At 42.5% G+C, this 71,335-nt stretch overlaps 5 protein-coding genes and 1 non-coding gene across 12 annotated transcripts; 2 read left to right on the top strand and 4 right to left on the bottom strand.

Moving 5' to 3' along the window:
* Positions 1 to 488: 488 nt before the first annotated feature.
* LOC136502837 (pentatricopeptide repeat-containing protein At1g71460, chloroplastic-like) lies at positions 489 to 2,811 on the top strand. Its single transcript, XM_066498088.1, has one exon. It carries the CDS (start codon positions 535 to 537, stop codon positions 2,623 to 2,625), a length of 2,091 nt encoding a protein of 696 aa, XP_066354185.1. The 5' UTR covers positions 489 to 534; the 3' UTR covers positions 2,626 to 2,811.
* A 1,594-nt stretch (positions 2,812 to 4,405) lies between these two features.
* On the top strand, positions 4,406 to 8,789 carry LOC136502838 (probable serine/threonine-protein kinase At1g54610). Of its 2 annotated transcripts, none has more exons than XM_066498090.1 (9): positions 4,406 to 4,710; positions 4,938 to 5,525; positions 5,602 to 5,886; positions 5,964 to 6,281; positions 6,772 to 6,999; positions 7,104 to 7,204; positions 7,298 to 7,400; positions 7,660 to 7,989; positions 8,084 to 8,789. In XM_066498090.1, the coding sequence occupies exons 2-9, from the start codon at positions 5,100 to 5,102 to the stop codon at positions 8,225 to 8,227; spliced, it is 1,935 nt and encodes a 644-aa protein (XP_066354187.1). In that variant the 5' UTR covers positions 4,406 to 4,710; positions 4,938 to 5,099; the 3' UTR covers positions 8,228 to 8,789. The 2 variants fall into 2 exon arrangements, with proteins under 2 accessions (XP_066354187.1, XP_066354186.1); XM_066498089.1 differs by having other exon boundaries at positions 5,079 to 5,525.
* Positions 8,790 to 9,040: 251 nt separating this feature from the next.
* On the bottom strand, positions 9,041 to 12,378 carry LOC136502839 (putative methyltransferase At1g22800, mitochondrial). Its single transcript, XM_066498092.1, has 10 exons — positions 11,880 to 12,378; positions 11,608 to 11,746; positions 11,052 to 11,121; positions 10,872 to 10,936; positions 10,693 to 10,771; positions 10,392 to 10,479; positions 10,062 to 10,126; positions 9,872 to 9,961; positions 9,570 to 9,706; positions 9,041 to 9,476 (listed from the first exon to the last, which is right to left on the bottom strand). The coding sequence occupies exons 1-9, from the start codon at positions 12,205 to 12,207 to the stop codon at positions 9,590 to 9,592; spliced, it is 1,041 nt and encodes a 346-aa protein (XP_066354189.1). The 5' UTR covers positions 12,208 to 12,378; the 3' UTR covers positions 9,041 to 9,476; positions 9,570 to 9,589.
* Positions 12,379 to 18,961: 6,583 nt separating this feature from the next.
* On the bottom strand, positions 18,962 to 20,570 carry LOC136505131 (glucuronoxylan 4-O-methyltransferase 3-like). The gene has a single exon (XM_066500232.1). It carries the CDS (start codon positions 20,240 to 20,242, stop codon positions 19,298 to 19,300), a length of 945 nt encoding a protein of 314 aa, XP_066356329.1. The 5' UTR covers positions 20,243 to 20,570; the 3' UTR covers positions 18,962 to 19,297.
* A 10,208-nt stretch (positions 20,571 to 30,778) lies between these two features.
* Positions 30,779 to 38,513, bottom strand: LOC136505932 (uncharacterized). 6 transcript variants are annotated; one of them, XM_066501055.1, is made up of 8 exons: positions 38,013 to 38,513; positions 37,208 to 37,309; positions 36,650 to 36,719; positions 31,790 to 32,054; positions 31,589 to 31,699; positions 31,398 to 31,482; positions 31,222 to 31,314; positions 30,779 to 31,140 (listed from the first exon to the last, which is right to left on the bottom strand). In XM_066501055.1, exons 5-8 carry the CDS (start codon positions 31,657 to 31,659, stop codon positions 30,943 to 30,945), a joined length of 447 nt encoding a protein of 148 aa, XP_066357152.1. In that variant the 5' UTR covers positions 31,660 to 31,699; positions 31,790 to 32,054; positions 36,650 to 36,719; positions 37,208 to 37,309; positions 38,013 to 38,513; the 3' UTR covers positions 30,779 to 30,942. The 6 variants fall into 6 exon arrangements, with proteins under 6 accessions (XP_066357152.1, XP_066357154.1, XP_066357151.1 ...); XM_066501057.1 differs by lacking the exon at positions 37,208 to 37,309; XM_066501054.1 differs by lacking the exon at positions 31,790 to 32,054.
* Positions 38,514 to 67,827: 29,314 nt separating this feature from the next.
* On the bottom strand, positions 67,828 to 67,936 carry LOC136506351 (small nucleolar RNA R71). The gene has a single exon (XR_010771560.1). It is a non-coding gene; the product is annotated as a small nucleolar RNA R71 (small nucleolar RNA).
* Between the last annotated feature and the right edge of the window lie 3,399 nt (positions 67,937 to 71,335).

Consider the following 71,335-nt stretch of genomic DNA (forward strand, 5'->3'; position numbering starts at 1 on the left):
TCAATTGGAATGAAATTGACATGGGCACTATTCATTGCTAGCTAAACTATGGAAGAGGGTGTGTTGAATAAAGACCCAACACTTCTACCGCTACACGCACAAGTGATATCACTGCGCTTCCTAATCAAAGAGAAACTCGAGTTTTGTGGTTATAAAACATTTCTTCTTGATGACATCCCCTTGAGGGAAGCACCAGTAGAAGACAAAGTTACACGTAGGGCTAAAGAAGATAGTTTTCTCTCTTTATATTCTCTTTATATGTGTATGGCATGATTTTTTTATCATGCTTGTTTTTATATATATACATAATTAGGTCAATATATAATATTCGTGTGTTCTTGTTTGAATGAATGTAACAGCTAAACACTTTCATTTTCTCTGATTTGAGCAGTCTTTTCTGGTTTCTGAATGAAAAAACACATCTGTTTTTTTTCCCCTTATATTGCCGTTAATATCTGATCCGCTTGGCTATCCAAACCAACCTCCTTCCCTCCATAAACCGCGACGCTCAAACCTCCCCGCTCGGCGACGGCGATGCCATCCATGGCGTCTTCGGCCGCCTCCTCCTCCTCCCTCGCAGCAATTAGCCACCCTCATTTTCTCCCTGCCAAGCCCGTCTCCCCTCCCAAACCACTCACCCATCCGCTCCCCGCGCGGCGTCCACCCCGCCCGCAGCTCGTCGGCGCCGCCTCCACCCCCCGCACCTCCCAGGCGGAGCTCCGTCCGGACTCCAAGAACGCCCCCGCGCTGTCCGCCGAGCTCCACCGCCTCGCGCGCGCGGGGCGGCTCCCGTCCGCGCTCTCCCTCCTCGACCACCTCTCCCACCGTGGCGTCCCGGCCACCGCCTCCGCCTTCGCCGCGCTCCTCTCGGCGTGCCGCTCCCTCCCGCACGCGCGCCAGATCCACGCGCACCTTCGCGTCCACGGGCTGGACACCAACGAGTTCCTCCTCGCCAGGCTCGTCGAGCTCTACCTCGCGCTCGGCGCCACCGACGACGCGCGCGGGGTGCTCGACGGGATGCAGCAGCACGGCGCGAGCGCGACTGCCTACTCGTGGAACGCGCTCCTGCACGGGCACGTCCGCCGGGGACGCGGGGAGGCGGCGGGCCCCGTCGCCGACGCGTTCGCGGAGATGCGCGCGGCGGGGGCCAGCGCCAACGAGTACACGTACGGCTGCGTGCTCAAGTCCATCTCCGGGAGCGCCAGGCCGTCGATGACCATGGCCACCGCCACGCACGCGACGCTCGTCAAGAACGCTTTCGCGGGCGCGCCCGGGATGCTGATGACTGGGCTTATGGACGTCTACTTCAAGTGCGGGAAGGTGAAGCTCGCTGTGAGGGTGTTTGAGGAAATGCCTGAGAGGGACGTGGTCGCGTGGGGGGCAGCCATTGCTGGGTTTGCACACAAGGGGATGAAGAGGGAGGCCCTGGAGCATTTCCGGTGGATGGTGGAGGATGGGGTCAAGGTGAATTGTGTGGTGCTCACGTCAATTGTGCCAGTCATTGGAGAGTTGCGGGCGCGCAACTTGGGTAGAGAGGTTCACGGATTTGTGTTGAAGAAATTCGGAGATCGTAAAGATGTTGCAAAGGTCCAGGCGGGCTTGGTTGACATGTACTGCAAATGCGGTGATATGATCTCAGGTAGGCGAGTGTTCTATAGCAGCAAGAAGAGGAATGCTGTGTCGTGGACAGCTTTGATGTCTGGGTATGCATCTAATGGTAGGCCAGACCAGGCGCTGAGGTGCATAGCTTGGATGCAGCAAGAAGGAATCAGACCAGACCTCATTGCTGTGGGGACTGTTCTCCCAGTCTGCACAAAGTTGAAAGCGCTGGGGGAGGGGAAGCAGCTCCATGCATATGCTTTAAGGAGGTGGTTCTTGCCCAACGTCTCTTTATGCACATCACTGATCACCATGTACGGCACATGTGATCACTTGGAATACTCTCACCGAGTATTTCATGATATGGACAAGAAGACTGTACAAGCTTGGACTGCATTGGTTGATGCCTACCTCAAGAATGGAGACCCATTAACTGCTATTAATTTGTTCAGATCTATGCTGCTGACAAACCGCAGGCCTGATGCCGTTGCTGTCACCAGGATGTTGAGTGCCTGCTGTGATATTGGAGCATTACGACTCGGCAAAGAAGTGCACGGTCAGGTGCTAAAGTTGCGGATGGAACAACTCCCTTTAGTTGCAGCAGAAGTTGTAAACATGTATGGTAGGTGTGGAGACCTCAAAGCAGCACAGAGGGTTTTTAATCGAACAGAGTCCAAGGGATCCATGACCTGCACTGCGATAATAGAAGCTTATGCAGTCAACCAACGCCATAAGGAGGCGCTGCATCTCTTTATTTGGATGTTGTCAAATAAATTTGTTCCTACCAAGGCCACATTCGATGTGGTTCTGAAAATCTGCGATGCCGCTGGGTTGCACGATGAAGCCCTTGGAATTTTTAACTCTATGGTCCAAGAATACAACCTAGAAACATCCCAAGAGAATTTTGACCGCATCATCCGCCTCCTTACTGGTGCTGGCAGGATTTCTGAAGCACAGCGCTTTGCTGACCTGAAATCTACTCTGTTTAATTTACCAACTCCAGTTTTGAACACTGAACAGGATTGATTTTGTACAGATTCTTTTCTTTCTACATTGTACTGATATTTGTTATATGATTTTTCAAAGAGATACTGATAGTCCTTTTTGTGGTTGTAAACCTGTTGCAAAGCAACATTCTTTCTGACCAACTGACAGTGCCATCATTTGTTGAGTGTGTAATTTACTAATTTGACATCAGTGCAGTAGCAAATTTTGAAGCAGAAATAATACTGTTAGCATTATCAATTGTTTGATTATACACTGTTTTCAGGAGTTCTTTTTTTTTATAATATGCTAAAAGCAACAAAGTTGCCCTGCAAATGTCTAATTTAATATAGTCACATTACAATTTACAGAACTTTCTTTTGCTACAATAGTTTTTTAGATGGAAAATGAATTACATTACCATTTACCCATTACACATAGCCAAATTGTTGGAGGTTAGGACATAGACAAAGTTTGGTGGTCCATGGTGCTGCCAAAGGACACCACCGAGTCACAGAGTTTTACTGTTAAAGCTTCTTGACATTGCTCTCTCCCTTGTTCCTCACTGTAATTCTGTAGCTCTCTTGCATCTTTCGGAGCTAGGTCAGTGTCACACGATCCTTTTCTGTGGCAGGATTCATGTGCCGGACTTTGTTACTAGCTTGGCGTACATCAATTTGAGTGGGGGTCCTTTCGATCTCAAATATTTGGTTTGCTGTACTCAAGAGTTTGGACTTAAATTCTACTTATACACAAGGTTTAAAATAGCGGGCTATTGCAAATAGCGGCATCTTTTTTCCAGAAGCTATAAAGCTATAGCGCAACTATAGCGGAGCTATGACAGATAGCGGTTTTTAAGAAAACCATAAAAAATCAAGTAATTATTTCATAAAAACACAAGAATCGTGAAAATTACTGAACGCAAATATGTTTTCAAGGCTTTAGGAGTTTAGGGAATATTATTTAATATGACATTATAGCACAATTTGTGAGACTCAAGTGTTCAATTTTCTAAAAGATCAACTTAACAGCAAAAGATAAATATATAATAAGTAGATTGTCACTCTAAAAGCTAAAGTTGAAATAGTAGCGCTATTTTAAAGTCACAGCTAATCAATTTAGCGACATTAAAGCATAATATAGTGGTTATAAATGACATAGCGGAAAAATAGAAATAGCGTAGCGGGAGCTCTCTCCAGAGACTATAGCGGCGCTATAGCGTTGCTATAGCCCGCTATTTAAATCTATGCTTATACACAAGCAGGACGAGATTTCTCTCATTCTTTGATTCACCTGATGCCCTCAGAAAGTTTAGAATCTTCTTTCGCTTGAAATATTTATAAAATATTATATTGTGTAGTTGCTGTCCTGAACACCTTTCATATGCTTCCAGAATGTTACACAAATTACTAATGATATTATGTTTTGCTTTCACAGGGATAAGGGAATCTTCAGCAGACAAATGGTGTAACAATGCACCAATTCTCACAAGCATCTAAAGACGATACTAGCTCGACATAAATAATGAATAGGTAGTAATTCCTGTCCATCTATTGTTTTTTATCTTTTCCATGACATGGTGATCAAACAACCAACTCTGTTTCCCTTTGCTCCTATCGTATGAAAGAGAAGAAACATGACTGGTAACTATTTTTAGATAAGAAGCATAACCATTAGCTAATTTTAGCTCTCACAATATCTCCCATCCATTCCTTTCTGAACACCTGGTATGGTTTGGTTCGTTTCCTTTTGAGATTTTTTTTTTAATTTTTTGAGTATTGCCTTAGAGATAGAAAAAATAAAGAAATTTCTCTATGAAACCCCCTTGCTGTGAAATCCCTATCTGTTGTTTGCAATCCAACTTTGTTGTGTATTATTGTTTCTTGCACTCACTCTTCTCTGTCCAAGGACCGAAATGGGGAGTTGGTGTCATAATGGTTTACTGAAAGGAAAAAACAGATTGATATCTGGTTCTTGGTTCTTTTTGATGGGGATGCCTTCACACCAAGCTACAATTTTCATCATATTTGGCTGGTTTTTCCTGCTCCTGATCACATTTTCAAAGAGCTAATCATTGCCCACAATCAACTTACTGTCCATATGGTCAGAGTTCTGCTCCTCCCCAAGGTAAAGTTTTTATCACATCTAGTGATTCATATTAAATTATTTGAATTGTAAATAATTTGTGTGTTACATAGTTGGTTTTGATATATTAGTCTGATTCATATAATTCCAAACGTTTTTGCTGGCCTTCAAACTGTTACAATATGGTTCAATTTGACATTATTTTCACGCATTTCAGTTTCCCTCCAATATCTATACATCTGTGCCAATTCACCTAATTTCCCCCCTAGAGAATAGGCCTGTGTTCTTTCCGCCCAAAAATGTTGAAGAAACTTGTAGTTTGTTTCTCAAGATCATAGGAAAGGCATAAAATAAAGAACTCATTTGATGTTCTTTCAATGGTATGGTTACGAATACAATCGGGGTTGTAGCAAGATTGGGAAGTTCAGGCAATGGTCATTTGTTGTCAAGTGCAGAGATTAGCAAGAAAAACTGCAAAAATTGGTCTCAGTGCAATTAACTCGTTCAAGAAGAAGGCATTGCATCTTATGGGCTGCCTTTGCTCCAAAGGCGCCAAAGATGATGCCAATGCCACTTCTGGACGCAGAACACCATCAAGGAAAAGTGCTGCTGATACAATTTCGAACAATGGCAGTTCAGCAGTGCTTAATGCAAAGACCAAAGAAAAATTGTATGGTGGAGAAAAAGTGGCAGTAGCTTTAGATGCTAGGATCAGCAGTGGTAACAATGCAGAGTTGAAAGGGCTCTCTGTTGAGCATGTCGTTGCTGGTTGGCCATCTTGGCTCGTAAATGTGGCGCCTAAAGCAGTAGAAGGCTGGTTGCCTCGGCGAGCAGATTCATTTGAGAAATTGGCCAAGGTAAATTACTGAGTGAATAACTATCTCAATGCATGCAAATTACTTGAATAATTGCATAGATTCTTTTGTGTGGCAGATTGGGCAAGGAACTTACAGTATCGTGTATAAAGCCCGGGATCTCGAATCTGGGAAGATTGTTGCACTAAAAAAGGTGCGGTTTGTCAACATGGATCCCGAAAGTGTGCGCTTCATGGCCAGAGAAATCCACATTCTTCGGAAACTGGATCATCCGAATGTCATAAAGCTTGAAGGGATTGTAACATCTCGTGTGTCGCAGAACCTCTACCTTGTCTTCGAGTACATGGAACATGACCTTGCCGGTCTTGTTGCAACTCCAGGCCTCAAGCTCACTGAGCCACAGGTGGTTGTCATACTACTCTTCCATCGATCGATCACTTGGAACACTTACATGAACTAAAACTATAACACAAATATCAGATAAAATGCTTCGTTCAGCAGCTGCTCCATGGCCTCGATCATTGCCACAAACACGGGGTTCTGCATAGGGATATCAAAGGCGCAAACCTATTAATTGACAGCAACGGAATGCTCAAGATTGGAGACTTTGGCTTGGCAATATCATATGATCCCAACAATCCACAGCCACTGACAAGCCGTGTTGTGACATTATGGTACAGACCACCAGAGCTTTTGCTGGGTGCCACAGAGTATGGTGCTGCGGTGGATATGTGGAGTACAGGATGCATTGTGGCAGAATTGTTCGCTGGCAAACCAATCATGCCAGGAAGAACTGAGGTATAGACTAGTATTTGTTATTTTGCTTTCAGACACCAATAATAATAACAAACTATAAAGGGCCCGTTTGGATCCTTGGAATTGAATTCATTTTAATAATTATAATTTAGACATAGATTAATTAAGCTAATATAGTTCTATATAGAATATATTTGTATATTTATTGTTAGACATACAAGGGACATACTTATAGATTGCATTTCTATTGTAGGGAAGTGAGTTGAAGAGTGTGCTATAAGTTGGAGAGTAGAATTATAGCATAGTAATCTATAGAATCCATTTCCATCTCCCACCCTATGAATTTGAGATAGGCTTATTTGTGAGCTTGGGAAAGTTATGGAATGTTAAATTCCAAGTCAAATAGCCTATTCCATTAAGTAGATTTCAATTCCTCCAAAATGAAGTGATCCAAACGGCCCCTAAGTTCTTTTTGCCGCTTATGTTTGTCTTTATTGGTTGACCTCTAATATAATGAGCCCAATTATGCTAGGTGGAGCAAATTCACAAGATCTTTAAGCTATGTGGCTCGCCATCTGAGAATTATTGCAAGAAATCAAAGGTGCCAGAAACAGCAATGTTCAAGCCTCAGCAGCAATATAGGCGGTGTGTTACCGAGACTTTCAAAGATTTGCCCCCTTCAGCTGTACTTCTCATAGATTCCTTGCTTTCACTAGAACCAGAAGTTCGTGGAACAGCTGCCTCAGCTCTTCAAAGTGATGTAAGTTTTGCACCTAACCTTTTGTGTACTGAGGCCTGCCTGGCTCCCAGAACTTGTGTTTGGATATGTAGCACTTATGCAATGCATGTTTCAACCTCTTTCAGTTTTTCAGAACCAAACCACTTGCTTGCGACCCTTCAAGCCTTCCAAAACTCCCACCAAGCAAAGAATATGACGTTAGACTTAGGCAAGAAGAAGCGAGGAGGTACATGATGCAGACCTTATTTTCCCCTTCCATCTGTGGATTTGGGGTTCATTGTGATGCTGACGTTTGGTCTTCCTAATTCTGTTCACCCAGGCAAAGAAACGCAGCACTTGGCGGGCAAGGAGCTGAATCGGTCAAACCTGGAAATGAGAATCATGTGGCCAGTCGCGCCATTGATATTGCTGCTGAAGTTAAGGTGAGTATGATAGATGGACCTTCCAATTTGCTTTAGTAGACTTTGTTAAATATCAGGACAGGAAAAAGAATCCGGTTAGAGAACAATTTTGCTTGCTCTATAAGCTCTGTACTTCTAATGTTCGAGTTCAATGCCTAAAACTATAGCAAGACTAAAGAACAGTTACTCAAAGAATGGCGTCTTAACCATATCAATGCAGCATCTCCTATGGACTTGCACAATCAGGAGCACATTAACCACCTCTGTTGTCACCTTGCAGCAACCCACACATACCACTTCGAAGAGCACCTGTGAGAAGTTCAACACCGAGGACAGTGTGCCAGGGTTCCGGGTAGAGCCGCGGGCATTGCCAACCTCAGTGCAGGTTCCTGAATGTGGATCCACATGGAATAAAACAGGGGGTTACGCCGATCATCGTTCGGTTCTCGGTCGTGTGTACAGCTCTGTTCGTGTTGCAAGGAAGAAAGGATCATCAAATTCAAATATACCACAGTATGACGCTGCAGATTTGAGGAATGGTATTGAGATTACTGATCACAACCAGCAAGTAGATAGGCCTGTCTCTTCTCATCAGAAGGACCAGCAGGAGGTTAGTATTCTACTGTTAGGAAAGCGGACTACACTAGGCGTTTCTTTCATTTCACGTCAATTTGTATCTTATGTATGTGAATTGTTGTGATCAGGACCATGGAAGAAAGTACAAAAGGATCCACTACTCTGGACCATTGATGCCACCAGGTGGGAACATCGAAGATATGCTCAAGGAGCACGAGAGGCACATCCAAGAAGCGGTGCGCAAAGCGCGCCTCTGTAAGGGAAGCAAATAGCTAGGAGAACATAGAGCAGCTGAAGGTCCTAGGAGAAGATGAACCAGGGTTCAATGGTGCGGCTGACCGTTTTTAGGACTAGGAATGCCAAAATAGCACTCATCAGCAAAACTGCCATATCGAGCTGCTGCAAGAGTTGGCACATGTAACATGGTCAGGCTATATTGGTCATTTGGTCAATGCCATTGGAGATGAGTAAGATGGAAGCATCATAATATACCAGAGCATGAGTGGATCGCAAAGATCAGTAAGTTCATAGGTAGGATCACCTTTTAAAATTGAAGGGTGCAGAGAAATCAGGAAGGGGAATTGCAGAGCCTGGGTCAATAGATTTTTTTCCCATTATTTTGTAAAGAGGAACACCTGAATTTATACCTTTTTTTTGTAAGTTTTGCAGAATGTTGCCACTGTAAAGTTGTTCATCCATTTTTCTGACAACTCTGGATTATGAAAAACAACAGGAGCTGGATTTGAAACTTCAAACGAACAGTCTCATGGTTCTTCAAGACCTGATTGCAGCCTGAATAGCATGATGTGTTTAAGGATACTGAAATTCTTAACGAATGAGTCAATGATAATTATCAGTCTATCACGAGCATCACATAGTAAGTGGAAAAGCTTACAATCTAAAAAGGTAGAATCTGCATTTCCAATCTGAAAGTTTGGAAGAAAATCAAATGCTGTGGCTTCTCAAAAAAAAAAAAAAAATCACTGTTTCATATGAGTATTATCATCAGCTTCTGAATTCTGCGGCTTTCAGAAGTTTATGTAAAAGGATTGCTAAGCCATATCAGCAGCTAAAACTTGAACACATTTGTTAAGGGAGTTTCTTTGTACTCACAGATTTACCACAACAGTAGTGGTGTCTTGTAACATTGTAGCACACCACTAGCGAACCGTTTATGCCTTGTTTGGATGCATGTGTATCCACATGCGCATCAAAACAAGGCCTTAAGCTATGAACATTGTGGATGGAGTAACACTACAGATGAATTGCACAAGTTCTGGATTCCATCAAACTCAGTATGTTCATACAACAGGCAACATCGGTTCTCCATGCACTGACACTTGCAGAAGAATCATGACTGATACGAATTGAGTGATTTCCCATAGAAAATTGACACTGCCAACAGAAGCCCACCACAAACGTCAACCTTCAGGAATACAAAGCCGTAGGGTGGAGCCACCAGAGGATTTCTTTTCTTTCCTCAAGTGTTGTTTTTTATTTTAGATCAAGGGTTTGGGAACACTGGTATAAAAAAACTAAGAGTTAGCAGAGAGATCAGTTGCAAAGAGATAGTGAAAAATAACAAAAATGAACTTAGTGCCAGTATTCACCTACCATTTTTGAAGCAGTGAGGCTCAGTTCTCACTGAGACTAAATTGTTTCTGTATATCACTGAATGATATGGTCGCAGAACCCCTTCTCTTAGCCTTTTGCTGTGATGGATGCTCCCTCCAGCCAGTCATGTAAATTACCTGCGCAAACAAGAAAATATTTGGCAATCAGTAGCCCAGTTTGTGTATCACTTACAGGGATTAATTATCTCTAGCCCAGAAAACAAAAGGATTTTGCTGAATCAGTTCAGGTTCAAATAAAGGTCAAGTGTGCTGTGCTCTACTCTAATGAGGCAGGTTCATAACTTGAAAGGTTGCTGGAATAGATCCGTCTTCTAACCCAAACATTGACTGGTAAATTGCTGCAGTTGCCAAGGCTGTATCCCTTTTCAACACCTGATAACACAAAATCAGTCCAAGTTCAATTACTAGGATAATTAAAACAATTAGATTTAGACATTTTTCGATAGACGAGTATGATATGTAAGATACTCACAGGATTTCTTTGAAAGAGAGCATTTGTTTCCCCCATTGCTCTAAGATGTTCAACAAGTTCAAAAGCTAGTTGACCAAAGTAGCAAAAACATCAGCATGGATAGGTAACCCGTAAATCTCCATAATCAAAGTCAGCATATTTCTTTGATACTGAGTGAACTCTTATAGCATATATTATTTCTAAACTGAATAGATGTACAGCAATCACACAACAGCCAAGCATAAAAGTTGAAATACATGTCTATTCTACCATCATGCAATATTGTAAGGAAAAGAGAAGCTGGACAATACACATCACTATAAGAAATTTAGGTTTTATTTTTCTACAAACCATTATTGTATTTAATGGTATACTGATCAACATCAACTCCTGGAATAGTGAAACCTGCCCTTGTCAAAAGGTTTCCTGCGTCACGGACCTTGAAAAATGCAATAAAAAAACACAGTTACAACAAATGGACACATAACAGGACAAGATAGAATAGTTGTATGCATGTAAGATTCATTCTGACTGTTGTAAAAGTCTGCAGTCTACTGAAGTAGTAACTTTACCATGAAGTGGTATAAAAAATATGTAAAGGGAGTACAAACAAATATCCTAGAGCAAAATTCAGAACATAAAGTAGCCATACTTGCGCTAAAGGGGACATTCGAGGACTGATGCCCCCTTCACGTTCCATTTGAGCAACTGTGCATGCAATTCTAAGCTCCCTGATAATAGAAATCGAGGCAAGACAAGTCAGATAAGGAAGTAAAAAAATGACAACAAATGGAAAATCCAAGTTTTATCTACAATTTGACAGGTTATCACTTCAGTGTTTCTCCACCAAGAATTGCTGCCAGAAAAAGGCCATCAGGTTGCAATGCCAGCCTACACTGCAAGGAAAAGGTAACAGTTAACCAGACATCAATAGTCAAGGTACTCCTTTTGTAAATAACTGACCATTATAGGAACATAGTAATATAAACAGGTTCAGGTCAAGAAATTTACCTGTATCATTGCTCCAGGTAGATCATTTGTCCAATGAAGTCCAAGACAGCTTATTATCAAATCCTGTGAACTTCAGAACCCATGAACCACACTAATGAGTAAATGTTGCAAGACCTGCCTGTGTGTTTATAATTATGCTTTTGACACTACAACAGACTGACTTAGGCACAAGAATAAAAAATCACACAAGCATGAAGCAATTACATTTTTTCTCCTCATGCATCATGTATGCTTTGATCTATAAGCAAGGTGGGAGGAGAGAAGTTGAAAGCTGAACCGCTGAAGGAAAGAATACTTTTCCTTTTTTTCGCATGAGAATTGGAAAGATAAACATCTGTTTTTTTTTCATATTCAATTCTATATTCTATATGTTATAAATTTTAAGTTGTGGTCGTTCAACTGCACAATATCACCTGTGTACAGCTGGCAGTTGATTGGCAGACCCCATGGGAGGTACATTGCAATCTCGGCAAAGTAGTTGTGGGTTTTGTACATTTTACTCTCAATATCATGAATACAGTACATGAAATTGAAACCACCGAGAAAGTGAAGTCACCTCTCTTTGATGGGAAGGAACTCCTCATCGCCGACAACAAAGTGCGTCTCAGGTTCGTCACCACTGGAATTCTCTGACTCTCGCCACTTCTTCACCATGTCGGCTGACATGTCCATCATGATCAGCCTCTCAATTCCACCTGCGACGAAGGCATTCAGTTCATTTCCGTGCAAAATTGGTGGAACCTTGATGGCGGCATGGCGTGATCTGGTGACGAGTACAAAATAAAGAAGCGCACAAGAAGACTCGGAGCAGGATGCAAGGTGGCTCACCGCGGCCGCAGAGCAAGCGGCGGACGGCACCGGCGGAGCCCCCGAGGCAGAGCGCGGAGGGGAAGGCTTTCCTGCAGTCCTCGAGGCGGTCGAGGAGGTTTTCGGCGACGGCATCCACGAGCCCGTCGGTCTCACGCATCGCCCACGCCGCGCGGTCCCGGTGCCGGCGCTTCAGGTCGCGGTCGAAGATCTTGACGCGGCCGCCGCCACCGCCGTCGTCGAGGCCGTCAGCAGCGGAAGAGGAAGAGAAGTGGCATTTGGGGAGAAGATGGCCATGGCGGTGGCGGAGGAGGAGAAGGCGGCGAGCGGCGGCGGCCGAGGAAGCCATCGGGACTCGGGAGCACCGGCGTTGGAGGAGATGGTGCCACGATTGCTGGGAGCCTTTTGGGCCTCGCTATGGCTTTTCTCGAGCACAAAGTCTTAACTGGGCTACTTTGTTTGTTTTTACTTCCACTAAAAAAAACTTTGTTTGTTTTTACTTTTTTTTTCTTGTTTCTATTTTTTTTTTCAAAAAATGAGCTAAACATCTACTCCCTCAGTTCCAAATTGTAGGTCTTTGTAATTTTTTAGATGCATAGTATTTACTAGGTATCCAAATATAATATAGATCTAGGCACATAGCAAAACTCATATACCTATGACTTACAATTTGGAATGGAAGGAGCAGTATTTAGTTAACTAGCGATGAACTAAGGCAAAGGCAAGTGTGTGCTTGCTACTGCGAAAATGTTATCATCACTGGTTCATAACTGTCCAACACCGCCGGCTTTGTCCCTCGGCAGTGATATATCATTGTCGATGATGACCATAGTTATCACTACCGGTTTAAACTAGCAGTGATAATCATTTCCCAAAAAGTGTAAAATCACTGTAAAAAAAAGAAAAAAAAATCGAGGAAAGATCCTACCATGCACTCTCAAGGTTGTAAAGTCACAAGTCGTGTGATTTTTCGTGTGACTCGTCGTGTGGGGGACGAGGAGGCTCTTCTTTGGTGGAGAAGCTCCGTAGTAGACGTCACATTGGTGACTAGGAGAGTCAGGTGACAAGTGGTGAGCCTTAGTGGCTTACGACACTCATCTTGGTAGTGGTGGCTTTTGTTGCTTACCCAACACCATGAGCGAGATAAGGCGTGGTGACCTGGATCATATCCTTTATAGAGCACCAACACGGACTAAGGGTTGTGTTTTGATAACTGATATCACAAGACAAATCTTTGTCTCCAGGAGTTTGTCCTCTTTTGACTTGCTCTTTACCTTACACATTTAAGCTACTGCATTGTGCAACCTTCATTTTTCCTATGGATTAACATAAGCTACTTGGTAGGATTACCTCTAGGTTATTACAAAACTCTTTATAGATTGGTTAAGATAGAGCACACTAGGCAAATCTAAGGTGCACATTATGCTAGTTCATTATGTTCTTTCTAGTGGAGATCAGCTGAACTTAGGTGTTAGTTATTAAGTGACCCAATTTACCTCCTCCTGGGCTCATGTGCCCCTTCAGGAGTAGGCGAGGAGAAGAAGAATAGTATATACACTTAAGCTATTTATTTGTGAAACAAGGATTATAAAAATCTAGATTGTAAAATCTCAATCACAAAAACCTATATTTTGTTTGGCAACATTGACCGTGAGAGGATGGATCTCATTTTCCATTAAATGAAAAACACATGAATCTTTGTAACACACTTGCTAAAACGTGGGGCCAGCATGGGCATGAACAGTATTTACCAAAATCCCGATGGGTATTTTGGTTATTTGACAGTCCAAATTTTGATGCAAACTGGTGGGAGGTGGGGATTGCTATATTGTTGCAATATAGTGACCAAATTGTAAATAATTGCTTGCAAAACATGTCCTTTTGTTGTAGCTCTGGATTGTAAAACAAAGTCAGAATTACAAAGTTGAACCAAAACAAGACTTAGATCATAGAAATTAGTGTTAGTCTGATAGCTATAAAGTTGAAATGACGTGATTCGTTTTGGATTCAGCTTTATTATGTTTATTAAATCATTGCTAGTGGCCTAGTACATTATCAACAGAATATTATCGGCAGTCCTCCAAGAGGTATCCCATGAAGGTAGATTGATGGGTAGAGATACATGTAATCGAGAACAAGAATGCAACAAAGACACACGAGTTAGACAAGTTCAGGCCGTCGGTATGACGTAATACGCTACTCCTGTGATCTGTTGGATTGTATTGGCTATCGTATGATATTGCATGAGTTTGGAGAGGGTCCCTGCCCACCTTATATAGTCTGGGGGCAGGGTTATAAGTCAGTTAGATCTAGGAGATAACCGGAAAGTAATACCAGATTACAGAAATCATAGGATCATACGTATCCTAACAGATCTTGTAGTATCTTTAGGATATCTTCCCGGTGTCTTGTGGGAGACGCCGAGCAGCGTCGTGCCCCGCAAGGCTTCATCTTGTGGGCTGGACCGTCCCTGGAGGCGCAGCCCATGTGGTCTACCGTGGGTATCCAGGGCTGTACCCCCCCACAGCTAGTCCCTGAGCACCTTGCATCCGTTGTGCAACGCCGTCTCGAGCTTGTTCGAGCAGGTATGAACAAAGCCGAACAGTCAAACTCATAGTACGACCACCGTGATAAGTTGCCGAGCAGTTGTGAGCCGTCGCCGAGCAGCGTGAACCGTCGCCGAGCAGTGTGAACCGTCACCGAGCAGTGTAACCCAAGTACGCCTTGCCATAAGGGCATAAGGAGCTCAAGTTCAAAATTGAAAATTTTCTCGCAGTGGACCAAGTGTGCCCACTTAGAGTCCGACCACGAGAAAGGGAGATAGTCTTCTTCAGCTTCGGGAGGCGCATAGTCTTCCAGATTAAAGCAAACACAACTCACCACGAGGTGAAGTGTGCCCACTTAGTCCCCGAGCCTAACAGTAGGTGACGTATTCACGTGGTGCAGGGTCTAAAGTAAAGAAAAGCACAAAACCAGCCGAGCAGGCAGCCAGTCCCCAGGTGTAACCCTGAAATGAGAAAAGCACATTCATCGCAAGGTGAAGTGTGCCCACTTAGTCCCCGAGCCATAAGTGGAAATCTTGGATAAAACAAGCCGCGAAGAAAAAACCGGAGTAACGGCTGTACAGTAGTAATTACTGAGTCATAACAGATGGCGGAGAAGTCGATGAATATTCGATGAGTAGCAATAAATTGCGGCGATAAATGGGCGATATGGGTTGCTGTTGCGTGAAAGCCCAGGTAACGGCCCACCACGCTGTTTCGGAGAATTCGGAGAGGCGCAAATCGCGGAGCGGTTTCCCAAAAACAGCACACACACCCCTACCTGGTGCGCCAACTGTCGACAGAATATCGTCGGCATTCCTCCGAGGAGTATCCCACGAAGGTAGAATGATCGGTAGAAATGCGTGTAATCGAGAACAAGAAGGCATCAGAGACACACGAGCTAGACAGGTTTAGGCCGCCGGTATGACGTAATACTCTACTCCTGTGGTCTATTGGATTGTATTGGCTATCGTATGATATTGCGTGAGTTTGGAGGGGGTTCCTACCCGCCTTATATAGTCCGGAGGGTAGGATTACAAATCGGTTAGATCTAGAAGATAACCGAAAAGTAATAACAAATTACAGGAATCATGGGATCATACATATCCTAACAGATCTTGTAGTATCTTCAGGATATCTTCCCAGTGTCTTGCGGGAGACACCGAACAACGTCGTGCCCCGCAAGGCTTCTTCTTGTGGGCTGGGCCGTCCCTGAGGACGCAGCCCATGTGATCTGCCGTGGGTATCTGGGGTCGTACCTCCACGTACATCCATACAGAATATAGGATTTCTTATACATGTTAAAGTCCGGTGAATTAGATCTTACATGTCAAAGTGTGTACTGGGTTAATGATTAGTTGTCCGGAAATCAAACTATTTAATCCTATCCTCAATTTGCATTATAAAATTTGCAATCCCATATTTTGCATTGATGTGTCACTGACATGGTCCATGTGTCATTAATAGTGGCAAATAAGAGATGTTGTAAAATTGCAATGGCAAGAAAAGAAATTTATCCTACTTTTGAAATGCATACCTCGTCGGTAAAGTATACAGTACCCAGTTAGTAAATTGTGATCTCCAGGGTAGTTCATGAGACAAAATCTTGAAAGTTTACCCTCTCCTAGGACATCAAAGTCAGCAACTGAACTCTTCTGATGGTGTGTAGAGCCTGAACCTGAAGTCATGGTGGGGCTTGAGTCCGGCCTACCTTTGATATGTAACCAGAAACCTGAATTTCTTATAGCGAACTGTGCAAGGTGAACATCATTCATCTTTAGTCAAACTTAGTCGGTAACACTTTATTTCATAAGGATCGATTGTCCATTTGTCCTAGTACCACCCGATTCAGCCACTCAGTCCAGATGATGGTGACATGTCCTTAGTAATCACACAATCAAATCTTTACAGAATCAATGAAAACCCTTCCCGCAATAAAAAAAATAAGATAAAAACCCAACCAGGCATAATAATCTTCTCTTCAACAAAAGGAGTGATGAACGAACTGGGTAGGAACAGCCAAAAACATCAAAACTCAGTATGTACAGTAGATACTATTTGCCCCCTGCCCTTTTTTTTTCAGCCATGATCTCCAATAAAGTGTTTGTCTCTGAATTGACATCTTAAACATGGCACTTGGATAATGTCCCAATCCAACACAACTTGCAGCCACTCACTTCAGATGGTAACATATCCACAGCAATCACACAGATTCTGGAATAAAATATAATGCAGGCTTTAAGGGCTCGTTCGGTTATCCTGAAATGAGGTTAGGAAACATTCCAGCTGATCAATTGTTATATAAATTAGCCAATTATTTCGGCTAGGAATCGTTCCAGAGAATGAATCCCAGGGAACTTAACGAGCCCTAAGTGTATCTTAGGTGAAACCTGCACTTTCTTACTCTCTAAACATAAACTGCAGAGAGATCCGTACGGTGAAGCTTTTAAAATTTGCATTTGCATTTACCTTGGGCCATGTCTCGTAGAATATTTGTTACTTTTACTAGTATTTCATAAAACCTTTATTTTTTTATATATAAAAGGAAATGCTAGAATTTGCTATCGGAGTGGTTAGTGGTAGGTGTTGTTGTAAATCACTTGCTACCTGCCTCTGCAAAAGGGCTAATAATCCACTGACACTCGGTACTACCACATAAGGATTATTTCATCAATGAACTAGTAGGTAGAACTTCCCATGTGATTTCTTCCTCTCTGCCTGGCCATCGTGCCATGGAAATCAAGTCCCTGCCGTGCTCTTGCCCAACCGAGCTTGTCACTTTTTCAGCAACAGCCAACAGGTGATGGATGCACTGCAGCAACATTCCAAAGACATCAAATCCAAGTCACACTCACCAGTTGGCCAATGAGGCAAAGACAACACATACAAGTACTCCTAGGATACCAGCAGTAATTGAACTTTCATCCATCAGTTGCTAGCACCTGGAATCCTGCCTCTTCACGGGCGCCAACTCATATTCAGCTTTCCAACCTGAATATTTCATCCCAGTATATGCACGTTCACATAATTCATCTTTGCATGGTTGTTGCAATCAGAAAAGAAATATTGAAGTAGTTCGGCTGATGGTTTTTGTGGCTGATAAGGCGGCTGATGTTGATTTTATTGTGAGAGGAAAACACTGTACTATCTCAAATGGCATCTTAGGTGTGAGACTACCATCAAAACCGTCAGATCTGTACCCAATTCTCAGCACTCTCTGGAGATGATAACATCTCCTGACTTGCAAAATCTCAGAAACATACTCAGCTTGTTCGTTTAGCCGTGGCTTGTCGTAAACGGTCGTAAATTTTCAGCTGGAATAATATTTTTCTCTCACACAAACCAGCCAGCAGAACTTCTTCATGAACCAGCAACGATATTAACCAGCCAACCGAACAGGCTGACTCTTGATGAAATGTTTCTTAGGCAAAATCTTCTCTTTGTCACCAGATGTAAACATCAGAGATTCATGCGGTCAACCTCTAAAAACTTTACTCTCTAATACTGTTCTTGAGTCATGTTTGGCAGGAGTATTTTCAGACGGAGTAACTGCATCGTACTGTTACTCTAGTGTGTAGAGTAGTACTAAATCCGTTCCAAATTATAGTTTGTTTGACTTTTTTGACCTCAAGTTCGATCACTTGTCTTGTTAAAAAAATTTATGCTAAATATCACTTTTTTTTTTTTGTTGTGGCTTGCTTTATTAACAAAAGTTCTTTGAGAATGACTTAAATTTGACTATGTTTGCACAATTTTTTTTAATAAGACGCGCGATCAAATTTGAGGTAAAAAAAATCGAACAAATTATAATTTAGAACAGAGCTACCTTGTAGCCAAACATGATTCTCTTCTCCCGTGAAACTCGCTCGTACTTGTAGTGGTACCACATAGGATGGCTGCCATGAATGAACTAGGTACGACTATTTCCTCTGTTCATTGGCCACAGTGCCATGGAAATCAAACCCCTGCTCACAAAACGCCCAACAAAGCATGGCACTAGTAGTTCTGTTGTTCATCAAAAGGCCATGCGCCTGAAAGGAACATTCCAAGACGATACTGGTCCCAGTCACCAGACACCAGTAGTAATAATTGGCTAAATTGCACTGCACTGCACTGCAGCTGGACAGAGCCATGGCTTCTAGCTATCCGTTTCTCTCCAATCTGTACCTAGATTTGTACCCTGGAATTTTCATCCGAGTAGCAGACAAAAAATGCAAGCTCTCAACTTTACATTGTATTCTCGTCCTTTTGTGTTAGTTGCATTCAGAAAAGAAAAAAAAATCTTAAATCAACATCGAAGGTGTGACACTTCCATCAGGAGTGTCTTGTTCTTCCTGCCCAACTCTCAGCCACTCAGTGTAGATGATGATATCTCCTTGCATTGTTAGCAATGGCACGAACTCTAGAATAAAAAATTGCAAGCAACATCTATCATAAACATCCAGCAACAGCAATGGTGGTTACACCCACATCACATAACAAGCTCCAGATCTTGATGAGCCACCAGGCACCAGGCAAATGTGCACCGTTCGATCCAATCCAAAGCAGAGCAAGAAGAAGAAGAAAGAACAACGCAATTGCGACCATGAAAAGAAGAAGAATTACACCGAATCTTGCGCGTCCATTTCCCGATCGGCGCGCAAACCCGTCTCCGAATTCCAGCATGGTGTGGTGTCACCCACCAAAATTCTATCACGAAACATTTTGATTTTTGGCAACAGGTCTAGAGTAGTCGTAGTAACAGTAATAGTACAGAAAGAATGATGAATCCAGGAGCTCCCGTTCGTGATGGCTGCTGCTGCTGTAATATTTTATCCTCTTGTATGTATGTAAAGGCAATGCAAAGGAGGATCGATAGATGGATGGCTCTCAATGCAACTCTGAAATAAAGTTTTCTCAAGGGCAGAATGGCGTGCCGTCCTTCTCGCGGTGTGACGGGATGACGAAGTGCCTGATCCGGCCGACCTGCTCGGCGAGGTACCCCTCGCAGAGGAACGCCTTGGAGAAGGCGTCCTCGACGGGCCGGTCGACGTCGTGCACGAAGACATCGGTGGGTCCATCCCCGGGCCTGCGCGCGCGCGCCGCCATGCCGGCGGTGTAGATGGCGCCCATCCGTCCCGGCGCCTGCGGCGTCCACCCCGTGGGCGCGTCCACCATGATGAGGTCCCACTCGAGCTCGCGGAACACCGGCGGCAGGCCCCTGAGCGCGAGGCGGCACGACGCCTCGGCGGCGGCCGTCAGGTCCGGCTGCGCGATGCAGGCCGGGTGGTCGCGGAGCTGCAGGAGGGAGTCGGCGTCGGTGAGCACGGTGTCGTAGGCGACGTGGTAGGAGTCGAGCGCCGGGTGCGTGGACCGCACGGCGGCGATCCACGACGCGTCCTCCTCCAGGAACACGGTCCGCCCGCCGTGGTTGAGCGCCGCCCACATCGGGCTGTCGTGGCCCAGGCCGAAGACGAGGAAGTTGCAGGGCGCGCGGCGCTGCAGCACGCGCAGCGAGACCCCGATCTCGTCGGCGGTCTGCTGCGGCGTCACGTTCGAGGTGGTGTAGTGCACCAGCGCCTCCATCACCGGCAGCGGCAGGCCCGTCGCCTTGGCGCACTCCGCCGTGTCCTGATGATCCTGCTGCCGCTGGGACGTGGAGAAGGAGGAGGAAGAGGGAGAGGTTGTTGGGGCGGCAGGGGAGGAGACCAGCAGGGTGCGCGCGGCGAAGACGAGGAGGAAGCCCGCGAGCGCGGCGGCGGGGAGCAGGCGCAGCGCCAGGCCGGCCTTGCCCTGCTGCGCGAGCTTGGCGCGCAGGGAGGCGAAGTGGATGGCCTTGCGGACGTGCATGGTGCTGGACATGGCGATGGCGGCGCTTGCTCCTCCTCCTCCTCCTCCCTGTTGGCTTGGTCCGTCCTCTGAGACTGAGAGATCAATCTAATCTACTATGGCGGCGGGGTGATAAAGTTTGCCGCCGCCGCTGCTGCAACTGCATGCAAAGAAGAAAGATTTGGTGGTTTGGTGACGCCGCGGGCGATGGCAATGATGGCGCGAGCGCGAGTGAGGTGAAGTGAAGTGAAGGAGAGGCAAACGGCAACCGAAGAAAAGATGATAGATGAGCGAGCAGAGGATTGGATGGGGAGGGGAGGAGGACGACTCCACCTCCAAGCTTATTATTAATAAGTTTGGTGGCGCGGGGCGCGGGCGCCTCCACGTCTGTACTGTGACTGTACGTGACGTGCTCGCCGGGGGTGGGGTGGTTGCTTTCAGTTCAGCTGCTCGCAGTGGAGGATGTGGGGCTATTCATGGTCGCCGGCCGTGCGGATGCATTTGGGGAGAGAGGGTGGCAGGGGCAAAGCCAGAATAAATTATCACTGGGCCAAGTCGGTGCTCAACTACTCATATAAAAGCATGTTTAGTTCTCAAAATTTTTTCCAAAAAGTGCTACAGTAGTCATCACATCGAATCTTACGATATGTGCATGGAGCATTAAATGTAGACGAAAAAAAACTAATTGCACAGTTTGGTTGGAAATTACGAGACGAACGTTTTGAGCCTAATTAGTCTATGATTGAACACTAATTGCCAAATAAAAACGAAAATACTAGAGTAGCCAAATTCCCAAAATTCACGAACTAAACACAGCATAAGTAGCTTATATGTTGCAACAATATAATACACTGATCGATTGTCCAAGCTTCAATAATTTATCAGCATCTTTTCATAGCTGTTATGAAAACTATTATCATTGTTGCCTACATAGTCTCTAAGCCTATCAGATAATCCAGCCATATAGTACAAATGCATCATTCCCACCTTGTCCCTTATTGCAATCTCTGTACAAGTAACAATATAAACAAAAACACTTATCCACGTTTTCACTATACTCTAGGCAATCATATTTAGTGAACTATTCATATTGAGGTGTCTTCGTCATTATTCTCATTATCACCTGTTGCGGGTAATTTTCTTTTAAAGAATCTTTCCAACCTACTTTGATTACCTATGAAATTAGTCACATAATAAAAATTAAAGTAGATAGATACTAAATTACTAATGTGCAAGTAGCCTACTATTAAAAGTCACTAGTGATTATTGAAATGCAACTATGCAAGCTTTACTCAAGTAGACAGGTAGAATGAAAGAGCACGCTCTTTGGTGGAAAGCCTTAAGACCTCATATTTCGGACTAGATTGCTTTAATTAGCAATTGCAGAATAGGGTATTTAGGGTACCTGGACAGGCAGACAGAAGATGGGCAAAGAGTTTATCGCCGCCGGCCACCAGCAAGTCGTCACTGTGATTTGCGCCAAGCGTCTTTGAGACGCGAGACAGAGAACGAACGAGCGGCCGCTGGGCGCTGGGCACCGGCGCCGCTTGCCAAATGCTAGAACAATGGAGATCGGAAGATGAAATGACGACTACTCAGTCTAGGGCTCCAGGCTGTAGCGGAGGCTGGAGGCAAATGTTTGGCCTTCTGGGCTGCTGCCTGTACAGTGTTGCAATTTACATTCACGTAATGTAATCACGTTCCAGGTCTAGGAAGCAGAAGATGGGCCGAACTGCTGGGCTGCCAACTCGCTGGGGTCCAACATATTTTCTACTGAGGTCCAACGTGGTAAAAAATCGCTGGCTATAACAGGCTACGCCAAAGTCGTCGGTGTCGGCCGACCCCGATGCCTTCACGTAGCTTCGCCCCTAAATGGTGGTGATGCATCATGCATATGCATGTGAGATGGATATACATATACTGTATTTTTATATTGGTATGTACTTATATTTGATTTGATGCTCTACTGTTGAGGAAGATGTATACTCCTAGCTGAGGAAATGAATGAGTGCCACCTATTTGGATTGGGACCAAGAAAGAAAGGAACGTAGAGCTTGGCCCGTAAGGGTTGGAGTTACAATACAATACAACCTCCTTTTGAAACCCTGCTCACTCGCTGTACGCTATACCTGGAGACGAGATATATCCTCAGATTCCACAGGACACCCACGCTAGGGAATAATATGGATTGGGTGTCATGTGCACCAAGTCCACTGAATTTAAAGACCAGACTAGATCGGCCGTTCCATAGTCCAAAGCTAAGCTAAGGGACAAAATGAGGGGCCTCCGGCTGATATTTTGTTTTCTCTCGGTCAATTTCCATGTAACATCATATGTATACTGCTAGAATATTATAAAATGCATCATGAAATATTATAAAATACATCACAGAACATCACAAGTATTTTAGCAGCCACCTGAGAACATCACAGAATATTAAAATACATCATAGAAATAACATAACACCACATGTGTATCACTTGAACATCGTAAAACACATAATAAAACATCACATGTATACTATATAAACATTACATGTGTATCCCGTGAACATCACAAAATACATCGTAAAACTTAACTGATGGTTAAGCAAACCATCAGTCACCTGCCACACAAAAAAAAAAAAACTGTGGGATGAGAATAGCTACTCGCTACATCAATCAAATATATCATAGTCGTAAAAAAAACACGTACGTAGTGTACTCCTACTGCATTTCATGTGGACCTTGTCCAAAGGTTAATTAGGCCGTGATTGCCTAACAATCAAGCCAAACCAACCTTTGTGTAGGAGTAGGTTGCAATGAAAGCTCGCTCAGATGAGAATGCATGAGATCGACACATGGGTAGGGTACAAATACAGTCACAAAAGGGATGATTGCACCATCAGTTTCAAGTTCAGGCACCCAATGCAATGCGCCAATCAATTATTAGATTAGATGCACCTCCTATGTTCAGCGAAAGTAGCAGCAGGATGCATGTGGTGGCATGCATGGGACGGGAACTCTTCTGTCGCCGCCAAACTGTTGGGGGAAAACCGAAAATCGCCACGGATGAAAATGAGAACCAACAAGGTGCCCTCTGATCGATTCTGACTCTGACGGCGATTACTCGCCCGCTAGGCTATTACTGGTATGAAACTTCTCCATAGGAAGCGTATTTTCTGTTGCTTCAGGGCTGCTCTCCTCGGTTGATCAGTTCTCAGAATCAAACAAAAGCCATCTGATCTGAGCAAGCTCGATAAACTGTTGGGGGTTGGCGAGGTGTTACAAGCTACTCGATCTAATTAGGCAGGCTAAACGATTTGAGGCTTCTGGCAGAGTGGCATACTCTGGAGACGAGAAAGACGACAAGGGACCTGACCTGCTACCACTACCGGAGATCGGCTCTTTGCCGAGTGCCAAGTGGATTGCCGAATGTTGTTTTTCGGACACTCGACAAAGACGTCTTTATCGAGTGTATTTTTTGACACTCGGCAAAGAAGCTCTTTGTCGAGTGTTTTTTTTTGACACTCGGCAAAGAAGCTCTTTGCCGAGTGTTTTTTTTTACACTCGGCAAATAAAATTTCAAAGCACATTTTGAAGCAATAAATTAATTCAAATGAAAAAATTTTCAACTACAAAGTTGTATAACTCATCAAGATGTACAATATTTGTTTTGGTCTTTTCTTCATATGACAAAGTGAAAGTAAATTTGTTCACAAATCTAACATATCTCTATTTTAGTTTATGAAACTACAAGAGAGATATATAAGATTTGTGAACAATGTTAGAACGACCATGTCGGATGAACAGATGACCAAACAACCAAAATAAACTTTGTAGATCTCGAAAAGTTATGAAACTTTGTAATTGGCAACTTTTTGATTTGAAATCATCTTGTCATGCAAAACTGTGTTTGAATTTCAAAAATTTAAAATTCGAACTTTTCAAACGACCTCGGACGGAAAAACAACCAAAATAAACTCTGTAGATCTCGAAAAGTTATGAAATACTGTAGTTGACAACTTTTTGATTTGAAATCATCTTGTCAGGCAAAACTGCGTTTGAATTTCAAAATTTTGAAATTCAAATTTTGTAAACGACCTCGGATGGAAAAACTTCCTAAACTAAAAGTGTAGATCTCGAAAAGTTATGAAACATTGTAGTTGGAAACTTTTTGATTTGAAATCATCTTGTCATGCAAAACTGCGTTTGAATTTCAAAATTTTGAAATTCAAATTTTGTAAACGACCTCGGATGGAAAAACTTCCTAAACTAAAAGTGTAGATCTCAAAAAGTTATGAAACTTTATAGTTTACAATTTTTTTATTTGAATTCATTTAGGGCCTCAAACAAGTAATTTACACTCGGTTTAGTATAATATGTTGGGAACTAAAACGGAATCTAGACATAAGTGACAGTGTGGTGTAGTGGTAGAGGAGGTTCGCGCGTAGGGGGAGGTCGCGGGTTCGAATCCCGCTGGCCGTGGGTGTAGTGGTAGAGGAGGTTCGCGCGTAGGGGGAGGTCGCGGGTTCGAATCCCGCTGGCCGTGTATCCGCGAAATTTACGCGAAAAATGCTGGAGATGGGTGGACGCTGGCCGGTGGGGGCCTCCACCGATTAAATTTTTTTTCCATTTTTTTGGGTAAAAATTCCCATTTTTCGGGTTTTTTTCGGTTCCAACTTTATCGAGTGTCGGGCACTCGGCAAAGACACCTTTGTTGACCCATTTTTTGTCGAGTGGTCTTTGCCGAGTGTAGCACTCGGCAAAGCCTTTGCCGAGTGCAAATTGGGCTTTGCCGAGTGCCCCTGACACTCGGCAAAGCCACTGAGTCCGGTAGTGTACGTACTATACAAAGAGAGGCCTGCATGCTCTCCTGCCACACGAGGGTCGGGATTGGGGTTGTTTTGGGTTCGGATTCGGGCGCGGCATTCATGAACAAGCCGAGGTGGATGGAGATGGATACCCCCGCAGCGGACCCGATGGCCGTATGGATATATGGATTAGGTTTCTCAACAATCATTTTAGTTAAATCCTCTGCTTTATCTTCTGGACAGCTAGACATGATACTATGGGTATGTTTGTATGCCTGGCTTAGCCCCTAGCCAAGCTTCCTAGATGTATCCTGGACATGTTTGGTTGCCTGTTTGGTACCCGTAGCCTGGCTTAGCTAATGCAGGAAGGCCCCTTTAGCCTGGCTTATGGGAAACGCTCGGGATGGTCGTTCTATCCTAGCCAGGCTTAGCGACGCAGCGTGTTGAATCAAGTCACCGCCATCTTCTCCCTCACGCAGCTCCCCACCAGGCTGCCACTGTCGGTGCGGGCTCGCGCCGCTCCCCGCCGCCGCCGATGTTGCGCTTGGGGGCTAGCATCTCACGCAGCCATGGTGTCGCGGGGTTGGAACCGCGGCAAGCATTGTTGTTCGAGTCGGTGTCAGAATACGGGTCTCCGGTGGCTCGGATGGAGTCAAGAACACAAGAATCACAGAGAGGACGCAACGGTTTATCCTGGTTCGGGCCAATCGGTGTCCTATGTTCAGCAGCTGATGATCCTTATACTCAAAAGCATCCAAAATCGGGGGGTTACAATAGGGTTGTAGAGAGATTTGGTAGGGGGTTAGCTCAGTGCTAATCCTAAGGTTGCCTCGCCGTCGGTGGAGCCTTCCCCTCGTCGGAGAGAAGGAAGACGACGGGATGAGGTGGAGGAGCACTCGGTGCCTCTCTCTAGGTTGCATTGCTTTCGATGCTGAGCAAAGGCCAAGGAATGGAATGATCTTCTGATGATCGTCCCCCCTCCCTAGGTCCGACCTTATCGCTTATATAACGAGATAGGTCGGGTACATGACGGTTTGGGGGAACGAGTCTATAGTCTACATGCGCCAGAGTCCAGAAGGTCCTTGCAGCGACACGCTGTGGACCGTGGCGGTGTCATGGAGCCAAAGAAGCCTTGGGCGTCATCCGGCCGCTCTGTTCTGACACTCTGCATGTCAGGCAATGTCGACTTGGATCGGCCTCCCCTAGGTGGACCTTCCGGAGTCTTCTTGGCGGTGAAGGAGGTCGGCTCCAGGAGCTGACGCGTGGGCCCGAGAGCCTCCGAGCCCCTGGAGGCCGCGGGGAAGCTTTGTCTTCTTGTGTCACGTCCCGTGCGTGACCTTGTCGGGAAAGTAGCCGGCAATGCCATGCCCAAGGGACAGTGCCGGGGAGCCACCGAGCCTTGGTAGCTCAGGGCGTGTCTTCTTGCGCCTGGGCCTTGGCTGGCATCGTTGGCCGGGCAGGAGCCAAGGGCCAGCCCAGAGTGCTCATAGATCGGGAGCCTCTGGGCTCGGGTAAGCCCCCGAGCCCTACGTGGAGGTTGCGGCGTTGTCAGGCTCGGCAGGGTTTCTCCTCCAAAGGGTGCACACGAGCGTACCCAATGGGTATAGCCCCCAAGCCCCGGGCGATCCTGGAGGGTCGGTCGAGGGGTCTTCTTCGTTCGGGAACCATTGAACCCGAGGCTTAACATATCCACATGTTAGGATGTCGTCACATGGCAAGCAGTAGAAAATCGCCCCCATCCCTGTCCCTCTGCCCTACGTTCCCACCGCCGCTTCCATGGCCTCCACCTCCACCTCCTTCACCGGGGGCTGACACGAGGCCGAGTACGAGATCTCCGACGACCACCGCGGTGCGCGGGAGCGCCACGAGCGCGCGGTGCAGGAGCTCCTCCAGCGGCGCCGCGCCTACGCTATGGCCGTGTCCACCAATGACTCCGCCTATGCCATGGCCGTGCCCACCAACGGGCTCTTCGTCGAGCGCGAGATGGAGCGCTGCGATCGCCTCCGAGCCCTCATGGTCTGGCTCGACGCCGATGGCCAGGTCGACCGTCTCCTCCACGCGCAGGAGGACGACCAGGCCGTGCGTGCCGGCGAGGAGGAAGAGGAGCGAATCCAGTACCCCTTCTTCACTGAGGAGGGCCACGATCGTGAGGAGGAGCTCGACTGCCGCATCAAGCCGGAGGAGGTGACCGGTGTTGGAGCAGGTGGTGGTGGTCGCGGGCCGAGCGCTGCTTCCTTGCGCTGTGCAGACGAGCATGCCCACCAGCTGTTCTACAAAATGCCTCAAAGGGGGTGAACTCATCTTCTCAAAGAAGAGGTGACTCTACGCAAAGCAAGCCATCCAACCAAACAAACCTGTGTCTAGCTAGGCTTACACAATGCAGACAACCAAACAACTACGAATTGGCTTACTTGGAGCAGTCTAAGGCTAGCGTGTCTTAGTTTTGCTAGCCAGGCTTGTCTAGGAAACAAACCAAACACACCCTATATAGCCCTGTTCGCTTGAACTTATTAGCATGACTTATCAGCCATGGTACAATGTTTTTCTCTCAACAGTACTTTTCAGTCTGGCTTTTCAGCGAAGCGAACAGAGCCAAGTACGGAGTATATGTCACACTGGCAATTAATTAATTATTTTTTTCTCTTCATGAAATAGAGATATATTAACCACTCGGATATTGTACTATACTAGTCTCAAACGATAGTTTGCTCAGCACACACCAACGAATTAAAACACGAAACCGCCAAGTGATCTGTTATTTTCGCCGGCCGTGCAAGTTTATGGGCAGCATCAGTTCCACCCCACCCTCGATCTCTTCGTGCAACCAACGTCCACTCGTCACATATATATCACCTGCTTCATTGTGCCAAGTATATATACACACATGGAGTTATTTGGCGCAGCTTCTTTGGCAGTTTTAGGAGATTTTTGGAGCAATTTTTTCTCCAAACGTGTTGAAATGGAATAACTCCTCAAATGAAGCTTGTTAAAACTCGCTCTCAGCTGAAAATACTAGCTTTACCTTACTCCTTCTCTATTATCTACTATCAGAAGATATTAACGTTTTCCCCAAAATAGGTTCAGCACATCAATAATGAAGCTGCTTGTGGAGTCAAAGACCAAAAAAAAAAAAAAAATTTGCTCTACTCCACCAGTGCATGAAAGTTGAATTTGAATTGTATTAAATTGAGTGTATAAATTGTGCATGGGCGTGAGCAAAAGGTCGAACTTTAGGTATTAAGAAACGAAGAGAGTATAAGTTTTTTTTGGGTATTGGAGGAAAGAAAATCAAACAACCTGCCTTAATTATGTCATCCTAAGGCCGAAAAAGGAGCATTCTGTGTTAGTTTTCACGTTAGCAAAAGCCAAACAATCTACTGTAATAAAGCAATTATAATTCATCATCCGAAAAGGTTCTAAAGAGAATCTAGATCTGAAATATTTTTACGAGAATCCAGATCTCTACCAAATACACTTCGAATTTACAGTCAACTGATCGATGCACAAGAACCAAGAACATCAAGAAAGAAAAAAATAGGTTATAAGTGAGCCAAATACTACATAGATAAGTTGATAGGTGGGACTGTAAATATAAGTACAACCATTAGAAGGCTATATATAGTTAAGTTTTGCTATTAGACGTCTATATTCAAGACTAATGTCGAGCGTGGTGGCTGCCTACGGCTTGTGCACGCCGCGAGCCCCGCCCGCCGCGCGCCACGCACCTCGCTCAGCGAAGAACACGGTCGCATGCAGCCTTGTGTTTAGAAAACGCACGCACGCACGCAGCAGGCGCTGCTGGACACCTCAATTTTCTCGGCCGATCGAGTTAATGCACACAGAGACCCAGCAACCTGCCTAATAGTAAAAAATGGACTAGTGATTTTTTGTTGTGTCGACTAAAATGTCGTCACCAATGTACTCCTAATAATAAATAAATAAAAACAAAGTGGCCTTCTTCTTTCTCACTCCGATCATCTCCAAGTCTCCATGAAACTTGAGTAGCTTCAGTCACCTGCCATAGACAATATTGGGCCTCGATTCAAGGCACACAAAAATTGATCCTCGGCCGCTAGCAGTGAAGATTCCAGTCACCCCCGTTTTCCCTCTGGATCTGTGTTCCTATGGCCTAGTACATGGGCAGGCAGATCAAAGGCACGCAGTCTGTCTTGAATGCGCAAGAATCCAAGCCAGGGAGCCACAAATGCATGCAAGACGCAAGTCGATAGGCCGGAGCTGTTTTTAGACCAATAGTTGGGTTTAGAGTTTACGGTTTAGGATTGCTTCGTCTTCTCCATAGAGTAATTATGAAGAAGCTGTGACGAACATGCGACCTCATCCAGCTTTGTAAATGTATGATTGCACTATCAGTTGGGGCTCCCAAAGAGTGAATTACTATTTGATCAATTTTGTACTATCAGGACAGGATGTGGGGCGAAATCAAAAAGTTGTGTCCTCTCGGCAACTGCACATTGCGAAACTGCCACGGATGAGCAGATGCTATTCTGCCCTGTGAGTGCGTCCAACCATCTGCATGCGGTGTTGTAAAAAAAAAAAACATCTGCATGCGGATCTGCTTGCTAGGGAACCAAACGACCTTGCGGACGAAGCGAATCGGTGCACTGTGCGTGCTGCGTTAATGTTGGTCACTAACGTGTCCAAACGTCTAGCAGATTGGTAGGGGGGCTTTCAAGAAGTTGACGGGATGTTCATCATTCATCTTAGACTTGGACGTCGTACGTGCCAATTGCCGCCCCATCCAAATTTAATTTCGCAGTTTGTTATTCTAGGATTTGTGTACACAAATTTGAAATTCAGTTTCACAGTTTCGCTTTTCTAGGATCCGTGCAGAAAGTTCTGAAATTCTACTCCGCTCGGCCACAATTCTTGTGGCAGCTGAAACTGCAGCCGAAAGGGGTATTCTTATGAATAGCAAGGGTATGGTCAAGAATTTGCATCGTCGGAGAAATGTGAAGACCAATAATTTCCTAATAATAACATTCTAGCGAAATTGATGAATTAGGGACATAAATTAATTGAGAAATGTATAACAATAACAATAGTTTGTAGCCCAGAGACAGCCGGCAGGAGGTGACCTGATGAGCTTGACGACGTTGGATTGGAATATAATCAATAAAAAAAGTGCCTACTTTTTCCCACAAGGTAGTTGGCAGCTGATGAGGTGGGTGTTTGCTCGCACTTTGATTAGACTGACGATTTGAGGTTATTTACTAGTAGAATAAGTCTGTGTGGACCTTTGGACGACGTTATCTTCTCTTTTCTTTGGAGTAAAGGAGTGAAACGAAGAGAATGGACAATGATTCGGTTAGAGTAGAGTGGTTGTGCACTACTACAGAATTTAACCGTAGGAGTGGCTCTAGAGCCTCTGTAGGGACGGCTGCGCCAGCCGCCCTTTCCAGGATGTTCCTACCGAGGGTGTCTCTGTAGGGGCGGTTTCCTGGCTGCTCCTGCAGTGTCTCTGTAGGGGCGGCTGGTGTTTTCAGCCGCCCCTGCAGTGCCTCTGTAGAGACGACTGGTAATATCAGCCGCCCCTGTAGTGAACTTCTGTAAGGGCGGCTGTATCATCAGGCGCCCCTGCTGTGTGTATTTGTAAGGGCGGTTCAATCAAGAACCGCCCCTACAGTGAATTTTACAGCAAAAAAAATAATAATTCAAATTCAAATCTGACCATATATATATATATATTTCAAATTCGAATCTGACCGCCACAAATATACATATATACATCCACAAACACAAGACCATTATTTAGAACATCATCACAAGTCATAATTCATAAAAGTCCATCATTACAACATAGTCCATTATGAAGTCCATCATTATAACATAGTCCATTAAGAAATCCATAAGTCCACATGCAAAACAAAGTCCAAACCGTTCCAAAGTCTGATCCAAACCATACCACAAGTCCACATTATCATCAACGGCCTAGGACTAGCCTATCAGTCTCACAAATATGTTGGTATAGAGGATTACTACCTAAGTCGGAAAGAAGATGATGGTAAGTGCCTTTATAGTACACAATCTGGTCCATTATGAAGTTGCAAAGGTCGCCGACCATCTCTAAGAGCTCGTCATCCTTGTATGGGTTCCTTCTCGTGTCTTTATCTTTCTCCAACTACAAGAGAACAAGTTTAGGTTTACTATATCACAACATATACGAACTTTTCATACTACGAGCGAAGAGGTTCAAACTTACCAGATTGGGATTTCTGTTGTAGCCACCGATGGTACTCATTATAATACATGTGTAGTATCCACAATGTAGACTCTCAGGCTTCTGCTTGGGGCACTGTGTGTTTTGCATATGAAGACGTTAAGTAATGCTATTGACAGACACGTAATATATAGAGTACCAAAGTAAATGACACTTACCGCACATAGAGTTTTGACATATAACTTTTCCTTCCTATTTGGATGATGCCTCCCCTTATGTTCTTGGACATAGTGCCTGAATGCCCTGTTCCAATGGTTTTAGCAAATGCAACTTGTTAGTATCCCACATTGAACCTTACAAGTATGTATACAAACATAGTAGCTAAAATGAGGATTGTCGATATGTATACATCTTGACAATCGCTATGAAGTCTTTGTATGTCTCGACTGGGAAATCCGCTGAATCAAAGACCCATGCCATGCTATGTGAGAGCCAGACGCCTATGCAAATCCAGTGATCGCTGCATGAATTTAGTCATAGAAGGAACACATAAGCTCTTTTGCATCGAACAAAGTATATTGAACAAAGCTAAGTATACAGTCGAACTTACTTGAAGTGGTATGGTATCCATATATTATCGTGTTGTTAGAGATTTTTAAAACATAGGGCAATATATGCCGCAACCTTGAGGGACTCTTCCAATATTTTCTTGTTCCTGATATCCTCTTTTTCCTTAAGTGTCTTTCCACCTCCTAGTTCTTTGCAATCTAGTTTCCACTCTTTAGGGTAATTAAAATTTGTTGATGCTATAGGTGAAGGGTCTATATACCCGTGTTTCAGAGCTGGCCTTTTTTCTCACAAAGTCCGCTTGCATTCTATAAATCACGGCGCGGGTTAGTTACAACAAAATCAAAAGATTACATTCATATCATATCGAGAGGGCAAGGACTTACAGGCACCACATGCGAATTAGATTCATTTCCATTCGTCCGAGGTGGAAGCATGCCTGGATATCCTTAAACTCAATGGCAATTTGCCCACTTGGGGCTCCAAATGTGCCGGCAGGGATCCATGCTTGTAAGATTTCTAGTTCTGTTATCTGAGCACGCAAGTACCAGTCGTGGAACTTTCTCATTCCACGTGGCAACCACTGTATGACTCGGTTTGGTAGGAAGTTCTTGCCTTTTTCATATTTATCCGGGCAATCATTTGACCATTTGAGGTTATCAATAGCTGGATACTTTTTAAACCCTTTGTGCAGTTTGCTAGTGGTGCCCTCCTCAGAAGCTGGTGCTCTGAATTCTTTTACTTGGTTCTTAGGCTTGAACTGGTCATGGGGCATCCACTTGTGCACCGATGAGACGTCATTAATGCCCACATACGATGGCCTTATCTTGATTGGGATTTTGTTTCGAGCTTCCCATTCGGGCACGTCCTTGTCAACTTGTGCATCACCTGCTCTAGGGGCCACTTGTTCTTCACGTATCGGCTGTTCATGAGGCAATTATTGTTCATGAGACACTTGTTGTTCATGTATCGGCTGCGCTTGTTGAGAAGGATGTTGCATCTCATCATGCCTTTGCTCGGTACGAGCTGGAGAAGGACGTGGCATGTCATCATGCCCATGCTCGGTACGAGGTGGAGAAGGATGTGGCATGTCATCATGCCCTTGCTCGGTACGAGGTGGAGAAGTATCTAGCGTGTGGTGGTCATGGTCATGGGCCGGTGAGTATACCTCCCCGTCCTCGACGGGTCGCTCCAGAGGATGAACTTCAGTCGGAGTTGGTGAAGACTCGGTCAATACAATGTCTCGTCTGTGCCAGAGGATGAACTGGTTCATGACGTCTTCGAGTAACACGAGCCCCTCGGGAGTAGGGTGTTCTATCTTCCAAGTCATGAACTCGGGCTTCACGGTATGTACCTCGACCCGAGTGTAGTCCTGTGGGATGTCCCTATTGTGCCACGTGCCGCCTGGAGGATGTGCCACGCCCGTTGCCACCTCAATGATCACGTTTTGCCTGCCCATCGGAACCACCAATTTGCAACTGGTTGGTGCCCGTATGCGATCGACGGGGGTTCCGGTTGCATTGGAACCTTGACTGCTGGGAACATCCGGAGGGCTGCCAACTACCGCCAGTTCTTCGGGCGGCCCCATTAGTGTCTGTGGCTCCATCGTAGACAGTCCTTTCTCCACCAACATCTTTTCAAATAGAGCCTTCACTTGGCGCTCAAGATTAGACTCTCGGTCTCTGCCATGTTTCTTGTACATGTGCCTCTCCTCTACGAATCCATGCTTCCAGGACATCCTCTTCCCTAGCCCCCTGGTGTGTCCTGTGTGCTCGGGGTTTCCCAAGGCAACGGTAAGCTCGTCCCTCTCTCTAGAAGGGTTGAATGCGCCCTTCTCCTTGTCTTCAGCAAGTTTCAGTATCTTTGATACCACCTCTCCGGTCTCTGGCTTAGCAAACTAGAGGCTACTACCGGATGAATCCACACTCCTCGCGTATATCCACTGTTTGAGGTGTGGCTTCAACTTCGGCACTTCTGTATTTCCGGCAGCTTCAGCCTCTGCGTCCATCTTCCTAAAGACCTCTTGCTTGCCAGCGTAGCCACTGGGGCCTAGACGAGGGTAGTGTTGGTTCTTCTTCGCCTACTCACTGTTACGGGCACTGAGGGCTAATGATGCCTCTGAAGTCTTCTCAGCCACGAGCTCCTCCCATTGACTAGGAGTTATGTTGCCATACTCGTGGAAAGGAGTTAACTTCTGTTGGATAAAGTTCTTGTTCAGATCCGACCGCCAACGTCGGAAGCTCTGCCCCATTATCTTAAAAGCATTTTCTTGTACCAACTCGTGCGTTCCCTCCGGAAACCTAAAGTTCTGCTTCAGCTTCTCCCATAGGTCAACCTTTTGGCTCATAGGTACAAGATTTCAGCCACGGATAGCTGGGTTCAACTTATCTCTAACTACAAACCCGATGTGATTACGGAATTTCACCCTGTATGTATATGGCTCAAGGATCTGCCCGTCTAGCCCGACCTCCGTTATCACATAGCATGCCTTGTCGTGATATTGGTTTGGCTTTCTAATCCCCCCTCCTTTCCTCTTTGGCTGGGCAGTCTCAATCGTGGTTGTGTCCTGAGGTTGTGGAGTGGAGGCCTCATTGTGAGTATCTGTGGCTCCTTCCTCTGATCTCCTTTGCCCCACTACGTATTGTCTGGCAAGATGAGTCGGAGGTCGACGTCGTCTTTTCAGAGGTTGAGTAGGGACGACCTGTGTTTACGGCAGGTCAAAAGTGTTAGCAGAGGTAACATATAGCCATAGCATTAGCCAAATTTACAAGCTTGTAAGGCTTTATCCGTACCTCATCGTTCGGATCAAAATCCTTGTCCAACTCGTCCTCCGTTAGCCTCCGTCTGGGTTCTAGTGGGAAAGGATCCTCGGGACTTACATATCCCCCTGATGAGGTGTCGTCATCCTCATCATCATCCCCTTCTTCGCCTTGGGCATCCTCTCTACCTTCTCTTCCCTGGGCTCCCCCCACTGGATCCTCATCATCGACAAGGTCCTCCTGAGTAAGCATCACTTCTAGACCCTTTTCTAACTCGTTATCGAACTGCTCCTGAGTAAGCTAGTCATCTAGTTCTTGCTCTCCATGGGATGGCTGCTCATCATTCACGGGGCATCGGGATGCGCTCTTTGATGTTCGCGACATTTCATGCCTTGTTCTATGAGATGCAAGAAAAAAAGTAGTAGAAGTAGTAGTACTAGTGGTAGAAGTAGTAGTACTAGTAGTACTAGTACTAGTAGTACTTGTAGTAGTAGAAGTAGTAGTACTAGTAGTACAAGTAGTAGAAGTAGTAGTACTAGTGGTAGAAGTAGTAGTACTAGTAGTACTTGTAGTAGTACTACTAGTAGTAGTAGTACTTGTAGTAGTAGTACTTGTAGTAGTAGTAGTCAAACAAAGAGAAAGCAAGACTAGCCCACTGCATATGTTGTATGACTCAAACAAGATGGACAGAAGAAAAGATAAGCACAATAGTATGATACCTACTCTAGAGCGAGCTGAGGTCACGGCACATATGTTCAGAGATCAGGCTTTAGCTTATATAATATTGGAAAGCTGTCATCCCGCCAATATTAGGAATGTATGCTCAATAATTTTCTGTGGCAAAGTGAACTTGACCTAAACCTAATGATTTGTTTTGTTTGCTCTCGATTTTCCAAGACTCATACATGCATGCTTTGTAAAAGTGTCATATGTAAATGAGCATGGGAGACCCTCCCAAAAATTAGTAGAAGCAAGTGGCACTGCAGCAGAATTGATACCTATAAGCAGGATACTGATTACTCCCTGGCACCAGCATGATGTGAATTTGTGTTAATTAACAGGTGTTTTGAGGTGGTGCATGCAGGCCATCTAGATAATATATAAACACTATACTATCAGATAAACATACGGAACCAAATATATGAGTAGTGCTATTTTGGAAGAGATTCAGCCACCAAGTCTTTTTGAGGATCACAAGCCTCAGCCTTTCAGGTGTCGTAAAAGTGTTAGTCCATTTAACACATGAAATGGCATCTAAACAATCCATTCAGACACTCGGTATGAGTGAGTTCTGTAACAGTGTGTGAGTCCACCTTGAACAGCTAGCCATTGATACGATTGGCAACCAAATGAAACTGAAAATATCTAATGTGAAGGGCGTGCATTCACTGCCCCCTTCAGACTTGATAGTTAATAGAGACAGATCACAAAATCAATGTCTTGGCATGCACCTTTCAGGTAGCAAGCTAACTGCATGTGAATATTTCTCAGAGTACTAAGCTCTCCACGCATGAGCCTCTAAGCCTCTCATAGCTATGAAAGTTTGCCGATGGTTAAAGCTATGTAAGCCAACAGTGGTGCCATTCCGATGTGTATTCAATCGGGAAATTTTGATTGTGCAATGCAAACAATGTCTCGTGGCAACACGTCCCGAGCAATCTACGGTGCCATTTATTTGTCCTAAAGAATTTCATGGTATAAGCTCACGGCAACTTTCTTGTAGAGCATGAGTTTAGATATTTGTTTCCACTAACGATATACTATTTGCTCAGCCTAAAGATTTATCCGTGCCTGACATGACTGGGTTTTCATCATAAAGTCTCTCAACCCTCGAGTAATGATCAACAGTACAACAGTACAACAGTATCATAAAGTCTCTCATCATAAATCTCCTAACCTTTAAACTAAAATATGCACTGGCTGACAATCTCAAACCAGAAAAAAAGACAACTAACACAACAATGACCATACTAAAATCCAAACAACTGAAACTGATTTCTATCCCATGTTATGAAAAGCACTGCTAAGCATATTTCATAAACAACAAGTCCATGAAATAAAATGTGCACTTCTACAGTACTAAAATCCAAACTATAGTACAATGAAGAAGTAAAATTCTTGTGATAGATAGATCTGGTGCTCACCTGCTGGATACTCGCTCCCAGATTACACAAATGGGGCCGCAGCCCAGCTGCTCTCGCTCAGCGAAAAACCCTGCAGTAGTAAAGAAGACAAGAGGGGATGAAAGTAGACTCCAGACAGACATGAATGTTGAAGATGAAGAGATGACGCATAAGAGATTGTGTTTCTAATATAAACGAGGATGGGGATTCATTTTCAGAGATCACAAGGAAAAACTCTCATGGAGGGTTTAGGATCCCACTCAGCGATCCTAAACAGCTAGCAGCATTCAGTCTCACACAATAAGTCACTAACCGTAAAGTTGAGGTGTAATTCACACAATAGGTCACTAACCATAATATCAAAGTTGAGGTATGATAGTGCACCAGTTAATTGATCAATACAGTGGCAGCAAGCTACTAGATTGGCCTGCCTATCATGGCATACAATTTACAAAGTCATGTTAGAAGGAGAAACATGTACTATGCTATTTGGCCCCTGAGCTGCTACACAGGCTGTTACTTGTATTAAACACACTGAGCTACTGTGAAGAAGTGCCCAAAAAGAATATATACACTTACTAGTTTGGAAATGCGTCTACAAATCTTGATACTTCAACAGATAATCCATCCTTTCTATACATGCCACAAACAACACTAATTATACCTTCACGGCCAGGCTGCCTGTAAAGCACAAAATGGTTTAAAGATTGTCTTATCAAATTTTTTGGTCTGTTTGCTTGGTACAAGAGATCTACAGGATAATGTTAAGTTACAGTTCACATGGTCCACATGGTTTAGAGACTGAACATTGTAAGACTTTTAATCACTGAAGGAAGCATAAACAACATGTTGGTAAGCTAATTAAAGGATTGGTGCTAATCTTCTGATAGCTAAGGAAATGAACGCTGCGGAAGAGGAGATGGGGGAGCGGATCTGGAGGACTGACTGTACACATACATTTCTGTACTGACTGTACAAGAACTAATAAAATCAATTTAGTTGCACTTCAAAGCACAAATTGATTTCCATAGCAATAGGTGTTAGTTAAACACCAGGAACTGCAGGCTGTTGCTGATATTGGCAAATCAGCAAAATTTAGTCCGGCACTGTCGCTCACAATAAGACAGACCGCACTATAGTCAGACTCATGGTTTTTCTATGGTAAAAAGGCATCCTAAAAGTCCAATATAGAGCCTGAGTGATCGAAAAGAAAATGCAAAACTAAAATACAACCATCGTATGGTTCACAATGAATGTAGGTACAGACTGTTCTTGCTCAACTCATCACGAAAACTACAGTATCTATCTGACGAACTCACGGCAAAGATAATGCGATTTCATTAAAAAAAATCTGGGCCGTTCAAATTTAGGTGGTCGGCCTCACCTCCATGGGCACCATGATGAATCTGAGCGCCCGCGGCTGGGCGACAAGTTGCCCCTGCAGTAGGGGCCCCGAGACGGTATCTCCCTGCAACAGCGGCTAGGTGACAGCGTCTTCCCTTCGGCTGCTGCCCTGCGACGGCGGCCCGGCGTCCACGGCCCCGGCGACCTGTGATGGATGCGCAGTGACTTCCGGTGGGGGAGGAGGGGTGACTAGGCGGTTTTGATGCGACCCGATTCACCGTTCCGGTCCGACGGATGCACAGCGACGGATGCGCAGTCAGTACAGAAATGTTGGTAACCCTAGCCGCCGTCGTGGTTGCTTGCTCTTAGGAGGTCGAGGTCCCAAACCCTAACCTCGTAGCTGTGCGGAGGAGAGAGTGGTGTGGTGGTCGGAGGGGAAGGGGAGAGCGGGTGGCGGCGCGGAGCGGGTGAGCGGCGCAGTGGGGCGAGCGCCGGCGAAATCGGGCAGCCTGACGGCGTCTATAACTGATTTCGTCCAACTTCTAGCTTCTAGTGTCCAGCGGACGGTAATATATCTCAGACCACGGTAGAGGCGGCTGAGCTTATAAGCCGCCCCTACAGTTGAATTAGCCACTATAGGGGCGGCTGAGGTTATAAGCCGCCCCTACAGTTGAATTTTTTTCAAAATTCTAAATCAAAATGAATTATTCACATGTAAATAATAAATAATACAGTACAAAATTTTATATTTATTTTTTTATAGATATATTTACATATACAATAACTAAAACAACTACAACAGTTTAAAATTATAAAATTGAACCTTTAAAAATGTGAAAAACAATTTAAATTTTAAAAATTAAAATCAAAACTACTAAAATAATTTTGAGACAACAAATGATCTCAAATAAAAATTTAATAAACGTCAAAGTTATAGAGGTCATGAAGATCTACAACTTTTATTTTGGTCATCTTGTCATTTTACAAAATTTGAACCTTTCAAATTTTTAAATTTGAAAAATGACAAGTTCGAACCAAAATTTGAGACCCAAAATAATTTCAACATAAAAAATGATGAATACCAAAGTTGTTCAACTCATTAATATATACAACTCTTATTTTAGTCATCTTGTCATTTGACAAAATTTGGACCTTTCAAATTTGAAATTTTAAAAAAACAACAAGTTCGAACCAAAATTTGAGACCCAAATTGATTTCAACATAAAAAGTGATGAATACCAAAGTTGTTCAACTCATGAATATCTACAACTTTTATTTTGGTCATTTATTCATTTGATAAATTCTTAGCACACATTGTTCACTAATCTTACACATGTCTCACATAGTTTATAAAACCTTACGAGAGATATGTCACATTTGTGAACAATGTCATTACTACTTTGTCATATGAAGAAATGACCAATACAAAAGTTGTAGATCTTGATGAGTTATTCAACTTTGGTATTTATCACTTTTTCAGCTGAAATCATTTGGGGTACCAAAATCTTGTCTGAAGTTGCATTTTTTTTTAAATTCAAAATTTAAATTGCTCAAACTTTTCATATGTATATATTGACAAAACCAACAAAATAAATTGATAGAGCATGATTTTAGAAAATTTTAGGAAAAAAAATCATCAGATTTGGAGTTAGTATGAGGAAAAAAAACTAGTTACAAAGTTGACCCACAGATTAAAAAAAGAAATCACACTGTTCACTATGATCATGTAAGGATCATCTAGAACAGTGTGATTTTTCTTTTTAATCTGTGGATAAACTTTGTAACTAGTTGTTTTTCCTCATACTAACTTCAAATGTGATTGTTTTTTTTTCCTAAAAATTTCTAAAATCATGCTTCAGCATTTAAGTGTGATCAAACTTGATGTGACAATGTTTTACACGTTTTAAAATTTGAAATTTGAAATTTGACAAGTTCAAACCAAAATTTCAAACCCTAAATGATTTCAGATGTAAAAGTGATGAATACAAAAGTTGTTCAACTCATCAAGACCTACAACTTTTATTTTGGTCATCTTGTCATTTGACTAAATTTGGACTTTTCAAATTTTTAAATTTGAAAAATGACAAGTTCGAACCAAAATTTGAGACCCAAAATGATTTTAACATAAAAAATGATGAATACCAAAGTTGTTCAACTTATTAATATATACAACTCTTATTTTAGTCATCTTGTCATTTGACAAAATTTGGACCTTTCAAATTTGAAATTTTAAAAAAACAACAAGTTCGAACCAAAATTTGAGACCCAAATTGATTTCAACATAAAAAGTGATGAATACCAAAGTTGTTCAACTCATGAATATCTACAACTTTTATTTTGGTCATTTATTCATTTGATAAATTCTTAGCACACATTGTTCACTAATCTTACACATGTCTCACATAGTTTATAAAACCTTACGAGAGATGTGTCACATTTGTGAACAATGTCATTACTACTTTGTCATATGAAGAAATGACCAATACAAAAGTTGTAGATCTTGATGAGTTATTCAACTTTGGTATTTATCACTTTTTCAGCTGAAATCATTTGGGGTACCAAAATCTTGTCTGAAGTTGCATTTTTTTTTAAATTCAAAATTTAAATTGCTCAAACTTTTCATATGTATATATTGACAAAACCAACAAAATAAATTGATAGAGCATGATTTTAGAAAATTTTAGGAAAAAAAATCATCAGATTTGGAGTTAGTATGAGGAAGAAAAACTAGTTACAAAGTTGACCCACAGATTCAAAAAAGAAATCACACTGTTCACTATGATCATGTAAGGATCATCTAGAACAGTGTGATTTCTCTTTTTAATCTGTGGGTAAACTTTGTAACTAGTTGTTCTCCCTTATACTAACTCCAAATGTGATAGTTTTTTTTCCTAAAAAATTCTAAAATCATGCTTCAGCATTTAAGTGTGATCAAACTTGGATGTGACAATGTTTTACACGTTTTAAAATTTGAAATTTGAAATTTGACAAGTTCAAACTAAATTTTCAAACCCTAAATGATTTCAGATGTAAAAGTGATGAATACAAAAGTTGTTCAACTCATCAAGATCTACAACTTTTATTTTGGTCATCTTGTCATTTGACTAAATTTGGACCTTTCAAATTTTTAAATTTGAAAAATGACAAGTTCGAACCAAAATTTGAGATCCAAAATGATTTCAACATAAAAAATTATGAATACCAAAGTTGTTCAACTCATTAATATATACAACTCTTATTTTAGTCATCTTGTCATTTTACAAAATTTGAACCTTTTAAATTTGAAATTTTGAAAAACGACAAGTTCGAACCAAAATTTGAGACCCAAATTGATTTCAACATAAAAAGTGATGAATACCAAAGTTGTTCAACTCATGAATATCTACAACTTTTATTTTGGTCATTTATTCATTTGATAAATTCTTAGCACACATTGTTCACTAATCTTACACATGTCTCACATAGTTTATAAAACCTTACGAGAGATGTGTCACATTTGTGAACAATATCATTACCACTTTGTCATATGAAGAATTGACCAAAGTTGTAGATCTTGATGAGTTATTCAACTTTGGTATTTATCACTTTTTCATCTGAAATCATTTGGGGTACCAAAATCTTGTCTGAAGTTGCATTTTTTTTGAAATTCAAAATTTAAATTGCTCAAACTTTTCATATGTATATATTGACAAAACCAACAAAATAAATTGATAGAGCATGATTTTAGAAAATTTTAGGAAAAAAAATCATCAGATTTGGAGTTAGTATGAGAAAGAAAAACTAGTTACAAAGTTGACCCACAGATTAAAAAAAATCACACTGTTCACTATGATCATATAAGGATCGTCTAGAACAGTGTGATTTCTCTTTTTAATCTATGGGTAAACTTTGTAACTAGTTGTTCTTCCTCATACTAACTCCAAATGTGATGGTTTTTTTTCCTAAAAAATTCTAAAATCATGCTTCAGCATTTAAGTGTGATCAAACTTGGATGTGATAATGTTTTACACATTTTAAAATTTGAAATTTGAAATTTGACAAGTTCAAACCAAATTTATAAAACCCTAAATGATTTCAGATGTAAAAGTGATGAATACAAAAGTTGTTCAACTCATCAAGATCTACAACTTTTATTTTGGTTATCTTGTCATTTGACTAAATTTGGACCTTTCAAATTTTGAAATTTGAAAAATGACAAGTTCGAACCAAAATTTGAGACCCCAAATCATTTCAATTGAAAAAGTAATGAATACCAAAGTTGAATAACTCATGGAGACCTACAACTTTTATTTTGGTAATTTCATAATTTGATAAATTCTTAGTACACATTGTTCACACAAACATACGTGAATGTAGTCTCAAACACACACATAAATGTAGTTTCAAACACACATACATAAATATAGTCTTACATACATGAATGTAGTCTCACATACACATACATGAATGTAGTCTTATGAACACTGACACACTTACATAAACTAGCTAGCCCACCGTGATAACTTTCCCCTTGACACCTTTTCGTTCCCATGGCAATACATCTTTGGGCATGTTCTTTTCCACAGCCTCAATCTTCTTACAAAAGTCTGTGAATAGCGGCATCTCATTGCACTTATTGTAAGCTTCAACATCGTCCACGCCATCAACTCCGATGATATGTTGTTTCCCGGAGGCCACCACGTGCTTTGTCTTCTTCTTTGGGGGGAGGTTACTTTGCGGGTCGGGCATATAGAAGACTTGCGCGACATGTTCAGCGAGCACCCAAGGGTCATCCTGGTAGCCTACATTCTGGAGGTCGACGACTCTCTGTCCGATCTCATTGAATTGATGTAGCTTGATCTAGCGGCATTGAAATAGGGCCACCTTTATATCCCTTCCATAGTCAAGTTCCCATATATCTTCAATTATGCCAAAGTACAGGACCTTTCGCCCCACTCCGTCGAGAGCCTCTATTCGGACGCCGCTGTTCTGATTCACAGATTTCCTGTCCTTTGTGTCGGTATAGTATGTGTACCCATTGATGTCATAAGCATTCCAAGACGTCACCTGTTTTGATGGCCCGGCCACCAACCGACTGATGGTAATAGAATCTATGGTTTCTCCAGGCTATATGTTCTGGTCCTTCAACCATGATGTCAGGCATTGCTTATGCTGTTTCATGACCCAATCATCTGAACGGCCATTCCTCTCAGCCATAATGATAGCCATATGTTCATCAATATACGGTTGCATCACTGCCATACTCTGTAAGACACTGTAATGCGCCCGACTCACCTCTCTGTAATCATTGTCAAGGAACACTTTCCTACCACTTGTGCCCTTCCCAGCTAGCCTTCCCTTGTGACGAGAATCGGGATTACCAATCCCTCTCTGTACTTTTAGCCACTCTTGGCAGCACTCGACGACTTCTTCAGAATTGTAACCCTCTATCATGGAGCCCTCTGGGTGTGTTCGGTTATGCACGTATCGGCTTAGAACTGACATGAATCGCTCGTAGGACCACATTTCATGCAAGAAGCTAGGGCCCAACGCCTCAATCTGATATACCAGGTGAATCATGAGATGTACCATTATATCAAAAAAAGTGGGAGGTAAACACATCTCTAGCTGGTTCTGGGTCTCCACCATGAATTCATGTAGGTCACTCAGCTCTTGCCTATGAATCATCTTCTGTGAGATCTTTGAAAAGAAGTAGCACATGCGGGTGATGGCCATCTTTAGGAACTCTGGCTTTATAGCCCTGATTGCAATTGGTAGGAACACTGTCAGCATCACATGACAATCGTGAGCCTTGCAGTATGTTAATGATAGGTCCTTCATCGACACTAGCTTCTTCGGGTTCGCCGAAAACCCAGTCGGCACTCTGACCCCCTAAGGAAATTGCATATAGCTCTCCTCTCTTCTAGGGTTAGGTTGAAGCTAGCCGTGGGAAAACTGTACTTGCCATTATCCTGCTGTACCGGCCAAAGCTCCCGCATCACGTTCAGCTGCACCATGTCTTTTCGTGATCTGAGACCATCCTTTGACTTGCCCGTTTCCATCAAGGTAGCCATGAGACTCTCAAAGACATTCTTCTGCACATGCATCGCATCAATGGCATGGGGGACCTCCAAGTCTGGCCAATAAGGCAGGCACTGAAAGAAGATCGATTGCTTCTTGAATGGTACACCTTCGATGGGAGGTGTGCTTCTATCTCTGATCGTTCCATCCGGATTCTTCTTTCCATAGACGATGTGTATGTTTTGGACCATTCTGAACACATGTTCTCCATTATGATGTCTCTCTGGAGGGGGTTCATCCTCCGGGATGTTGCCATAGTATCTTAGGTATAATTTGCCGTGGTACTTGTGACCTATCTTTAAGAAGCGCCGGTTCCTTATGTAAACTATCTTCCTGGATCCATCTAGGAACACCCATTTAGTACCATCCAAACAGACTAAGAATCCAGTCTTGCCTTTGAACTGTCCAGATAGGGCAAACAGCGCGGGGTAATCATTGGTAGTAACAAATATTATTGCTTTGCATATGAAGTCCTCCCGCCGGAATGCATCATACATCGGCTCCCCATACCTCCATAGCCTCTCCATTTCTTGCATCAGAGGCTCCAAGAACACGTCTATATCAATGCCTGGTTGTTTGGGTCCGGAGATAAGAATGGTGAGGAGAAGGTACTTCCTCTTCTAACACAAATACGTTGGGAGGTTGTACATGGTCAAGATGACTGGCCATGTGCTGTGGTCGGTCATCCTCTCATTGAAGGGATTCATTCCATCGGTGCTCAAGCCGAACCGTACATTCCGTGGGTCATCACTGAATTCTGCTTTGTACTTGGCATCGAACGCTTGCCACTGGCTACAATCGGCCGGGTGTGCGATCGTATCATCATCCACCTTGCGCTTATCATCCCACCATGTCATCAGTGCGGCTTCCTTAGGGTTTAGGAACATACGCCTTAAGCGGTCGATCACTGGCAAGTACCACATAACCAAGGCAGGAATTCTTCTCTTATTTGTATCGTTGCCTAATGGAGTTTCCTCTGGGGGCTGAGATTCTTGCACCACCTTCTTCCCACCCTTCTTCCTCTTTCCTATGGAGGCTTCCACCCCACTTTGAAGGTCATTGTTCTTGTATCGACTAGCTCCACACCTAGGACATGTATCTAAAGTCTCAAACGATGTGCCATGTTGAAAATGGATACAGTGGTTGGGGCATGCATGGATTTTTTCAACCCCCAATGTGAGTGGACTTATAACCTTCTTCGCTTGGTATGTGTTGGCGGGAACTGTGTTTGACCGTGGGAGCAACCGTGACATGAGGCACAACAGATCATCGAAACTGCAGTCCGACCAGCCATACTTAGCCTTCAGGATGAGTAGCTCAAGCACAAAACGTAGCAGTGTGAAGTATGTCGGACAACCCCTCTCAGCATCATACACAGTCTTCTTCGATGCTTTTGTCACCCTCTCAAGATTTTCTAGACCTCTCTTGCTCTTTTCTAATATTTCTGGTCCAAAGGCCCCAAGCATTTCGTCCAAGTTGTCACCGTCATCTGCATCCCCCTCACGTGCTTCGCCATCATTGCTGGCACCACCAGCATCATCACCACCTTGTTCATTGCCAAAGCCACCACCTTATTGATTGCCAAAGCCACCACCTTGTTGATTACCATAGTCACGATCCATTTGTTGCTCAAGATCGTCTGTGAATCGGGACAAGTATGCTTGGGTTTCAGCTTCATCAGCTAGATCATCGTCGCTGTCATCAACAACCACTGTTTCACCATGATGAATCCACACTATGTAGTCCGGAACAAATCCTCTTCTAATCAGATGTTCTTTGATGGTACTCACATCTCGAAATGCAATAAGGTTCTTGCAATCTTTGCAGGGACAAATAATCGTGTCGCTATTCTCTTTCAACGTCGCTGCATGCTTCTCTGCGGCTTTGATGAATTTGTCCACCTCATCACGGAAAAGAGCGTCGTGTCTTAACGAACCATACATCCAAGAGTTCCTGTAGTCCATCTTATAGAAACAAAATAACCAAAGAAAGAATATTACTCGAGAATAATTGTATATACCTGAGACACGCACCATGGTAGTAGAGGATAGTTAATTAATTGACTATTAATGCATAAATATTTTAAAATATAAATTAATTGGTTCAAATAAACAATTTCAAATAAAACAATTAGCAACATTTAATATTTCATCCACTACCTTTCATGCAAACTCCATTCCAATTTCATGGTAGAGGATAATTAATTAATGGCCTATTTATCCATAACTAATTAAAAACACACATTATAGAAAGGAATCAAAATAAATATTAAATGATAATTAGTAGCCATGGTAGAGGATATTTTACACATTAGCAACAATTAAAATCTTACACATTCACCTACATGCAAACCCTAGTCACATAAAGGAAAAATTGAAAAAGAAAAAAAAACAAAATCCTAGATCTAGATATAGGGTTTCATGACACATGCACCAAACTTCACTAATACTACACTAAAATCAACAAAGATGTACTAATAAAGGGTGCAATCTTACTTTCCTACCTAATTTATCCTAGTATAGTGAAAATTAGGGTCTAATTTCACTCATAACTAGCTCAAGCTCCATGGAAGAGAGAGAAAACCTAAAATCAAATTACTCACTAACCAACGAATTAAACTTAAATAAAGAGTTGAAGAAGCATTTCCTTACCTTTTAGAGCCTCTCCACCAAAGGATTTGAGATCAAAACCTCCCCCCTTAGTATAGCAATTTTTAGGAGGAGCCCAAGGCCTCCCAACCTTTTTTTTGTGTGTAGAAGAGTGTGTCCCGAGGTGGAAGAAGGGGGTGGCTGCTATTTATTCGTGCGCCATTAGTAGGGGCGGCTGGTGATTGAGCCGCCCCTACAGATCAGCCCTAACTGTAGGGGCGGCTCAGGTTACAAGCCGCCCCCTATAGTGACATCTGCTGCAGGTGGCTGGTGATTGAGCCGCCCCTACAGATCAGCCCCAACTGTAGGGGTGGCTCAGGTTACCAGTCACCCCTACAGTGACATTTGTAGGGGCGGCTGGGCTGCTGGGGCCTGAGGACGCCCACTGTAGGGGCGCCCCCAACCCCAGCCGCCCCTATAGTAAAAATGCCCTCGTTCCTGCTGTAAGAATCTGGCGTAGTGGTGGTTGAGAAACAAAGTAGATCTATCGATTGCCAAAGGGCTCAAGGCATGTTCCAAAAGTGGGTTTTCGTTGTGGAAAATGTCGTCTTTCTTCTAGATACCACTCCTTAGAAATTAAACCTGGTAAGACGACGGTCTAGTGTGTATTTTCTTTCAGTCCTTCCCATTCGCCATTATTCTAAACAGGACGTACGGGCAAACCCTATCGGTTTCGTAATCGTAAAGGAAAAGCTACTACTACTTAGTTTACCAGATTGTGCATTGTTGTTCTCATCTTAATTACTATGTTAATTACATGTGCTAAGCTAGAGGGGAGGCTTAATCATGGGTAGAAGGTCGTTGTTGGTCACTGTGATATATGTCCAATCACTACACCACTGTAGGGTCTAGATGGTGGGTTAGAGGGGGTGAATAGTCCTTTCTATAATTAAACACGTTGGCTAATTGAGATAAATGCGGAATTAAAACTAATGGTCTAGCCAAGACTACACTCCTCTATCTAAGTTTACAAGCACCTTATAAACATCCTAATTAGGCAACAAAGGTGCCGGGCTAGCTAGAGCTCACATAACCAATTCTAGGAGCAAGGCCACACAAACTTATGCCGCTAGTATTAAAGTAACCGGGAAGCTCCTACTCATGCTAATAAAGCAAAAGCACAAAGCCACCTAAGCTCACTAGCAATGCTCAATAACAAGGCTACACAAACTAAATTATAGAACGCAAATTACTTAGCTACACAAACTAAGCAATGTGACTAACAAGGTCGCTCAAACCTAATTAGTCACGCAAGGGAGCTACTTTTATGCTACGCAAGCAAAAAGATAACTAGCAAACTACATAAGCTAACTAATTACAAGAGAAACTACACAAGCACAATGAGTGTGAAAGTAATTATCAGCTTGTGTAAGGGAATTGTAAACCAACGGCAAGATAAGGATGACACGGTGATTTTATCCCAAGGTTCACGTGCTTACCAACACGCTAGTCCCCGTTGAGACAAGCTCCAAGGTTGCCGCCATTCCTCTTTCTAGTGGTAACCCGCAAGTCACACTCTCCCATGTGAAGTGCTTACCAAAAGCTCTAGTACTTGACTCGGCCCGACCACTTGTCGCCCTTCGCGTCTTGCTCTACTAGAGTTGCTCTTCGTGGCTCCCGCGGGGTGAGCACAATCCCCCTCACAATCATTTCTCCAGTGCACCGCATACTTTTCTTTGTGTGCTTTGACGGATACCACCACCAAGCCGTATTGGAGGTGTAACCTCCAAGAGTAACAGGCACCACCGGCTTGCAACTCGATCACCTAGTGCCACTCGATGCAACCTCATAAATCAATCATACTAGAATCACACTCACACTCAATCGGATGATCACTATTAAGCGTACATGAGTTAGAGGGCTCCCAAGCACACCTATACAAGCTACAAGGCTTAAGGGTGCTCAGCTACCAGCCCAAGGCCAGCCAAGTGCTCTATTTATAACCCCACGAACAAATAAAGCCATTCCCCCTTCACTGGGTAGATTTTAGGACTACCGGACACGCCGATCGTGATGACCGGACGCACCAGGCACCGCGTCCAGTCGCGGGATCCTCAACACATGTCACTGCTTTGAACGTGCGCCACTCAATCCCAATGACTACTTCTCCTGTGTAGGCGCCTTAGCAAAGATCGGACACACCAGGCACTGCGTCCAGTCGCGGGATCCTCACCACATGTCACTGCTTTGAACGTGCACCACCCAATCCCAACGGCTACTTCTCCCACGCAGGTGCCTTAGCAAAGATTAGACGCGTCAAAGCGACGACCAGACGTAGCCTCCTAGCGTTTGATCGCACACGCCTATGCACTCACACGCTCAGCCAGCAACTGACCGGACGAGCCCTAGCATGCGTCCGGTCATGGTAAAAAACCACACCGAGAGCTCCCAAGGCTGACTGGACGCGTCAGGTCACTGATGACCGGATGCGCTCCAAAGTCTAGTCCTCCCACGCTGTCTCTATCGTGCCATGTCACCACGACCAGACGCACAAGCGCCGCATCCGGTCCTTGAACCTTGCTAGCGTCCGGTCATAAACCCTGAGCCATGCCTTCACTGTGTGACATGACCGGACACAGGGGGCAGAGTTCGGTCACTGCCGAGGCAGAGTCTGGTCCCCCTAAAACTCCTCCTTTTCTTTTTCAAGTTGATTCGCTTCAACTCCAACAACTTCTCCTCTGCAAATGTGCCAACACCACCAAGTGTACACCTCCATGTGTAGGTGTGTTAGCATTTTCACAATCATTTTTAAGAAGTTAACCACTCAATTCACCACGACACTCGATCCTAGCAACATCGCAAAGTTAGATCGCTCAAGTGGCACTAGATGACTGATATACAAACAAGTTTGCCCCTCTTGATAGTACAACCATCTATCCTAAACCTAGCCATAAACTTCTCTACACACCTATGACCCATGAAATGAAATGCCCTATAGGTTATACCTTTGCCTTGCTCATTCCCTTCCATCTCCTCCAATGTTGATGCAACACATGCACCAACCATATCACAAATGATATGATCCACTTCATATCATCACGTGACCTTGTTGGTTCATCGATCTTGACTTCACTTGCTCTTCACCATTGCTTCAGTCTATCGGCGCCAAGTCATCACTCATGTTGCCCTTCACACTTGCAACCGGTCCATCAAGCCAAGTCTTGTCTTGATCTTGTCTACCTTAGTCACATGACTCCATGTCATGTCTCATATGCAATAATAAGCTCCTTCATCACATGTGTGAGCCTTTCAACATATCCAAGCCATTTCACCTCCATGGCATGGGTTGCTCACACAAGTGTACCTATGGACTAATCACCTGTGTATCTCACATTTAAACACATTAGTCCACCTAAGTTGTCACTCAATTACCAAAACCAAACAAGGACTTTTCAATCTTTCCCTTTTTGGTAATTGATGACAACTCTACAAAGATAAGGAAATTAAGCTCTTTTGGATTCATGTTGCTTGGCCAAGCAATTTTACCAAGTGTAAGTGATTTTGGACAAGTACCACAAACCCGAATTGGTAGTATTAGCTCCCCCTACATATGTGCTAGAGTGTTTGGGTTGAAGCAAGCACATATGCATAGATTAAAATTGTGGGAGAGTAATTACTACCAAATGATACTAAGGTGTAAAGAATAACATTTGAAGCGTGTGTAGGGTCATGATGGTGGACTAGAGGCGGGGGGGGGGGGGTAAATAGTCCTTTCTAAAACTAAATGCGCCGGCTTGCCGAAGCAAATGGAGAATTAAAACTATTGGTCTAGCCAAGACTACACCCCTCTATCTAAGTTCTCAAGCACCATAAAAAGATCCTAATTAGGCAACAAAGATGCCAGGCTAGCTAGAGCCCACCTAATCAATTCTAGAGCAAGGTCACACAAACCTATGCACTAGTACTTCAAACAACTGGAGAAGCTCTTACACAATCTAGTAAGCAAAAGCACAAAGTCATCTAAGCTCACTAGCAATGCTAAATAACAAGGCTACACAAGCCAAATTAGAGAGCGCAAATTACTTAGCTACACAAACTAAGCAATGTGACTAACAAGATTACTAAAACCAAATTAGCCACATAAGGGAGCTACTTCTATGCTACACAAGCAAGAAGGTAACTAGCAAGCTACACAAGCAAACTAATTACAAGAGCAACTACACAAGCACAATGTATATGAAAGTAATTGCAAGCTTGTATAAAGGGGATGCAAACCAATGGGAAGACAAGGATGACATGGTGATTTTATCCCGACGTTCACGTGCTTGCCAACACGCTAGTCCTCGTTGTGTTAACCGCTTGAATGTAGCAGTTGGCGCCCAACGGCTAACTTCACGTGCACCATCAACTAACGACTGGACGTGTCTCTACGAAATGACTGGACTCGCGCTGAGCAGCGTCCGATCAACAACAAAGAGCTCCCAGAGCCATCAAAACATGATCGGTCGCATCAGATCCTAGCTGACTGGATGCGCCCCTGTGTCCGATCCTCCTCTGCCTCATTTCCCTCGGCCACATCAGCGTATGTCATGCATGACCAGACACGGCCCTTGTGCATTAGGTCACCTTTATGCGCTAGCGTCCGATCACTTGACCGAGCCTGCGCCCAACTGCTGCTACTGATCGGACGCACAGGTCCTTCCGAGGCCAGCGTCCGGTCACTCACAGTGACACTCCTCGCCTCCGTTTCTTCTCTGAGTTGATCTGTTCCAACTCTAACTTCTCCTTTGCAAATATGCCAACACCACCAAGTGTACAACACCTTGTGCACGTGTGTTATCATTTCACAAACATTTTTTCCCAAGGAGTTAGCCACTCAACTTGTCATGCCACTCGATCCTAGGAACGATGCAAAGTTAGATCTCTCGAGTGGCACTAGATGACCGATATGCAAACAAGTTTGCTCCTCTTGATAGTACGACCATCTATGCTAAACCTAGTCATAAACTTGTCTACACACCTATGACAGGTGAAATGAAATGCCCCTAGGTTATACCTTTACCTTGCGCATTCCATTCCATCTCCTCCAATATTGATGCAACACATGCACCAACCAATCACAAGTGATATGATCCACTTCATATCATCACGTGACCATATTGGTTCATCAATCTTGACTTCACTTGTCCTTCACCGTTGCCTCGGTCCATCGGTGCCAAGTCATCACTCAACTTGCCCTTCACTCTTGCAACCAGTCTATCGAGCCAAGTCTTGTCTTGATCTTCTTCACCTTGATCACATGACTCCATGTCATGTCTCATATGCAATGAGCTCCTTCATCACATGTGTGAGATTTGCAACATCTCCAAGCCATTTCACCTCCATGGCAAAGGTTGCTCACTCATGATGTACCTGTGGACTAATCACAAGTGTATCTCACTCAAACACATATTAGTCCACCTAAGGTTGTCACTCAATTACCAAAACCAAACAAAGAACTTTCAATCTCCCCCTTTTCGATAATTGATGACAACTCTACAAAGATATGGAAATTAAGTACTTTTGGATTCATGTTACTTGCCCAAGTGATTTTACCATGTGTAAATGATTTTGAACAAGTACTATAAACCCAAATTGGTAGTATTAGCTCCCCCTATATATGTGCTAGAGTGTTTGGTTTGAAGCTCGCACATATGCATAGATTGGAACTGTGGGAGAGTAATTACTACCAATAATGCTAAGGTGTAAAGAGTTAACCTTTGATGCATGATACCAATCAGAGTGCACATTTTAACACCATCCTTTGCACCATGAGTAGCTAGACAACAAATACACTAGAAACCCCATGAGATCAATATTATAAGCAAGGTTCTAGTACCACTTGTAAAAACACAAGTCTAGCTATCTTCCTATGCATGCTAGTTGTCAAAACATCAATCAAGTTCTATAACTAGCATACAACACACAAGCAAGCATATCAAATTTAAAAACTTATGCAATGCAAGCAAGCATATGAATATGCACATATCAAATTTAACTAATCAAAGTTCATGAGCTTGCTCCCCCTACTTGTGTGCTTTTCTTGTCCAAGAATTTTGCTTGCTCCCCCTACTTTTGTGCTTTTCTTGTCCAAGAATTTTGATACTTCTCCATTCCTCAATGTTGCTCCCTCTTTGTCCATATCCATATCTGAATCCATCTTCTCCCTAATGCCTCTTGCATATTTTATATCTTTGTACTAATCTCTCCCCCTTTATCATCAATTTCCATAAAAGGTGTGCATCTCTTGATACAAAGGGTTGCATTGGGGTAGATGGTTGACACTTGAATCTTACATTTTTATGGACTCAACCTCATATGTTGGAATGACACCACTTGAAACCTTTAAGATACCTCATGTAGGATCATTGACCTTGATACCAATTGGTGGGACACCTCCCCCTATGTCATAGCATGGGTCATCCATTTACTAAACTTGAGCTCTTGTATGTGAGGGATGCTTTCTTCATTTGATGATCATTTAAAGTTGAGGATCACTTGTGGAACTACCATCATGTATGATTGATACCACGTGTAGAAATATGATACCACTTGGAAGAATTTACTAGCATGGAACCACTTATTGGATTTGCCAATAAAAACCATTTCTTGAACACTTGCTATCTTCATGAGTACCACTTGTAGGATATCACTTGTAGGTTGATCTAGACACCACTTGTAAATTCCACTCGAAGATATCAATTGAGTCTAGATACCACTTGAAAAACTAGATATCCATTTGCATTGTTGTCTTGTTCTTGTACTCTTGTCACTATCATGAGCTTCTAATATTGACTTGAACTAAATTAATTTGCCTAAGCTTTCAATTCTGGTTTGAACTAATGACATGCTTCTTAACACCTTTTGTAAGGGTTATCTTGTCAATGTTGTACTCGTCACTTGTTGGTAATCCAAAATAAATTAAGTACTTGGGTTCACTAGCTCATGAACAAACTCATACACTACCACTAGATCAATTAATCAAACAAGCAATAGTGGTAGGCTATGAATTTAAACATTTCATTTGTCATGCATGATCCTATAAGCATGTACTACATGCACTAACTGCATACTAGTAAGGGATGAAATGATCATGCACATTACAATGATACCTTTGCTATCTTAGAGTAGAGGATAGTCATTAGTTTCCAATTAAGCTCCGCAATAGCAATGTGAAGTCCAATTATAAGCTTGGTGAAGACCAATCATCATGAATAGAGTCTATTCTTCACCCATATAAATTGAGAACCACTTAAGATCAAGTGCACTATCATGATGTAGCTGGCTTGCTTCTTCTTCTGATCAATACATGCATGAGAGAACTATTAGTGTGAATACCACTTGAATTGTCATGACTAGCTCTCTTTTGGGTGTTGCTTGTTTTTCTCGATCAACCCTTTTGATCGCTTCAACTAAGCATCTCAAATGCTTCTTAGATCACCACTTCCATATTAGCCTTTCAAGTACCACACTTGGTTTATCTACACATAGGTGGTAAGCCCCTACACTAGGGAGAAGTGACCTCTCTTCAAAGAACCATTCTTGACACTCGCTTAAAATATCTTGATTGATTGATCCAAGTGAAGGACTTAATTTGATGAGTGAACATGAATCCTTCCTGAAGTCCTTTTCTTTCTACTTGTTTAAGTCTTTTTCGTTCTACCAAACGATCTTTAATTGTCACTAGAACTTAAACTTCATCTTCATCTTGAGTTTGATCTTGATCTTCAACTTGAGTACCAAATGTGCGCCAAGAACACTCCACAATCAAATGACCTTGTACTCTTTGCTTGTCATGCTTCTAGCTCATCTCAAAACCAAACTTAGGTACCTCAACCACTTATAATCATGTTTCCAACTTGAGAACCTTTCAATCAAAGTGACTCTAGATGAATCCAATAATGGTCACTTTTCTGGCAGATTCTGTACCCTTCAACAAATAATCCATAACTCCAAATGTACAGATGCAAATACCACGAAATTTGGTAGAGATGTGCTTAACTAAGTCATATAGCAGCTTTAAAAATTTGGGTTTCATTTGACCTCATATGGACTGCCAGAAATCAAATCTTCCACCACTGCTCCATGCTGTAAACTGCTGCACTATAGCTGACAAGATCCACTCTAAAACAAAAGTATCTCTTATCCAATTTACATGAAATTCATATAGCAACTTATACAGTAAGTCTAGAGCATATACACCAATTTTTATGACAATCCAATAAGTTTTGATCACTCAAACATGGTTCAGATTACTGCTCACTCAGATTTTCAAACATAGGACATTTCAATCACTTGAGTTACATTCCATCAAATGTGAATCAAACTTGAAACTAACTTATTTGAATACTTTCATCAGACTTATATCCATTCAATCCACTTACTAAAGGTCATATTTTGAATTTATCCCACACAAATCAATCCAAACTTGATTACTAAGCATTTATCCATTTAATCATCTTATAGCAAGCAACATTGCATATTTATCCAATTCAATCAACTCATATGCACCCAAATGAAATGATCAACAAGAGATATACCTTGGTTGGCTCATGATCATCCAATTAGCAAGCTTCAACTCATATATTTGTAAGCCATCAAATAATCCAATAAATCATCCACAACTTGAACATGACACTTGTATGTTGTAGCACAATTGGACTTCACTAATTCTTGGCTTGGCATTAGGATATGATTGCATTAAGCTTCAATACTTGACTCAACATATGATGATCAATATGAATTCCATTTAATCAAGCCTCCAAATCCATGGTACCTACACACATTTATCCACTTTTTGATGATACCAAACAAGTTTGGGTCCTCTCAAGTTAGGAGTAACATACTTAGGCATTGCTTTAGTATGAGTAGCGGGATATTTTGCAATTGTAACCAATGAGGTACCATTGCCATCCTTCCTAAGCACATCATGATCATCAATTAAAATGGGCTTAGAAATGTTACCTAGGGGACATGAATGTGCCATGTGTCCCCTTTCTCGGCATGAGCAACACTTCCTCTTTGATTGAGTCTTTTTTTCCTTGCTCATGTGGTGCTTATTGCCTTACTTCTTTTTGTTTGCTTGAGCTATCTTCTCAAGCTTGTTTGGACAACCCAAATCTAGGTGGCCCAATTCATCATAACTATGACACTTGATGTGAGCAACTTCCTTCACCTCCTCTTCTTCGCTCACTTTCTTTGCATCTTGATTCATCCTTGGACGCATTGCTCTTTCTCTTGCTTTTCCACCCCTTGTTGTTTTCTTCTTCTTCTTCTTCTTCATGTTATCACTATCTTCATGGTTGATCTTGATTTGCTCTTGGGATGTCTTTTCTTGCTCAACTTGTGGCTTTGGTTGAGGCTTCGCTTGTTGCTTCACCACTTGCTTGGTTGGGCACATAGAGGTGAGATGACCCCATGTGCGGCACTTGAAGTACTTGACATGCTTTAGCATCTCTTATTCTTTCTTCAACTTGAGCTTTTCTTCATTTGGGCAACCATTTGCAAGATGTCCCACTTCATGGCATTTGAAGCACATGAAATGAGAGAGCTTGTCTTGTTCTTGCTTCTTCATCTCTCTTTCATATCTTGTCTTGCCCCATCTCTTGCCCTTGATCTTGCTCTTGTTGAAACCAATGCCACTCATGTCATTGCAGCTTTCTTGATGATTGACTTTGCTAGTCTTGAAGCCAATGCCACTCTTGTCACCAAAGTTTCTTTGAGTCTTCAACATATGCTCAAAGGTGACTTGAGAGTTGTAGCACCTCTCTAACTTGTTGCTCAAGTTCTTCACTTTATTTTGAGCTCATTGTTCTCCTTCAAAAGATTAGTCTCACAAGATAAGGAAGTAGAACAAACATCTATAATTGAAGAACATGGCATGGCTAATAATTCATCACAAAAGGTGAATACATGCTTCTTGCCTACATCACAAGGGTTAGCAACAACATGTGATTGATCAATTGACCCATGTGACGAGCTCTCACTTGTTTTAGATTTTTCATTTGAAAGCTCTTTAGTGAGAAAAGCATGGTCTTGCACCAAGTTGTCATGAGTGACACTAAGTTCCTCATGAGCCAATTTTAGCTCCTCATGTGAACAAGTAGTAACATAAAGCAGACGCTTCTTTAGAAAAGAGTTTTCATTTTTTAATTTCTCGGTTTTAGCCATCTCTTTTTCTAAAGCTTTGATCATGCTACCAAACCTATCTAGAGGCTCCTCATATGAATCAAGATCAATCACATTTGCATTAGATACATTGGTGTCACCTTGTGACATGTCGCAATGTGATGTAGTGGATAAGCTTGTAGACACATCACTCTCATAGCCGGAGCATGACGCATCATCATCACCATCAAGTGTGCATGAAGTAGCATCATCATTTGTAATACTTGAGGCATCATCATTATCCTTGTCAAGTGATCTTGTGTTAGAATCATCATCATCATCACTTGACCATGAGGTGGAGCAATCTTCCACAATTACCAAATTGTGGCTATGCTCAACAACCTCATGTGCCTCCTCCTTGGGCTCATCATCATCATCATCGGAGACCGTTCCATACTTCTTATTGAGATGAATCCAAATCTCATGGGTGGTCTTCATGTTAATGATCTCTCTAAATATGCAATCATCCAAAGATCTATACATGATGTTAGTAGCTTGGATATCGAGATCTAGGCATTTCTCTTGTGCTTGAGTTAGATTATTTTCATCCAACACATGAGAAAAGCCTACATCTACCATCCACCACATTTGAGGGCAAATAAACTTAAAATTGCATATCATCCAATTTTTCCATCGTGCAAAGTGTGTGCCATCGAAAATATGTCGACAATCAACATCTAGCCCATAAATCGCCATCCTCTCGGGTCGGTGAAAACCACAAATGAGAGACCTAGCTTTGATACCACTTGTAGGGTCAAGATGGTGAACTAGAGGGGGGATGAATAGTTCTTTCTAAACTAAATGTGATGGCTAGCTGAAACAAATGCGAAATTAAAACTATCGGTCTAGCTAAGACTACACCCCTCTATCTAAGTTCCCAAGCACATTAAAAAGATCCTAATTAGGCAACAAAGATACCGGGCTAGTTAGAGCTCACCTAATTAATTCTAGAGCAATGTCACACAAACCTATGCACTAGTACTTCAAACAACCGGTTAAGCTCTTACACAATCTAGTAGGCAAAAGCGCAAAGCCACCTAAGCTCACTAGCAATGCTCAATAACAAGGCTACACAAGACAAATTAGAGAGCACAAATTACTTAACTACACAAACTAAGAAATGTGACTAACAAGGTTACTAAAACCAAATTAGCCATGCAAGGGAGCTACTTCTATGCTACACAAGCAAGAAGGTAACTAGAAATCTACACAAGCAAATAAATTACAAGAGCAACTACACAAGCAGAATGTATATGAAACTAATTGCAAGCTTGTGTAAAGGGGATGCAAACCAACAGAAAGACAAGGATGACATGGTGATTTTATCCCCAGGTTCATATGCTTGCCAACACGCTAGTCCCTGTGTCGACCGCTTGAATGTAGCCATTGGCGCCAAATGGCTAACTTCGCGTGTGCCTTCAGCTAATGACCGGACGTGTCTCTACAAAATGATCGGACTCACGCCGAGCAACGTCCGATCAACAACAGAGAGCTCCCAGAGCCATCAAAACATGATCAGACGCGTCAGATCCAACCTCACCAAACATGCTCCTACGTCTAATCCTCCTCTGCCTCGCTTCCCTCGGCTAAGTCAGCGTAAGTCATGCATGACTAGACGTGGCCCCTGCGCGTCAGGTCACCTTTACGCGCTAGCGTCCGGTCACTTGACCGAGACTGCACCCTACTGCTGCTACTAACCGGACATGCAGGTCCTACCAAGGCCAGCGTCCGGTCACTCAGAGTGACACTCCTTGCCTCCGTTTCTTCTTTGAGTTGATCCGTTCCAACTCCAACTTCTTCTCCTTTGCAAATATGCCAACACCACCAAGTGTACAATACCTTATGCACGTGTGTTAGCATTTCACAAACATTTTTCCAAAGGAGTTAGCCACTCAACTTGCCACGCCACATGATCCTATCAATGATGCAAAGTTAGATCACTTGAGTGGCACTAGATGACCGATATGCAAACAAGTTTGCTCCTCTTGATAGTATGGCCATATATCCTAAACCCGGTCATAAACTTTTCTACACACCTATGACCAGTAAAATAAAATGTCCCTAGGTTATACCTTTGCCTTGCTCATTCCATTCCATCTCCAATATTGATGCAACACATGCACCAACCAATCACAAGTGATATGATCCACTTCATATCATCACATGACCATATTGGTTCATCGATCTTGACTTCACTTGCCCTTCACCATTGCCTCGGTCCATCGGTGCCAAATCATCACTCAACTTGCCCTACACTCTTGCAACCGGTCCGTCGCAAGTCTTGACTTGATCTTCTCCACCTTGATCACATGACTCCATGTCATGTCTCATATGCAATGAGCTCCTTCATCACATGTGTGAGCTTTGCAACTTCTCCAAGCCATTTCACCTCCATGGCAAAGGTTGCTCACTCATGATGTACCTGTGGACTAATCATCTGTGTATCTCACTCAAGCACATATTAGTCCACCTAAGGTTGTCACTCAATTACTAAAACCAAACAAGGACCTTTCAGCGTGATACCAATTAGAGTTGCACTTTTAACACAATCCTTAGCATCATGAGTAGCTAGACAACAATAACACTAGAAACCCCGTGAGATCAACATTATAAGCAAGGTTCTAGTTTTTGTTTAAAAAACACAAGTCTAGCTACCAACCTATGCATGCTAGTTATCATATCATCATTCAAGTTCTATTACTAGCATACAACACACAAGCATGCATATCAAATTTAAAAACTTATGCAATACAAGCAAGCACATGAATATGCACATATCAAATGCAATCAATCAAAGTTTATGAGCTTGCTCCCCCTACTTGTGAGCTTCTCTTGTCCAAGAATTTTGATCCTTCTCCATTCTTCAATGTTGCTCCCTCTTTGTCCATGTCCAACTACTACTTCTCCCCATGATGCATTTACATATCTTTGTTCCAACTTCTCCCTCTTTGTCATCAATTTCCATAAAGGTGTGCTTCTTATTGATACAAAGGATTGCATTGGGGTTGATGGTTAACATTTGAATCTTGCATTTTTTATAGAATCACCACAAATGTTGGAATGACACCACATGTAGGTTCTTTGACTTTGATATCAATTAGTGGGGCACCTCCCCCTATGTCATAGCATGGGTCATCCACTTGATAATCTTGAGCTCTTGTATGTGAGGGAACTTGCTTCATTGATGATCACTTAAAGTTGAGGATCACTTGTGGATCCACCATCTTGTATGATTGATACCACGTGTAGAAATGTGATACCACTTGGAAGAATTTTCTATCATGGAGCCACTTGTTAGTTTTGTCAATAAAAACCATTTTTTGAATATTTTCTATCTTTATGAGTACCACTTGTAAGTGCTTCTATTCTTGACTTGAACTAAATTGATTTGTCTAAGTTTTCAAGTCCAGTTTGAACCAATGCCAAGCTTCTTCACACCTCTTACAAGGGTTATCTTACCAATGTTGTACTCATCACTTGTTGGCAATCCAAAATAAATCAAGTACTTAGGTTCACTAGCTCACGAACAAAACTCATACACTACCACTAGATCAATCAACCATTCAAGCAATAGTGGTAGGCTATGAATTTAAAATTTTATTTGTCATGCATGATCCTATAAGCATGTACTATATGCACTAACCGCATACTAGTAAGGGATAAAAATGATCATGCACATTACAATGATACCTTTGCTATGTTGGAGTAGAGGATAGTCATTAGATTCCAATTCATTTCTCCAATAGCAATGTGAAGTCCAATTTATAAGCTTGGTGAAGACCAATCATTAATAATGAAATCTATTCTTCACCCATATAAATTGAGACCCACTAATGATCAAGTGCACTTCTTGTTGTGGTTGTCTTGCTTCATTTCTTGATCAATGCTTGCATGAGAGAACTACTTAGAATACTACCTGAATTTCCATGACTAGCTCTCTTTTGGGTGTTGCTTGCTCGATCTCTAGATCAATCCTTTTGATTTCCTTCAACTAAGCACCTCAAATATTCCTTAGATCACCACTTCCATGTTAGCATTCCAAGTACCACACTTAGTTTACCTACAAAAGGCGGCAAGCCCCTACACATAGGGAGAAGTGATCTCTCTCCAAGAATCATTCTTGATACTCACTTGGAATGACTTGATTGATTGACCCAAGTGGTGGACTTAATTTGATGAGTAACCATGAATCCTTCTTTAAGTTCTTTTCTTTCTACTTGATCCTTTTCATTCTACCAAATGATTTCTAATTGTCACTAGAACTTAAACTTTATCCTTATCTTGAGTTTGATCTTGATCTTCCAATTTGAGTACCAATGGTGTGCCAAGTACACTCTACAATCAAATAGCCTTGTACTCTTTGCTTGTTATGCTTCTAGATCATCTCAAAACCAAACTTAGGTACCTCAACCACTTATAAATATGTTTTCAACTTGAGGACCTTTCAATCAAAGTGACTCTTGATCAATTCAATAGTTGTCACTCTTCTGACAAATTCTGTACCCTTCAAAGAAAAATTCATATCTCCCAATGTATAGGTCCAAATTACACAAAATTTTATGGAGATGTACTTCACTAAGTCATCTAGCAGATATAACATTTTTATCTTCATTGGACTTCTAGGTTGCTACCAGATTTCACATCTTCTACATTGCTACATGCTGAAAACTGCTGCACTATAGCTGACAAGATCCACTCCAAAACCAAAGTAATTCTTATCTAATTCTCATACACTTTGTGCAGCACTTAATACCATAAGTATAGAGCATGTATACCAAATTTCAAGCGAATCCAAATAGATTTGATCACTCAAACTCAGACTTGATCATAGCTCACTCAGATTTTCAATATAGGACATATTTCAATCACTTGAGCTATTCTTCTTCAAATTGAACCAAACTTGAACTAGACTTGTTTGAATACTTTCACAAGACATAAATCCATTCAATCATCCCATAGCCGGCAACAAATGCATATATATCCAGTTCAATCAACTCATATGCACCCAAAATAAATGAGATCAACTAGAGATATACCTTGGTTAGCTCATGATCATCCAATTAGCAAGCTTCAACTCATATATGTGCAAGCCACCGAATATATTGAATAGATCACTTACAACATGAATTTTGCACTTGTATATTGTAGCATTTGGACTTCACTCATGTTGACTTGGCATTGGATTTGGATTAGCACTAGGCTTCAATACTTGACTCGACATATGATGAACAATAAGAATTTTATTGAATCAAGCCTCCAATGTCATGGTACCTACAAACAACCATCCACTTTTTAATGGTACCCAAACAAGTTTGGGTCCTCTCAAGTTAGGTGCAACATACTTAGGCAAAGCCTTAGTATAGGTAGCGGGATGTTTTACAATTGCAACCAATAAGGTACCATTGCCATTCTTCCAAAGCATAGTATTTGTATCAATTGAAATAGGCTTAGAAGTATTACCTAGGGGACATGAATTAGCCATGTGTCCCCTTTCCCGGCATGAGTAGCAATTTTTCTTGGTTAGAGCCTTCTCTTTCTTGCTCTTGTATTGCTTCTCATTGCCTTGCCTCTCATGAGTTGCTTGAGCCTTCTTCTCAAGCTTGGTAGGACACTTCGAAGCAAAGTGTCCCATATCTTCATATTTGAAGCACTTAATGTGAGCATACACCCCTTCTTCTCATCTTGAGTCTTGCTCAGAATCTTGGCATCTTGATCAAGCATTGGGTGCCTTGCTCTTCCACCCCTTCTTGTTTTCTTCTTCTTCATTATCAAGTCACCACCATCTTCATGGTTGATCTTGATTTGCTCTTGAGGTGTCTTTTCTTGCTCATCTTGTGGCTTTGGTTGAGGCTCAACTTGTTGCTTTGCCAATTTCTTGGTTGGACATGTTGAGGTGTAGTGACCCCAATCATGGCACTTGTGGCACTTGACATGCTTGAGCCTCTCTTCTTTCTTCTTCTTGAGCTTCTCTATGTTAGGGCATTGATCATGAAGATGACCCACTTCATGGCATCGATAGCACATGAAATGAGAGAGCTTGTCTCGTGCTTCCTTCTTTGTCTTCTTTTCACTTTTTCTTTCACCCTTTATCATCTTCTTATTGAAGCCAAGGCAACTCTTGTCACCGAAGTTTCTTTGAGTCTTCAACATGTGCTCAAAGGTGACTTTGGAGTTGTAGCATCTCTCTATCTTGTTGCTTAATTTCTTCACTTTATTCTTGAGCTCATTGTTCTCCTTCAAAAGGTTAGTCTCATAAGACATAGATGTAGAACAAACATCTAATTTGAAGAACATGGCATAGCTAATAAATCATCACACGAGGTGGATACATGCTTCTTCCCTACATCACAAGAGTTAGTCACTTGTTGCATTTGATCACTTGACTCATGTGATGAGCTCTCATTATTTTTATGTTTCTTTGAAAATACTTTAATGAGAGAAGCATGTTGTTCTAATAATTCTTCATGAGACACAAGAAGCTTCTCATGAGTCAATTTTAGCTCATCATGTGAAGATTTAAGAACATCAAGTAAGTGCTTATGTTCTTCACATGAATTCTTTAGAAATGAGTTTTCATTTTCCAATTTTAATGTTTTAGCTTTCTCATTTTCTAAAGACATGGTCATGCTAGCAAGTCTACTAACAAGCTCATCATATGAATCAACATGATCAACCACATTAGGATTAGATACCTTGGTGTCACCTTGTGACATGAAGCAATATGGTGTAGTGGATGGGCTTATAGTAGCATCACAATCATGGGCCGAGCATGAACCATCATCATCAAGTGTGCTTGAGGTAGAATCATCATTTGCATCACTTGGGGCATCACCATCCATCTTGTCAAGTGAACTTGTGGTAGATCGATCGTCATCATCATCATCACTTGACCATGAGGTGGAGCAATCTACCAAAATCACCAAATTGTGGTCATGCTCGACACACTCATGTGCCTCCTCCTTGGGCCCATCATCATCATCATCATCATCATTGGAGACCCTCCCATATATCAAACTGAGGTACAACCAAATATCATGGGCGGTCTTCATGTACATGATCTCCCCAAATATCTTATCACTCCAAGATTGATAAAATATGTTAGTAGCTTGGCAATTGAGATGTATGCATTTCTTTTGCGCTTGAGTTGCATTCTTTTCATTCAATGCATGAGAAAAGCTCACATCTACGATCCACCACATTTGAGGTGAAATAAACTTAAAATTGCTTGTCATCCAATTTTTTTCACCATGCAAAGTGTGTGCCATCAAAAGTGTATGGACACTCAACATATAGACCATAAGTCACCATTCTCTCAGGTCAATGAAGACCACAAATGGGAGACCAAGCTCTGATATCACTTGTAAGGTCAAGATGGCGGACTAGGGGGGTGAATAGTCATTTCTATAATTAAACGCGTCGGCTAACCGAGATAAATACGGAATTAAAACTAATGGTCTAGACAAGACTACACCCCTCTAAGTTCACAAGCACCTTATAAAGATCTTAATTAGGCAACAAAGGTGCTGGGCTAGCTAGAGCTCACCTAACCAATTCTAGGAGCAAGGTCACACAAACCTATGCCGCTAGTACTCAAGCAACTAGGGAGCTCCTACACATGCTAATAAGCAAAAGCACAAAGCCACCTAACCTCACTAGCAATGCTCTATAACAAGGCTACACAAGCCAAATTATAGAGCGCAAATTACTTAGCTACACAAACTAAGCAATGTGACTAACAAGGTCGCTCAAACCGAATTAGTCACGCAAGGGAGCTACTTCTATGCTACACAACAAAGAAGGTAACTAGCAAGCTACACAAGCTAACAAATTACAAGAGCAGCTACACAAGCACAATGAATGTGAAAGTAATTACAAGCTTGTATAAGGGAATTGCAAACCAACGGGAAGACAAGGACAACATGGTGATTTTATCTCGAGGTTCACATGTTTGCCAACACGCCACCGGTCCTTTTGCAAGTGGTGACCTGCAAGTCACACTCTCCCACGTGGAGTGCTTACCACAAGCTCTAGCACTTGACCCAGCCGAACCACTTGTCGCCCTTCGCATCTCGCTCTACTAGAGTTGCTCTTTGTGGCTCCTGCGGGGTGAGCACAATCCTCCTCATAATCACTTCTCTAGAGCACCGCACAATCTTCTTTGCATGCTTCAACAGAGACCACCACCAAGCCGTCTAGGAGGTGGCAACCTCCAAGAGTAACAAGCACCACCGGCTTGTAACTTAATCACCTAGTGCCACTCGATGCAACCTCACGAAGCAATGGCACTAGAATCGCACTCACACTCAATCGGATGATCACTATCAAGCGTATGTGAGTGAGAGGACTCCTAAGCATACCTACACAAGCCACCAAGGCTTAAGGGTGCTCAGCTACCAGCCCAAGGCTAGCCAAGTGCTCTATTTATAACCCCACGAACAAATAGAGCTGTTACCCCTTCAATGGGTAGATTTCGGGATGACCATACATGCAGGTCATGATGATCGGACGCACGTCTGATCGCGGGATGCTCGCCACGTGTCACTGCTTTGAATGTGTGCCACCCGATCCCAATGACTACTTCTCCCCCACGTGCACCTCATCAAAGATCGGACGCGTTGAAGCAATGATCGGACATAGCCTTCTAGCATCAGATCACGCGCGCCTATGCACTCACGCGCTTAGCCAGCAACTGACCGGTCATGCCTCCACGACATGACTGGACGTGCCCTAGCCAGCATCTGATCATGATAAAAAACCACACCGAGAGCTCCCAAGGCTGACCAGACGCGTTAGGTCACTGATGATCAGATGCGCTCCAGAGTCTGGTCCACCCACGCTATCAGACCAGACGCACAAGCGCCACATTCGGTCCTTCAACCTTGCCAATGTCCGGTCATAAACCCTGAGCCATGCCTTCATTGCGCGACATGACCAAACGCAGGGGAAGAGTCCAGTCACTGTCGAGGCAGAGTCCGGTCCCCCTAAAACTCCTCCTTTTCTTTTTCGAGTAGATCTGCTTCAACTTCAACAACTTCTCCTTTGCAAATGTGCCAACACCACCAAGTGTACACCACTATGTGTATGTGTGTAAGCATTTTCACAATCATTTTTAAGGAGTTAACCACTCAATTCATCATGCCACTCGATCCTAGCAACATCACAAAGTTAGATCACTCAAGTGGCACTAGATGACCGATATCACAGTCATCAAGTCATTTGAGAAGACAGAAACCCTAATCATCCTCAGAGCTCTATCATATTCTAGGGCATAGCTAGTTAGGCTAGGTCTAGAGGGTGGCAAGCAGGCTTCGCTTGGATTTCTGATCATGTCAAGAGTGTGGTTTGGTATAATCTTTGTACCCCCTATCTTTTGTATCTCCATTACTTTTATATGCTAGTTACAATTGCTATGACAATATTAGCATTCATCTTATTTATGTTCTTCGTTATAATATTCATTGTCTACTTTTATTATATGCTTAGTATAGTTGGATTATCATCATGTTCATGCATAAGTTCATACAGCGCTCACTCTAAGGTACCATGGGTGAGTGGTCAACATTGTGTAAGCATGGTGTTTATACGTTGTTTACCTACGGATACACCCTATATTTTGGGTCATGTGGTAGATCACGGATGTGACACTCCCATTGAGTCCTTTGTAGTCCACTCCCCGAATATAGGAGCACGTAGGCTCCAGCTATGAAGTAAGAACAAGCTCTATTCTTAATCTTCCTTAGTAATATCCCTTATGTGTAATATGACGATGGTCTTAGCAATGATTACTAGGTACAATTACACTAATCAATGTATGCTTTGACTTGTAATAAAGAATGACTTAGGAATTATTCCTCTAATATTCTACCTAACCATGCTAATGCCATAGAAAGGAGTACTCTGAGTGATTTATCATTATCATTGATCAATACTTATCATATATATATCTTATCCTATGACTTACTCCTGTTTTGAGTAGAATATTGGTTATGGTTTACTTCTCCATCAATAGTATAAGTTATCAATACATGTCCATGCTAGACCTTTCCTGTGGTAAAAATATAAATAACGATACCTGAAATACTCTCAGGTAAAGTGCTACAATGGTATATTATCTGTGTGCTTATAGATCCTTTTCATTTATATAATGATATATATATTATTTCTAGTCACATAAAATGATAAAAACTGCTTAGTATTATTCTAGTAGTAATGCTATGTAGTACCAACAAGCATTTCTGGCATCATCACTAGGGATGACAACCTAGTAAAGTAATGTTAGGAGATATAGGTTTATAATATGTGGCTACTTAAAACAAGTGATACATTAATAAATACCAACAAGCATTTTTGGTGCCATTGCCGGGAAAGGTAAATAGGCAAAGGAAGTATTGATAAACTTATACTTATTGATGTGATCGAAGATAACTATTGACCTCTGCTCAAACAGGCTTACCCTTGTATTGTCTACTTGTGTATCTTATGCAGGGTAATGTATGACCAGTTTTGACCTTCCAACAAACTACGTTGAAGATCCAGAAGCATTAATCAGAAGGAATAGAGCTAAACTTAAGAAAGTTCAAGCTTTAAAGTAGGAAGACATCCATAAAAGACGAAGCTTAACACCTAAATTTGAAGCTATGGGTAATAGGACTCTCCGTGAATTCTCTGCTCCAACTATGACCAACATCCGTACTAGACCAACAGTCAATGTTGGAGATAATAGATTCGAGCTCAAGCCATCCCTCATCAACATGGTGCAAGCAAGCCAATTTTGTGGAAAGGCATATGAAGATGCGAGTGCACATCTCCAACACTTCCTGGAGATCTGTAGCACTTTCACTACCAAAGGAGTAACCCAAGATGCCATATTACTTCATCTCTTCCCATTCTCACTCTTGGGCAAGGCAAAACAATGGTTCTATGCCAACAAAGATTGAAATACTACATGGGATAACTGCTCCACCGCCTTCCTAGCAAAGTTCTTTCCCACAAGCAAGACCAATGCTCTACATGGGAGAATTTCTAGTTTTCAGCAGCAACATGATGAATCTATCCCTAAGGCATGGGAACGCTTTCAAGACTACATATCAAAATGTCCTCATCATGGGATGGAGAATTGGCTACTCATGTAGACTTTCTACCACGGGTTGACCAACAGTACCCATGAGACTATGGATGTTGCTGTTGGAGGAGCATTCCTGCCACTTACACTCCTAGCTGCAACAACTCTCGTGGAGAAGATGGCCTCCAACCAAGGCTCGAATGAAGAACGTCTTCAAACCTGCAAGAGAGGTGGAGGTATGCATCAACTCAAGGAGGAAGACATGTGGTCTGCCAAGATGGACCTACTAATGAAGAACCTCGAAGACCGAGCCAATGAAAAGCAAGAAGTCATGCATATTCATGATTCTCGCATGACTTGTGAAGTGTGTGGAAACACTGGTCATTCAGGGAGCAACTGTCCTGCAACCCATGAGAATGTGAACTTTGTCAACAACACCAACTACTTTCATCCTCAGCAGAATCAAGGATGGAATCAGCAACAAAGACTGAACTACCAAGGTAATAATTTTAATAATTTCAATCAATCACCCTTGAGAGAATTAATTGCTAGGTAATCTAAACTTATGGAGGGATTATGTAGAAAGGTAGCTACCAATGATAAAATTCTAGAGAACATAAATAATAGAATGGATAGCTTTGCTTCTGCCATTAAGAACCAGCATAACTTTAATAAAATGGTAGAATCACAAATAGCTCAGCTGACAGATGTTGTTCCTCCGACCGACAAAGGTAAGATTCTGGGGCAATCAGAAGATCTAGAAACTATAAATCTTGTCGATATTCACAATGCAACATATTACTGTATACAACCATCAATGGGAAGGTGGATAGATTATACCTTGCCAAAAAAGAAGAGCGATCCTGGGAGACTTGTCATTCCCATCACCATTGAACCTCATATTTTCCAAGAAGCTGTCTGTGACTTCGGAGCAAGTGTCAACATCATGCCTAAGGTAATTTATGATCAAATTAATGGAGATACTTTATTGTACATAAATATGCGTTTGTAGCTTGCAAATCAGTCACTCTGCTACCCCAAGGGAGTTCATGAAGATGTCATTGTTCGTGTGGGACAATCATATGTTCCCGTAGACTTTGTGGTTTTGGAAACAGGTGGAGATGTAAGGGCACCCATTATTTTGGGCTGACCTTTCCTAAGCACCACAAAAGCCATCATCTATGCGGACAGTGCCAAGATCTGTTTCACAATCAAGGATAGAAAGGAGAAGTTTTCTTTCAAGAACCGCATCCTGCAATCTCCTGGATATCCATAGATGCCGTACCTACCCAAAGAGATAACAATGACCAAGAAGAAGAACAGCAGGAGAAGGATGAAGAACAAGGCCAGGCAGCCTGAAGAACAATTAGTTAACATGATCAACACACTTCGATCAGAGTACGACCACCTCCTCACTTCACCATTTCTTGCTAAGAAGGATGACCCTAGTGTACCCAAGATCGAGTGTACCATTGGACAAAGGATATTTCACAAGACCTTCTGCGACATTTGAACGGGTGTTAACATAATGTCCAAGTTAACATATGAATATTTATTCGGTGATGAACCTTTGTTCCCTACATATATGCAATTGCAGATGGTGGACCAATCTATCTGATTTTCGAAGGGAATAGCGAAAGATGTTATGGTAAGAATACATGATCAGTTTGCCCCTGCCGAATTCATGGTTCTAGACATGGGTGAAGAAGAAGATGATACGCCCATCATCCTTGGAAGACCGTTTCTCAACACCACCAACACGATCATCTACGTCGGATCTAGACAAGCCCACTTCCAATTTCCTAGAGAGAAGATACGCTGTTATTTTAATAGTTATACCACTTATGAGCAGCTGAAGAAGTCTCGCTCTAGGAGGAGACGTCGATCATCCTGAAACAAAAAGAATCAATCCCTAAAGAAAAGTTAGGAGGAAGATGAACCTAAAGAAGTTGTGAAAGATGAACCTACTCCACCTAAGTCAAGCCCACAGACCAAGCAGGTATGCAAAGAGAAGGTGACATCACCATCAGAGACACCGTCACAAGATGTGCAGCCATCTGGGTCTCCATCGCTGAGACCGGATGATGCACCCGAAGAGTGAAGGACTTTTCTCTAGCCATGTCCTGCTCGGAGGACATAAAAATTTGAACCCTGACCGTGAGGTAACATCGGTAGTTATCCATATTTACTTCCTAGCATTGCATGAATTACTTTTCACTTTAGCATATTTACTTTTCTGCATTTGTCTTGCACTCATAAAAGAAAAACAAAAAGTTTCATGACTGCATTTCATCATTGCATCATGAAACCTAAGTCCCATGTGAATAAATCTACGGTGTGTAAACATCCACGAGAATATTCACTGTGGTGGCATAAAATATATATATATATATATATATATATATCATGCATGTATATTTTCTTTCTGCATTATATAAATAAGAAAATCCAAAAATATTAAATAGACATCCTACTAGAACTTTGTCAATTAGGAAATCTGTCTAAACCCACAAGGATAACAAATCTCTGAATGGCTGACCGCTAACTCCTTATCCTAATCTGTGCCATGAGTTTTGGTGTTCTTGTTGGAGTATTTTGCAGGATGATCAAGAGTAAAGCCATTCATCCGAAGTATATTTTCCTGAACTGTCGCTACACTCGCTGCACGAGGAACCCAACTTCTGGATGGATGAGAATGACTTCTGCTACTAGACTTAATCTAAGAAAGACAACGCCAACATCTAGCTTGGGGGAGGAGCATCCCCTATGTATCTAGCTAAGTATTTCTTTCTATTTGCTATTTTTAAGTTTGCTATATAGTTGCTAAAAATAATAATGAAATAAAAAGATGCATAACGAACTAAAAGCAAAATAAAAATTTATCTTTGTCTTATATATATATTAGTAAGGTGTGATCTAAAAAATTGAAAACAAAATAAAAAGTGTGTGTCTAGTTTTCTGTTTTTAAGAGCTAAATAAATAAAAAGGATTCTGAGGATAATCTCTTGCAATGCAAATGATGAATAGTTACTCTGTTGTAATTCCTTTCAACTACCTAGTTTTTAGCCTTGAATTCTCCTGAGTTTTGGATACGACTGTTTTGATATAAGAATTTACTCTGAACTTAAAACTCGTGGGTATCATATGCTTAATCTAGCTATAGGTAATTGACGGATATGATATGAGAAGGTCTGAGCTGTTGTTTATCTTGTTCCAAGTGATACTAAAATTCTGGAGATTTATCTTTTGAAAAAACATAAAAATCCTACATGATGAGCTCCTGTATGACAAAACTTGAATTCCTACCAGAGCCATATATGATATTTAGATTAGGAAAACTTCCACATATATGCTGCTTGCGTTGCATTAAGTTCAGTCAAGCTTTGTTGATCCTTATGAGAGGTTTGTCATGCTCTTAAAATCAAGGTCACGTACACACCATCCAAA

Source organism: Miscanthus floridulus, chromosome 14, assembly GCF_019320115.1.
Source record: "Miscanthus floridulus cultivar M001 chromosome 14, ASM1932011v1, whole genome shotgun sequence".
NCBI classification, from domain to species: Eukaryota; Viridiplantae; Streptophyta; class Magnoliopsida; order Poales; family Poaceae; genus Miscanthus; species Miscanthus floridulus.

What these genes read in the sequence shown, in the direction of transcription:
- LOC136502839 (XM_066498092.1), bottom strand. Translation starts at nt 12,207, where the DNA reads ATGGCTTCCTCGGCCGCCGCCGCTCGCCGCCTTCTCCTCCTCCGCCAC. An exon ending in CCGCTTGCTCTGCGGCCGCG is followed by an intron (nt 11,747 to 11,879) that starts GTGAGCCACCTT and finishes CCTTCGTCGCAG; the next exon opens with GTGGAATTGAGAGGCTGATC. An exon ending in CTTGGTGGAGAAACACTGAA is followed by an intron (nt 10,772 to 10,871) that starts GTGATAACCTGT and finishes TTCTATTATCAG; the next exon opens with GGAGCTTAGAATTGCATGCA.
- LOC136505131 (XM_066500232.1), bottom strand. Translation starts at nt 20,242, where the DNA reads ATGTCCAGCACCATGCACGTCCGCAAGGCCATCCACTTCGCCTCCCTG.
- LOC136502838 (XM_066498089.1), top strand. Translation starts at nt 4,684, where the DNA reads ATGGTCAGAGTTCTGCTCCTCCCCAAG. An exon ending in TCAAGCTCACTGAGCCACAG is followed by an intron (nt 5,887 to 5,963) that starts GTGGTTGTCATA and finishes CACAAATATCAG; the next exon opens with ATAAAATGCTTCGTTCAGCA. An exon ending in CCTCAGCTCTTCAAAGTGAT is followed by an intron (nt 7,000 to 7,103) that starts GTAAGTTTTGCA and finishes AACCTCTTTCAG; the next exon opens with TTTTTCAGAACCAAACCACT.
- LOC136505932 (XM_066501058.1), bottom strand. Translation starts at nt 31,659, where the DNA reads ATGGCATGGGTCTTTGATTCAGCGGATTTCCCAGTCGAGACATACAAA. An exon ending in TTCATAGCGATTGTCAAGAT is followed by an intron (nt 31,483 to 31,588) that starts GTATACATATCG and finishes CCATTGGAACAG; the next exon opens with GGCATTCAGGCACTATGTCC. An exon ending in ATGTCAAAACTCTATGTGCG is followed by an intron (nt 31,315 to 31,397) that starts GTAAGTGTCATT and finishes CAAAACACACAG; the next exon opens with TGCCCCAAGCAGAAGCCTGA.
- LOC136502837 (XM_066498088.1), top strand. Translation starts at nt 535, where the DNA reads ATGCCATCCATGGCGTCTTCGGCCGCCTCCTCCTCCTCCCTCGCAGCA.